The 66,905-nt window shown below is 56.1% G+C and overlaps 1 protein-coding gene across 1 annotated transcript; it reads right to left on the reverse strand.

The window, feature by feature from the left end:
• Positions 1–26,482: 26,482 nt before the first annotated feature.
• On the reverse strand, positions 26,483–56,336 carry SDC3 (syndecan 3; the record flags this gene model as incomplete). Its single annotated transcript, XM_084243722.1, has 5 exons — positions 56,177–56,336; positions 30,602–30,719; positions 29,097–29,710; positions 27,576–27,867; positions 26,483–26,649 (listed from the first exon to the last, which is right to left on the reverse strand). The coding sequence occupies exons 1-5, from the start codon at positions 56,312–56,314 to the stop codon at positions 26,483–26,485; spliced, it is 1,329 nt and encodes a 442-aa protein (XP_084099848.1). The 5' UTR covers positions 56,315–56,336.
• Positions 56,337–66,905: the final 10,569 nt, after the last annotated feature.

Genomic DNA, 66,905 nt, shown 5'->3' on the forward strand with positions numbered 1-66,905 from the left:
TCCCGCGTCTTGAACCCTTCCGGCTACTGCTTATTTACACTGCACCGCACGCCCTTTGTGGCGCTGAAGCAAGGCTTCTTCCCCTTCCACACTGGAATGCTGATGCGCACAGACCCAGCCACACACTGCTCGTGCGGGGTTAAATAACTGGGTCATCTAAAAATATTTTTAAAATAGTAAACCATTTTTATATTGCTTCCCGTGTCAGATGCTTTTCTTTTAGAGAGATATCCTTGACAGGTTGTCATCTGAGTGTTTAACTGTGTTTTTGAGATATTTTAATGCATCGGTTAGGAGTCTGAACGGGCTGGGAACATCAGGTAGTGCCCAAAGTGTTGCTTCCCAGCACGGATTCAGTCCGTGTGATGAGAAAGGCTGTCCTTCTTAGAGAGAGAAGGCTGCCTTCCCTGCTCCCACGTCACTTTAATTTTCCATTTGCTTTTCATCTTTGCATGTATTGATGCCTGGGAAATCTCAAGGGGAGAGGATTGATTAGCCAGGAGGAATCCTCCATTCCCGGGTCCTTGGCTACGCCGCTTAATTTGTACCGTCAGATTATCACCTAACCCTCCAACAAGATGTTGATGGATTGTCTTACAGACACTGAGAAATGACTCGGCTCCCCCTGCTTGGAGGACAGGCTTCGGGCAGCTTTCTGAAGGTCAAGGTTCACCTCATAAAATGCATGTCAGAACTCCTGTGAGCATTAGTTGCCATCATCACTTTTAACCCTTGATTTTATAATGTGGAAACTTGAGGGCTTCCTAGGGTGCCCCATTAGGCAGAGTCAGCCCCAAACAAGTCAGGGCTTGCTTCCCCCCAACTTTCAGTCCTGTGTCTCACATGCATTTGAGGCTTCTGCTCTGCTGGGGATCTTCCAACACAGGACAGGCTGCATTGTCTCCATTTGTCCAATGAGGACTTTAATTCTAAATCTGCACTCTCAGAACCCAAGAGTGTTCAGCGGAATGTGTAACAACAGGCTCTTTGTGGAAGAAGGGAGTTGCTGATGGGTGGTGTTCACCAGTTTCCATGGGGTAAATATTCCCACCATGGCCTACTTCAAGTTGTTGATGTTATATCATGGAACATGAATTTGGGAGGTCAGGCATGCGATCCTCGGCATCACCCTGCCACTGAGGCCCCCAAGAATGGACTCTGAGTCCCTGGGTGAGGAAGACTGAGTCTCTGAGTGAGGAAGACTCTAGGTCTGCAGTAATCACAGCTCAAGGACACAGATATGAAGGATTTCCAGACCCTGGGCATGGAGGACACCAAGCCATACTCTAAACTAGGCCCTGGTCTTCTGACTGATGGTGTTCCTCTGTAAGCCAATAATTTCAGTCAAAAATTTTAGGGGACAAGAAAGGTAAGAATGTTTGGAAAAACAGACACTCCTAATATCCTAGTATGTCCTGATGACAGCCTAATTATCTCAACATCACATACTGATGTAAGGTATTTTCCCCATCTGGGAGACTGAAAATTTGATCACTTGGGAGGTGACACCCGTTTTCTCACTGATGCATGAATGGAAGTGGTTGTTATTACAGGCATACATACCTCCCGCTACTGTCTGACCAGAGGGGGCGCCAGGACATGCAACATGGAATCATGAGTTTTGTTGGGATACTAGGATGGTAGCACGGACCAGTCACAGACTCTGGGCCTATTGGCAAGTGAGGGGGTTGGGCAGGAGCAGGCCTGACTAAAATGGAAGCATCTGTGTCAAAGACAAATTTACATCTATCAACTCCACAGTCCCTGGAGGGCTGGCCAGGGCCACTTTCCAGTTTGACAGAGAAAAGACGTGTGCCCTCAGGGCTAGTGCTGAACAAAGGACAGCTACACAGGGCTGGCCCAGTGGACCCCTGCAGGTGGGCTGCGAAGCACCACCCTGGCTCTGAACAAGCCCTATTACCAGCTCTAGAAAATGCTACATGGTTGTGGAAAGGTCCTGCCCTGTCTCAGGAAAACACTACCTATCCCAGAGGAGCCCTCCAACACCCTTGACCCCAGAGGACGCCCCACCTTAGCTCTGAGGCAGGTTCAAGGTGTGTTTCATCCCCGTCTCCAGAAAGCATTTGATGTCCGACTTTGAGGGCTCTTTCTGACAAATGTAGGAAAAAGCACTTTGTAAAACTAAAAAGCTGTGCCTGGCATGTGGCCGATGCTCAATAAACGTGTGTGGAATGAAGGAGTGGTCCTAGGAGATCTTTGCAAACTGCAATGCACAGCACGAGCTTCAGATATTATTCTTACTGTGACTAAATAAAGCGGTTATCAGAGGTATTATGGGAAACTCCATATTTCTCCCTAACGAGATCTTTCTCCTGTGAGTTCCAAGCAGCTGGAGAGCACAGGGCCCGGCTCACAGTGGGCATCAATGAAAGTCTGATAGATGAGCAGCTGCATGGATGGGCAAATGAGGGGCACACGGATGGATGGAGTGCTGTGTGCATGATGAGTGAATGAAAAGATGGATGGAAGGGATGACACATTTGCCAATTCAACAGCCACTGCCTCTTCTGCCTTTCTTGCTAAGGGAATCTAATTCTATTCAAATCCCTGGCAGTTTAGGAGGAGATTCCACACACACCCCCAACTCCTGGCAACATGTCTTGTTTAGTTCAAGGCCATCGTGCAGTGGCTTTTCCCTTGCCAGGGAAATAGGAATAGCCTGTGATGCAATTCTGACCCCGGAGACATGAGGCGGTCTACTGGGGATCCTCTGGAAAGTTTTCCTCATTAAAGGAACACAAATAGGGGGTGTTCTCTCTGACCTTTGAACACTGGTGTGTGAGGATGAGATGCTGCAGCCCTGAGGCAATACAATGGGGGACAAAGGCAGGTGCTCTGAGAAGTGGAGAGCAGACATGGCCTGAGTCCTCAAGGCTTCTCATTGGACTGGTGTATGTTTGGGGTGAGGGATGGATGGATGGATGGATGGATGGATGGATGGATGGATGGATGGACAAGTTGGTGGGTGGATGGACAAATGGATGGATAGATGGATGGATGGATGGATGAGGGTGGATGGGTGGACAGACATGGAGACGGCTGGCTGAATGTACGGATATTTATGTAGTTAAATATAAAGGATCATCATTAGTAGTACCATCTCTCTCTGAACTCACTCCAGAGCAAGCAAGGTCAGAACTGGAGAACTGAACTTTTCCAGCACTTTCCTCAGATGTGCTCCCTACTTCATGTGCCCTGGGTCCACCTGTCAGGATCAACACTTGCCTTCAGTACCTGTCACCTGGCTGGAATGGCCTGTGCCCACCTGACCCTTTGATGCAGAAGCTTACTTTGTCAGAGAAATATTTGGTCTGTAAAGAAGCTCATCGGGGGCCTCCCTGGTGGTGGGTTAAAGTCTCAGTGCTATCAAGCTATCACCAGCCACTGCAGCATGAGTGCGATCCCCATCCAGGAAGCTACCCACGTGACTCAGCAGACCTCTCCTGTCTCACCCACTGCTCCCCTCAGCAGTGTATCTCAATAGATCCACCTGTTCTGCTCCCCACTCTGTCTCTGGTGAATCCTCTCACCCCCTGCACCTCTGGCCTATACCCCAATTCTTGTATGCATAAATTAATTTTAAAAATCTTTTAAAAAAGAAAAAAGAAGTAGCTCAGGGAGGTTAGAAGGCAGCCTGGCAGAGCCCTAGGACCAAATCCTGGCCCTGGCCTTTATGAACTAGAGGCCCACAGGCCAGCCTTCTAACCTACCTGAGCACCAGCCTTCTCATCAAAAAACGGGGATAACCATGAGCCACCCTGGGGCTGCAGTGAGTAGCGAAGATCATGTATGAAAGTGCCCAATCCATGCCCAGCCCCAGTAAATCCACAACAAAAGCCAAGCCCTCCTGGGGTCCCGCAAGCTCACCCAAAACTGGGCACGCACGGACTGTGGGCAGGCCCCAGCCAACACATGCGTACAGAGGAGTCTGTCCAGAAGGACAGCCCATGCCCCTTGTCCATCCTGCTGTGCAAAGTTGCCCCAAGGCATTGTTCCTTGGAATCAGTCACAGGGGTCACAAGGGGTTAGAGGAAACTGAGCAAACCAAGATTGCTTCCTCCTTTCTCTCACCATGCAATCTGGCAGGGTACGTGGTGGCCAGGGCCTTTGAAACCCGCAGAGCTGAGTCAGCCAGCTGGGCTGGATCAGTTCAGGGTCATAACTTCCCTATCCAGCTTTCAGTGCCCTCTGGACAGACACAGGTCATCCAGCCGAGCCAAACTCTTCCTCACCCTGTGCCTCTGCACCAGCTACTCTCCCTGGTTCATCAATCCTCCCATTCTGCCCTCCTCTGCCCCCATCTTACTCTCTCCAACCTTCCCTCCATCCTTTAAGACTCACCCAAAATGTCAGGTACTCTAGGAAACCTTCCTGGTTCCCCTGGGTCAAAGCACACACAGCAGGGAAATTCTGCATTTACAATACTTGTCACATGTCTTTCCAGATCTGTCTCCCCCACCAGACTGGGTCTTTCTTGGAATCAGAGATATTGTGTCATGGATGCTGGCATCAGCAGCCTGTACAACAGTGCCTGACATGAGATCAGCTCATTAATTCTTTCATTTATTGAACATTTATTCTTATGCATCTCGTTGTCCTCTCTCGACATTGTGGGCACGAGACCACGCAACGATAACACCAGGGCCTCCTGCTTATCCTTGGTCCTATATACTTTTCAGAGCACTTGAATGCTCTCACTAGTATGAACATCTCAGTCAAATGCATGGATTCCTGACTCTGAGAATTTTGTGTCTTTGGGCAAGTTATTGAGCCCTCTAAGAGAACCGAGATTCCTCATCTGTCACTCATTGATTTGACATTTTTGGAGCATTTACTGGAGGTCTGTCCCAGGTGCTGGGAATACCAACATGAGTCAAAAATCATCTTGGCCTTTGCAGAGCTCACAGTTCAGGCAGAGACAAACAGTTCAATCCCCAGAACACTAAATATCCCACTAAGATGCAGGGAGTAGAGATAGAGTCATCTGACCCAACTTGAGGGCTCTCGGAAGGCTTCCTGGAGGAAGTAACATCTTGGTGAAGGCTTGTTTTGAAGATTAAGCACTATCTCAACATGTGTGAAAAGGCTGGGCATAGCATCAGGCACAGAGTAGGTGCTTGATGAGTCTCAGCTTCTCTTTCCTTCCCCATTTTTGGTAGATAGAAGCTGAAGCAAGGAGGGGACACAACAGATGTGAAGCTCCCCACAAATCCTCAGCAGGGGGGAGCCAGACCTCACCCTCTCACCCTGCTCATCCTCTAGGCATGGAGGGGTCCTCCTCAGCTGCCCACACAGCTTGGCCTTCTCTCCTGTGGCGGCTGTCAGAGCCTGGACCATGCCTAGCTCCACACAGCTCTCCTGAGACACTTCATAAACACACTTCACTCTGAGTTTGATGAATAAAGGTAATTGTGATACAATTAAACTCTCTCCTCTTCCAACATCTTAATTGAGCAAGATGCATGATTCTTCCTTGCACATCATGTTGCCAGGAGTGTTTGAGACTTCTCATCTGGCTCCTCATGCTCTGTAGGAAGAGCGATGGCTCAGAAGCCACTACCATGGCACGCCTGGAAGGCAGCAGGCAGTTCCCAAGCGGCCCCTGAATAATCACTGTGAATGTCTCCTGTCACATGCTGGCAGGGTCCCCCAGTAGATCATGACCTTGTAACATCATCATCAATCACATGGTTGTGGCGCCCCCCCCCCACTCCCCACGACTGTGCAAGCAAGAAGCGTGTGACTTTAGGAATCTAAAGATCCAAGTTCGAATCTCAGCTGTTACCAACTTGCTGTGTGACCTTAAACAAATTGCTTACCCCCTCTGAGTGACGGTTGCCCCCAAATACAGTGACCATCCTTAACACTCTCAAACAAGACAACATACATGACAAACCCGTGAGCACCTGCCCCCACCGCCAGCCTCCAGCCATAGAACCGGCAGAGCAAAACTTGAGCAGAGAGAGGGCAGCATGAACTAAAATTGCAGAGAAACTTCCTTTGTTATAGACAGCTCAACACTGCCCTCTAATTCAGAGGCACAAAGGGAAAGCAAAGGTAGCTTTCTTCGACTTCTCACAAGTGATCTCTTCTCACGCTTGAAAGCTCATCCCCTGGTGGGGAGGGCCCAGGGGACAAGGGGACTCTCAGCTGACAAGTTCATTGCCCATTCAACAGGACTCTGTCCTTTTTCTGCCTAACGTGTTCTCTAGGGGAGTTAGCCCAGTTGCCTTGGGGTAAATGCTCAGTGTTTCAGGGATTCCCCCTTCCCATGTCTCCTTTCAAATATGGCAGCAAGGGTAGAGGTGGATGGGGAAAGATGACCAGGCTTCCTGGAAGCAGCGGAATGGGGTCTCCTGTCTATAAATTACCCACCTGCCCATGCCGGCACTTATGCAGAGACGTTTCCTGCTTCTGACTGGCCCCCCAGACCTGGGCCTGAGCCAACTTCCACTGCAGCACCTCCAGGAGCCCCTGTTGCCCCTGGCACAGGTGACTCTGTCTGTTGGTCTCTTGATACTGGGGAACTTGGGGACATGCTGGAATTTTTCACTTCCTGCTCACTTCACACAAGCACAGGGACCCAGCAATTCAGCCTCAAGGAACCAGACCCTCCCACCCATGTTGTGTTTTCAACACCACATCCTCAACCCCTCACCCACACTGAATAAGTGATACTGAGCCGGGGCTCCCTGGTGGCGCAAGGGGTTAAGCACCGCACTATGCAGCAATCCGCAGCCTCTGCAGCACGAGTTCCATCCCCAGCCGGCCAGGGAGCTACCCACATGGCACAGCAGACCTCTCCTGTCTCGCCCGCTGCTCCCCTCAGCAGTGAACTTCAGTCAGTCTGCCTGTTCTGTTCCCCACTCTGTCTCCGGTGAAACCTCTCCCCCCCCCCCTCATTCTGGCCTGTACCCCAGCTCTTGCATGCATTAGTAAATAAATAAATCTTAAAAAAAAAAAAAAAGTGATACTGAGCCAAGGGACCCACAGCCCAACGCACATAAGGCCAATATTATGGCCCTGACATTTTGATAGAAGAAAGGGCTTATTTGCAAGTCAACTGGCAAGAACACAGAAGGGAACAGGTCAGTAACAAAGGGCTTAAATTTCATTGGCGAAGGAGCAGGCTAAGGGCAAAGAACACAGACTTGGTTGAAATCCATTGGATCGTTACAAAGCAGCCAGTGTGAGGAGAGACCCTTTCTAAAGGGCCAGCTCTTCCTGGTAGATAGACCCTTACTTCTGAATGTGGTCTGAATCGCCCTTTTTCCTGTCTTCCTCGTTCCACGTCAGGTTGCATAGAGCTGTACAACTCATAGCCACGTGTCACGTGCTCTGTTGCTTTTGTGAAGATAAGCTTAAAAGATACTTAGCTACACCCACTGTTCCCTCTGAAGGTGTGTCAACCATGGTTTTATTAGCCGCAGAGTGGGCTGTCAGCACCTGTGGCCTACGTCCTTGTCTAGAGTTTCTAGCGGCCTCAGCCTCTCTACAGGCTGGGTGGGGGGCAGGGGTCAGGGGTGGGGCAGGGGTGGGGGGGTGGGGGGGTCTCTCCCTGAGACTCCAGCATGTTCTCACCCAAGTCCTTCCTCACCAGAATCCGGAGACTTCCCCCTCCCATGATGGCAGAACCTCCCACTCCCTCCTGGCATGCTGGGAATTCCCTCCTCATCTCCTTCATGCTCTCCACGCTTCTCCAGTGATCTCCCAGGCAGCCAGGCTGGGCTCTTGATATGCAAAGAGGACTTTGAGGACTTAGAAAGCCTTTCCCCTCTCTCAACAAAGCCTGGCTTTCAAGACCATTATCTGCCTAAGGACTGCAGGATCCTATTCAGTTAAAAGCTGAACATCAATTCCTTCCTTTTGTACTCTTGAGCCCCAGTTCTATTCCTCTCTAAGACCCTGATGCCTCTGGCTGAAAAGGCAGACAGCCACATCAAAGCTCTTAAGAAATGCACAGGTACATTCAGAAAAGATATCATTCCTGTTCCACCAGACTCCCTGCATGTCAGAGAGAACAGAGTCCTGGGAACCTGCGTCCCCCACCTGCTACCCCCAGAGATCCAGAGAGGGCCAAGACTGCTGTGGTCTACACAGCAAGGCAGTGCAGGGTAGAAGCTGGGAATCGAGCCACAACCCTCAGGCCAAGGCGCTTCCCACAGTCTGCATCTGGCCCCACTAGGGAGAGGGGAGAAGCACTTTCTCTGGGGTGTCCTGTGTTTGAGTCACTCTGAAAGCAGGGCCTGTATCTGTTTCCCAGCACAACCCCCTGGTTCAGGATCTAGAACATAGTGACTGGGTCTTCTCTCCCGTGTTGTGCAGCTCCCGTGCATGTCCTCATGTGTGTCTCTGTCCAGGTGCTTTGGGGCCTCTTGTCCCCGCTCCCACTGGCCTCAGCTGGAGTCAGCCATCACCTCTGAACCTCACTCTCCCCACCTTTAAATGAGAATTGTACAAGATGGCGGCCTTTGGGCAGTGGACAAACAGAATTGCTCTCTTCCATGCAAGGAGATAGGGTCCTCCCATAGTACCCGAAGTCTGGAGAATTTTTACCTACAATTGTATGTATAATTGCATCAATATAAAATACCGGCGACAATACTGTAAACTGCTCCTGCACCAGCATCTTGTCTGGGTTCTTGACAGGTGACCCTTGGGAGACGCTTCTGAAAGCCCTGCCTAGTGAGTCTGCTTGGATTCCATGGGTTACACTGGGCCCCAGGCATGCCAATATACTAGGGAGGATGGGAACTTTTGACTTTTTGACTGGGCACACTGCACCGTGAAGAAAACCTGAGTCTTGTGATGCAGATGAGGAGGGGCCCGGGGGGGCCACAGCAGTCCCTCCTGTACTAACATGTGTGGTTTGGGGCCTGCCCCTTCACCACTCTAGGCCTCAGTTTTCCCTTTCCAAAAACAAGGAGACTTTGTGCAGCTCTGACGGCCTGGTATAAGTCCTGACGCCACTACCTACTAGTTTTGTGACCTGGAGCAAGATATTTGACAACCCTTTGCCTGCGTTTCCTCATCTATAAAATAGGGACAATCAAGTATCTACCCTTGAGGCTGGCTGTGAGGACTGGGTGAGCTGCCGTTGCAGGTGCACGCTATTCTGACACAAAATCAGGGCCAGCATCTATCACCGACGCTGCTGCTGCTGAACTTGTGAGTCAAGAGCCCTGAGTTCTGCTTCTGCCCGTGCCTGGCGCTGTGTGACCTGCGGCGCCTTCCCTTGTCTGGGCCTCAGCAGCCCCCCTTGTAAAATGAGGGATGCTGGATGCTGTCTTAGGCCCCGTGGCCCTGACAGTGGCTCACAGAGGTTAGGCTGTGCTGTTGACAGGCAGCAAATCTGCTTCTGGGCTGGGAGGGGGATGTGAGAGGAAAGAGTCAGCTGATTTCCTGGGGCCAGCCAGAGTAGGTGACCTGGGCAGCGAGGATGCCTATTCCATTCCATTCCTGTCCTATGCCAAAGGGAATCCAGGGCTGCTGCAGCTGCGTCTGGGGCAACCTTCCCTGTGTTGCCTCCCTGTGCCCAGTGGGTGAAGGAGGTGCCAACAACAGCAGCTCTTTGTGGCCCGCTATGCTGCCTGCAAAGTGCTTTCCTGCTCCCCCTTCATCTCAGCCCCAAGAGTCTCACACCCACTTTCCAAGTGAGGAAACCAGCGCAGGAGAGGGAGGTCACCTGCCAAGGTCACGGGGCTGATGAGAAGGCTGGCCAGGACTAGAACTCAGCATCCTCAGCACCGGACATATCTTCCTTCAGGCCCTCTGGACACTAAAAGAGCCTAGAGCTTGACCCTTAAGTGGCCTGATGACCTCCACACCCGTGAGGCAGGAGGCTTTTTAATCTCCGTTTTATAGGTAAGAAGACTGAGGTTAAGAGACATGCGAGGCAGGGGTGGAGGTGGACTTGGCGCTCATACCAGGGCAGGAGAAGCCCTGTGCCCCAGGAGGGGCCGCTGGGGAGGGCAGCCGAGCGGTGACATCTGAGGATGGACCTCAAAGGCTAGGCAGGAAGGAGGACACGGGGTCCTGTGCGGGCTGATGACAAGCCCCTGCCCCAGCACCTGCCGCTATGAACACTCGCTCCTCTCCCTCTGTCCCCAACCTAGACAGGACACCCAGGGGGCAGTCCCCAAATAAGTGAGATTATGTTTCTGCTACACTCAGTGAAGTGGGGGCTCACACACAAGTCCAGTCCAGTGATAAAGAAAGTGACATTGCTTATGCATTCAGTTTGTGACTTCACATCCTTCAGACCTGGTATCCTCGCACCAAACCCATTGCACAGACGAGGAAACCGAGTCAGAGTAAATAGGGACCATGTGCATGGAAAGCCTCCAGGGCCCTGGGCCATGGGCTAACAGTTCATTTTGAGTAAACCTGGATGTCAGTGGGACAAGCTGGGGCTCGACACACTGACAGTTCCTGGGCTCAAATCCTGTCTCTGCCACTTGGTTGCTGTACGACCTTGAACCAACAGATTCGCTGAACCTCAGGTCTGTGTCTGTCAGGTGGAGATAATAACACCGCCTCTACTAATTCCTTCCACATACATTTATTGAGCATCTACTATGTTCCAGACACTATGCTAAGAACTGGGGGTACAGCCCTGAACCAACCTTGCCAGCTAGGTCAAGGTCAAGATCCCCCCACTAAAGGCTGGCCGTGCCCTAGCCCTGTGGGAACCACCACAGCACCTGGCATAGGCCCTGCACCAGCCGCAGCTTGATGGAAATCCCTGTCTTTGTGGTTCTAAGGGGTGGTCGCTGGAGAGTGCTCAAAGGGTGTCCTCAGAGAGGAAGGACAGCCAGGGGAGAACTCCTTCTCCCGTCACCTCTGTGTTTTCCAGGATTGGTGTCCTGCAAGGTCAGCCCCCTGTCCTGCTGTCAGAGGCGTGACCCCTTGGGTGGAAATGGGAGTCACAGGGCAGGGTTGGCTCTCGGCCACTGCTGGGGCACAGGAAGACATGTCCATCTGGGGAAGGGAAGCCCCAGAATCCATCCCAGCCCTCCTGGCTGGGGCCAGGGCTCCCAGACTTCCTTCCTGAGGATACCCCTGGGCAGGGTCACGGGGCGTGTGTGTACACACACGCACACACACAGATTTCTGTCCGTATGTGCACATACATAATGTGTGTGTGTTCACGTGCCTGTGTTGCTGTGCGTGTGTGCATGGAGCTGTGTGCCTGGTCATGTGTCTGTGCATGTTGACACATGTGTGCCTGGGCTTGTGTGAGCCTGGACCTCTCTGTGGCCTGTGTGGGTGCCTGTAACTTGTGTGTGTTCATCTCAAGGTCACCAAGTCCCAGAGGGAAGTGGTGCCCCAACCCTATATGCACAGCGATGCACAAATCCCCATAGAGAACCCCATCCAGACACACTCCACATCCAGTCTCATGTGCACGCAGGTGTCCATGTGTACCTAGGCACACACCACACCAGACATGCACAAGCACAGCTTCACAGGGAGACGTACTCAGAGAGGCATGTGGACACCCATGAGCTAGTAGGACCCTAGAGGTGGGGAGGGGCGCTAACTAAAAGGGGGCAGAGATGTGCCTTCGAAAGGCTTACCGTGCAGAGGGACACAAACCCATGAGTCCCTCACAAGGTTGAGGGGCCATGCTGGTCAGTGAGCAACAGCAGGAGCACAGGCCCAGAGGAGGGAACGGCCAGCTCTGCCAACCCGGGGTGGGGTCAGGGAGGGCTTCCCAAAGGAAGTGGCTGCGTGCTGTAAATAAAGGAACTTGGCCCTTCCCTGTCCATCTGCTGTCATAGGAAGTGGTTTGGTTTCTGTTCTTTTCGAACAATTTCAGTAAGACACCAAGCGTCCTGAGACCAGCTGGGCGGGCGCATTCAGCTGCGTGCTCACTGCTGCCGAGAAGGGCAGAGAGCTCATCCTGCCCACGCCCGTCAGCCTCTCCTGCACTAGACACCCCCACCCCTCCCTGTCCCGTCACTGCCTGACATCCCCGAGCAGGCGTCCTCTCCCTCCCTGTCTGTGTCATGGTTGATGGCTGCTGTCCACTCCAACACCCTGCCCCTAGTCTTCAGGCGACAAAAAGGTTTTTCTTCCTTAGGAAAATGCCCTCTCCTTTACCATGTGTGGGTGGCAGTCCCAAGACTCGCAGGCCCTGGGCCCCAGACTGGACAGGAGACCCAGGCCCAGCCAGCATAGGCCCCATGCCCCTGAGCAGTGGTTCACCATGGGTGGACAGGTGAGCCCTGGTCAGCGGGTCTCCTTCTCTGGGATTTGTGTGTGGCTCCCCTGGAAGAAAGAGGCTCTCAGTCTCCTGCTTTGCAAACTAAAAAGAGGTGACCCCCAAGCTGCCTGTGGCTATGTCCACCCAGTGTGGAGAGGATGCGGCCAGCAGAGAGAGGCAGAGTAAAGAGAGGGACACCCGCCAGTGTCGGACTCTGACTCAGCTGCACCTGAGCTGGCAGCGCCCCATCCTCCCCGGGAATGACAGCCAATTAAGTCCCTTGGCCGTGGGTTCTGGTTGGGTTTCTGCCACCTGCCACCAGGAGACCTGACTAGAGGGTCTCCTTTCGTTCTGTCTCCCATCTGTCCTCCCTCCATCACCCCAGGTCCTCTGCCCACCATGGGCGCTGCCCCACCCACCGCTCTCCTGCCTCCTACTCTCAGCTCTGCACTGCCCATGCCCCCTAGAAGGACTGTCCTAGGACTCCAGTGACAGCTGAAGGTCAGGCTTCCCAGGACTGACCCCCAGGCCTGGGGGAGCAAGCTGGCATTCCCTCCGTGAGCAGGAATGCATAGGGCAGGACTGCTCTGCCCCATTCTAAAGCACCAGTCCCCTCTCTCTGCTCTTCCTGTCTCCCCTTCTGCTCCCCTCCAGCCCATCTTGCTTCCGCAGCCAGACAGAGCTTCCAAAAATGCAAATCTGACATCACAACCTTCCCCACAGCTCTCGGATGACTTTCTGTGCCCTAGGAGATAATAGCCTTTAGTGAGACTATTAGCTGGAATGTAGCTGCTAAAGCAGACACCCCAAATAACACTCATTTAAATAAGACTTTGTTTATCCCTCATAAAATAATTCACACATAAATTCTCCAGTGGCTGGTGTTCCTTGGCATCACGGACCCAGTTTCTTTTCATCTCATTGCTCCATCATTCCCAGGCTATTGCCCTCATCCATGCACCCCAAGATGAGACCACAAGGGCTCGTCACCTGCCAACCAATGGGAGGGGGAGAGGAAGAGGGGCGGGCAGAGCAGTACCCTTTAAGAGACCGATCCTGACACTGCTGACTTCTGCTCCTATCCTATTGGCCACATCAGTCTCATGACCCCTCAGCCGCTAAGAAGGTGGGACATGTAGTCTCCTTCCAAGCAGCCATGTCTTATTACCAGGGAAGACGGGAGGATGGATGTGAGGGGACTCTGAATGAGCTCGGCCACAGCCTGGCTTTCAGAGCCCTTCACAGCCACCCCCACCTTTGCACCTCTGCCTGCCTCCCCTGCCTACCTCCAGCTCCTCACCCCCTGGCCCAGTCTGGCTTAAGCGCCACAGGGTCCATTGATGACTGTGAGGCCCATCCAGACTGGAAGCAACTCCAGGGCAGGGGCCACAACTGATTCAGTTCTGTGCCCCCCGCCCAACACGAAGCCTGAGACGGGCATCAGGGCATGTGGATGCAGGAAGGAAAGGGACGGGAAGCAGGGAGGAGGAGGGAGGGAAAGAGAAAGTGAAATATCCAAATTAGAAACGTTCAGCTGATGAATGATGACTGATGGAGCGAATGCCTGAACCCGAGGCACCTGGCGCTGATGAGCAGGCAGGACTCCCCGGGGGGGGGGGGCCCTCCTCCGCAGGCTCCACTGCTCTGCCTGACAAGCGCCCTGCCCCCTGTGACCCCTCAACTCAACCCAGTCCTTGTGTCTCAGCTTAAAAGTCACTTCCTAAGAGAGGTCGTTCCTGACTCAGTCCCTGTCCCCACATCCCTGTGACCCCAAGCCAAGGGCAGCCCCTCCAGTGACAAGCCCATTGCATGTCCCACAGGCCCAGTCTCCCCTGGAATTAAATAACGTGCCTGCACTGACTGCCGGTAAGTCCGAAAGCGCCACAGGCGGTCGGCCTGTCTCACCTGGAGCCAGGGCCTGGCCCAGTGCTTGACACGCCGGCGGGTCAGTGAAAGGTGAATGGAACTAACCTGTAGGAGAGTATCACGTTGCGTTCCCTTTTCGAAGGTCAGGCTCATGTTTGTGGCATACGTGGGCAGATGCAGCCTCAGCTCTGCCTGGCAGGTGGCACTAAGAGTTTGTGCCCAGAGCTGAGGGGTGAGGGACGAGGAGAAAACTACCCGCAGGTCCTCAATCTACAGAGTCCTCCGTCAGTCAGCTCCGCACAGAATAATCAAGCATTTGTGAAACCTGCCTTCATCTTGCCCGCTGAAGGCAGAAGGTATTGTGACATGGATGGCAAGTTACTCACCCAGGCTGTGCCTCGGTTTCCCTGCTGTGGACAGGGGTAACAATAGTGCCTCCGCGAGCAGCGATGGCAGGGCTAGTCCACCTGCAGTGCCAACCAGGGCTCGCTCCGCTAGGAATGTTTGCAGGTAGCATCAAGAGAAAACCCCTGTGCTCTGGGCTCAGGAAGGCCTGAGGACCCCCAGCCCACACTCCCTGAGCCTCTGTTTTCTCATCGTTGTAAAGTGGGGCTGCTGATACCTAAGCTCAGGGGCCTGGAGTGATGTGGCCAGGCCAGAACACAGTAGACTCCATGTCGTGCCTGGCACCAGGAATCCCCCTCCTTCTCCCAAGACAGAGGCAGGAGGGACAGGGCAGAGAAAGCCTGTCTGCTGCCTGGCATGGGCACGAGGCCTGGTGAATAATCTCGTTAATGGTAATCATCACCCTGATGCTCGTTAATATAATAACACTGGGCTCCCAGCCGCCGCCTGGCTCTGAAGCTTCCTCCTCAGCGCCTCTCATCTCAGCCTGGCAGGGGGTTCCGTAAACACTCATTACACTCTAGTCCCCAGGGAGGCTGCCAGGAGAAGCAGCTATTCCAGGCACACAGCTCAACACTGGGCCGCAGTCTCTGCTTTTAATAAGCATCATCAAGCACATACATGCTCATGCACGCGCACACACACACACCCTCACACACCTGGTGGTGTAGCACTTTCTGAGCTCCTTGCTGACCACTAATAATCATTGCTCACAATGATTGAGCCTTACGTTAAAACAGTGATAGTGGGGCCTCCCCTGGTGGCACAGCGGTTGAGCGCTGGGTTGTGAAGCTGCCCACAGCCTCTGCAGCGCCACTTTGATCCCCGGCCGCAGGCAAGGGTCCCACATGGCACACAGACCTCTCCTGTCTCCCGCTGCTCCCCTCAGCAGTGTATTTCAATCAGTCTGCCTGTTCTGTTCCCTGCTCTGGCTCTGGTGACTTCTCTCACCCTCCCGCGCTTCTGACTGTACCCAGTGCTTGTATAAATTAAATAAATAAATAAATAAATAAATAAATAAATAAATAAATAAATAAATAAATAACTGACAGTGATAGTGAACACTTCCGAAGCGCCGTGCTAAGTGCTCCACTTGGAGCGGCCCAATCAGCCTAAATGGGTGTTCCCACTGTGCCTATTTTGCAGCTGACAAAACTGAGGCACCTGGAAGTTACAAGACTTGTTCCAAATCACATCATACCGCCTTAAAGAACATTAGCTCATTCAATCAGCATGGCCATTCTGGGCCCTGATTCTTGCCTATTCTCCCTGGTGCACTAATGAGGTCATGGGCCCCACACAGTGATGTTATTTGTCCTGAAAAACAAAACCAAGACCTGTGGCCCACGGGCTGTGTGACCTCAGAGCCTGCCATGCCGCTCCCTAGGATGGACGCAGGCAGGGGAATGCCGTTCCTCTTTAAAGGTGGGGAGACGGGGCCCACAGAGACTCAGCCACTTGCTCAAGACCACACAGACAAATTGAAACTCATTTTGAGACAAGTGGAAATTTGAACATGGAGTAAATATTTGTTATAAAGCAGTCATCAGTATTCTTAGTTGTGTTTCCTGGGGCAAGTCACATCAGTATCAAGGCCTGAGTCCTCTTAAAATCAGAGACCACAGCTGGCCCTCAGGCCACAGGTACAGTGTTCCGGTGTACAGCGCTCTGTGCTTACCAGGCAATGTCTCGCTTTGCCCTCGCTGCCACCCTAAAAGGAAGTTATTGAAGGAGTCTATGATTTTTAAAATTCTGTTAAAAAATCTATAGGATTCTATGATTCCTACAGGGTCTGTTAGGAAATATTCCATGATGCTAAAATGATTCTGTTACTCTGGGATTCTCAGATGCTGGAAGGTTGCAGAATCATGGTGTTAAAGGGTTTCATAAATTGGTGATTCATTGAGCCTCCAGGGCAAGATGCAATTTGTCAACCATTGGTCAGCCTTGAAGGTCACCAATGTCCACCCCCTGTTCTTGCCCATTCCCCACCCCCCTCAGCTATGACATCAGGGCCAGCTGAGGCGGAACAACCTGTCTCTATGGGGTGGCTGGGAACGCAAGGTCAGCAGGGACTGTGGAGGCTGCTGGAGTGCTTGCTGGACGCCTCACACACAAAGGGCTCCATGGACCCGCCCCCGTTGCCCTGGCTCAGCCTCACACACAATGGAAGGACCTTTGAGGCTGCAGGCCACCCCCTCCTTCAGTCACCAACACCCAGAAATGAAGCTTGAGTTCAGGCCCAGAGCAAGCCCTCTCCCTGCTCAGAAGGGCTCTAGCAAGGGGGGTAAGAGGGAAAGAAATGCAGGCATCTCTTCACTCTCTTAGCACCAATTATTCTGCCCTCTCGACCTTACTCTTTTTTTAAAAAAATATTTATTTATTTATTTATTTTATACAAGCACTGGGTATAGTCAGAAGCGCAGGAGGGTGAGAGAATTCACCAGAGCCAGAGCGGGGAGCAGAGCAGGCAGAAGGACCGAAGCACACTGCTGAGGGGAGCAGCGGGTGGCAGGAGAGGTCTGCGCGCCATGTGGGACCCTCCTCTGGTGGCCGGGGAGCAGCCGGGGATTGAACCGGCCCTGCAGAGGCTGCGGGCAGCTTCACAACCCAGCTCTCAACCGCTGCGCCACTGGGGAGGCCCTTGACCTTTGCTCTTGATGTTACCCTGCCTGGCTTACCCTCTCTCCCTCTATGAATCCTTCAACAGCCACATCAAACTCCAGCCCCAGCTCCTCCAGAAGACCCACTGGGCTACGCTCACTCTCCCTGATTTCCTCTCTCTCCAAAGCCAAGTTGCCTGGCATCAGGTGGTAAAGTGATACTCCAAGATTGCAGAGTCTCCTCTCCTTCAGTCTATCCTCCCTGCTACCACCAGTATGATATTTGTGGAATACAAATGTAACTGCATCACTGTCTTTGTATAGACCTAGACTCCCAAACATGACATTCAAAGCCATTCCCAACTCTGGTTCCATTCTTCTGTCTGGCTTCATTTCATGCTTCAGCTCCATTCACCAAGGCTTGATCAGATGAGGTGAGGCTAGAGCAGCTCCACCTCATTCTACACACACACACACACACACACACACACACACACACACACACACAGGCTGCCACCAGGGAGACCACTGGGTTTGCAGCCTTAGCATGTACTTTAGCACCATGGACAGCGCCGGGGGACCCAGGCTCTGGGTGTTCCTATCAACAGAATCCACCTGCAAGCAGGCACACATGGCTTTCACACAGCAGGCATTTGTTGAGCACTCGTTTCATATTCCACCCCTGACAGATGTTATGAGAAATACCAGACTCCAGACTCCAAGAGTCATTGACTGTTACTCCCCGCAAGGAACTTACAGTGCAGGTAGGATATTGGTCGCCCTGCCACCTACCTCCTGGAAAGTTGCCACAGAACCATGTTTACAAACCACAAATCTGACCATAGTATTCCCCGAAAGGGTCCATGGCACCCCTCACCATTGCTTATAAGGTAAACTCCAAGCCATGCAGCATGACATCCAAGGCCCAGCTACTCTCCTGTTCCCCTGCCCTCGTCAACTCAACACTCCTGCCTCACTTGACTCCCATTCATTCCCAAACATGCCACATGATTTTCTCACTCCCCCTCCCTTGCATTTCTTCTCTTCCCGGAGAATTCCAGCAGAGCCTTCAAAACTCAAATATGTCCTCCCCCTGGAAGCCCCAAAGTTATTTGTTCCTGCCTCCATACTCCCAGAGGCTATGTCCATACCTACACCCCCCAGCACCATTGAACCACCTGACTCACATCAGACAGATGCCAGATCTGTCTGGGTCAGAACAGGAGTGGCAGCCCCAGCAGTGTGCAGGGGCTTTCTAACAACTGCAGCTGGTCAACGCAATGCGTGACACCAGTGTTTGATTCAGATTTATCTAGAAGCCTAAAAATAATACCAATCTGTGCCTTTTATGTCAATTTTTCATTCTAGAAACCTGTATGCCTTATCTTTTTTTTTTTTTAAGATTTATTTATTTATACAAGCACTGGGTACAGTCAGAAGCGCGGGAGGGTGAGAGAATTCACCAGAGCCAGAGCGGGGAGCAGAGCAGGCAGAGGGACCGAAGGACACTGCTGAGGAGAGCAGCGGGCGGCAGGAGAGGTCTGTGCGCCATGTGGGACCCTCCTCCGGTGGCCGGGGAGCAGCCAAGGATCGAACCAGCGCTGCAGAGGCTGCGGGCAGCTTCGCAACCCAGCGCTCAACTGCTGCGCCACCGGGGAGGCCCTCCCATATTATTTTTAAGCCCATCCCAGGCATCCTATCACTTCACCTACAAATATTTCAGCTGGTATAAAGGCGAGGACCCTTTCTGAAAAGCATAAGTTTGGGGCCATTATAACATCTAACAATACTGATGATTGGATTATAACAAATATTTACTCCATGTTCAAATTTTCACTTGTCTCAGAATGAGTTTTGTCTGAATCAAATGCCCACATCGCTAAGTTAGCATGTCTTTTATCTATAAACCTCCTGTCCTTTATCTCTTTCTCCTTCCTTATAATTTATTAACTGAAAAACCCACAATGTGGATTTTGTCCATGGGTCAATGTCCTCATCTGTCAAATGGGTGTCACCACTCTCTCCAAGAATTAAGTGAGGGCCTCCCCGGTGGCGCAGCGGTTGAGCGCTGGGTTGCGAAGCTGCCCGCGGCCTCTGCGACACCGGTTCAATCCCCGGCTGCTCCCTGGCCACCGGAGGAGGGTCCCACATGGCGCGCAGACCTCTCCTGCCGCCTGCTGCTCCCCTCAGCAGTGTACTTCAGTCCTTCTGCCTGCTCTGCTCTCCCCTCTGGCTCTGGTGAATTCTCTCACCCTCCCGCGCTTCTGACTGTATCCAGTGCATGTATAACAAACAAACAAAACTAAATAAATAAATTAAATAAATAAACATGCCTCTATTAAAAAAATGTTAAAAAAAAAAAAGAATTAAGTGAGGTAATATTTATGAGTGGGCACTGACAACTGGGAGGCACACCACAAATGACATGTGCTGATGTATCTTTTCAGTCTTTCCGTCCTCTGTGGCTTCTGTGTTTCTGATGAGGACACTGAGAGGTTCCGAACAGCTTCAAAACCTGTCCATGCTCGTAGCAGGATGAGGAAAGCTGGAATAACGCTGACCTTAGGCAGAGACTTAGCTGGAACGCCACGGTGCCTACTCCGGAGAAGCCTAGGCTTCTGGGCCTCCCGGATGGCGCAAGGGGTTAAGACGCAGCCTATGAAGCTGTCCACAGCCTCTGCAGCACGAGTTCCATCCCCGGCCAGGGAGTTACCCACATGGCACAGCAGACCTCTCCTGACTTACCCACTGCTCCCCTCAGACGTGTACTTCAGCAATCTGCCTGTTCTGCTTCCCACTGTCTCTGGTGAATCCTCTCACCCCCCACACCTCCGGCCTGTACCCCAGCTCTTGTATGCATAAATAAATATTAAAAAAAAAAAAAAAAAACCTAGGCTTCTGCTGCCTGAGATCAGCCAGGAGGCGGGAACTGCATGAGGTTGATGAGACCATGTGAGATGAGCCCCTGCATGGGTCCCTCCCCAGCTGCCTTGCACCCTGTGTCTGGGTAAGGCTCGCAATTCTGGCAGTGGGAAGCCTGGACCCCCGGTCTGCCCTGAGCCCACCCGCAGGCTGGCAGTCAGGGTGGGCGGCCTGCAGCAGCTGAGCACACTCTGTTCTGGGTGGCTTGGGCAGGCGCCTGTGACCTCCTGGGCTGCAGGAAACAATAAGCTATTCTTCCTCCTTTCCCTCTGTTTTGCTGCTCATCCCGTGGCCAAAGGGCCCAGAGAGAAATGAGCGACTCCCAGCAGTGCCCAGTCCGTCTGTGCAGCCCAGTTGTCTGAGTTTTCGTCCTGTGACTAAGGCACAGGTCACATCAGAGCTGACAACAACACTCAGATTTCTACCAAACTGTTATTCATCCAGTCCCAGGCGGCAGGCTGGGCCCTGCAAATAGTGGTAACAGTAATAGTAACCAACAATAGCCCATGCTTGTACAGTACCTACCTATGGTCACACAGCTCTAAGCGCTATGCAGGAGGCAGGTACCAACTCTGCCCCCTTTGACAATGAGGAAATTGAACACTGAGAGTGTGAAGAACCGTCCCAAGGTCGCATAGCCCAAGGTCAGTGGTAGAGTTGGGATATGAAGGCTGACACTACACAGGGAGGGATTCAAGCCCTGCTCTCGGCTGTCACATATGCCAAGCTCCATGCTTGCTGCTTTCAATATACAGGCACACCTCATTGTCTTGCGAGTCACTTTATTGCACTTCAAAGATATTGCACTTTTTACAAATTGAAGGTTTGTGACAACCCTGCTTCCAGCAAGTGTTATCAGCGCCATTTTTTCCACCATGTTATTAACATTTCTAAGCAATAAAGTACTTTCAAATTAAGGTATGTACATTGCTTTTTTAGACACGATGCTATTGCACATTAATAGACTACAGTATAATATAAACATAACTTTTATATGCACTGGGAAACCAAAACGCTCACATGACTCGCTTGATTGAGATACTGGCTTTATTGCAGTGGTATGGAACCGAACCCCCAATATCTCTGAGGTGTGCCTGTTTCGTCCCATTTAATCCCCACAACAGCCTTGTATATGAGGAAGCTAAGGCTCAGAGAGGTAGAACAAGGTCCCGAGGGCACACAGCTGGCTCCACTTGGCTCCAGCATCACTCTCTGCTCTCCCAAGCTGAGACTAACATGTGGAAGCACATCTCTAGAAGCCAGCGGAGAAGGGGGTGGGGTATGAGGAGGGTGGGAGAACGGCCAGCGATGGGCACTTAGCAGAGGGTAGAATTCTCTTCCTAAAGTTTCCTGGAAGAGGGGCCATGCCGTGAGCTGGGCCTTGAACACAGAAAGACACCAAGACAGACCCAGCCCCTGCCCATCACAGCAGCTTCCCAGAGGCCCAGGCCGCAGCACCGTTTGTCTGGTTGAGACAGCAGGTCTGGCCGCTTCACCCCACCTTCTAGCTGAGTGGATGGAGCCTCAGAGAACACGTAGCATGAGGGCCCAGGCCTTGGGCCTGTCCCTGACCTGTCTAGCAGGGAGGGGGATACCTGGGGGGTTGGAGGTGGTGATTGAGGAAAGATTCCCCCCACCAGACTGTTGCCATACATCGTCACCACTCTGGCTACAGTCTAGCTCCCCAGTGGACTAAGTGCCCTGCAAGCAGGTGCTGGGTCCATCTTGGTGGCCTCTTGTTTCCCAGGTCCTGGCAGAGTGGGTGTGCGGGAAACTAATAAAGAGAGGGAGGAAGGGCAGTTCTTGCCCCAAATCCTGAGGACCTTAGACTCTGCCCCAGCCCAGAATCATCAGGACCCGGTGTGACAACCACACACCAAAAGGAGCAGTTTCTGGAGGAAATGGAGAGGTTTCCTTAGAGGGGCGTCCTTAAGGGCACACTCGTGCCTCAGGGTTTTCCCACATGCCCCCAGAGAAAGATGAGGGCTATAGGAGGGAAATCCTCGATTTTTCGGCTGACTTACGAGCTTAACAAGCAGAGGGACCGCAGTCCCCAGGACACGTCCATTCCGCCACAGGTGTGCAACCAGGGGCAGGGAAGCCCCTGAGGCCCCAAAGGAGGGTTTCCGCGTGGAGGCCTGGGCCTCAGGCCCTCCCAGTCCTACGAGGAGTTATCCTGTCAGTCTGCTTTTGGACCCTGGAACGCCCGGGTTCCATTCTGTTCTGACACCGCCACGGAAGAGCCTGTGAGCCGAAGCTGCGCCAGGAGGGTGCTGCTCTTCCTCACGCCATCCTTGCCCGACTCCACTTAGGGGATGATGTTGTTACTCCACTTTACAGGGGAGAAAAGTGAGGCTCACAGAGGCCAAGTGGCTTCTCCAGAGTCCAAGCTTGGAACTGCCTCCTGGGTTTGGAATCAAGCCTATCAGACTCCAAAGCCATCCTGCCTCGGCCCGATTCCAGCACTCTGCGGTCCCCAGGTTCTCGTTGTGGCCTGAAACCAGAGTCCGTCCTCTGGGAGCGGACCGCAGGGCTCCCAGCGCCACCGCGGCCTGGCCCCTGCCCGACCGCCGCGCCCGCCCGGCCGGCCGCAGTCAGCAACGTGGTTTCCCGAACACTCTCCACCACGGCAGCTTTTACCATAATGGTCCCCGCGAGGGGTTGCTGGTCAATTTCCTTTGCTTGGTTCTCAATCTATTTTAAAAGGGAAGGTGGCTGAGGTCCAAAGGGGACCGTGGGCTGCCCCCACCCCCACGACCTCCATGTTCATCTCATACTCTGGCCACAGCGCGTCATTTCAGCTGAATTTTATTTCCTCTTATAAATGGGCACAGCACGGGAAGTGTTAAAAAAACAAAAACAAAACAAAACAAACAAAAACCCAAACAGTCCCTTCACGAGGCTGGGACAGGCGAGGCCCCGCGAGGGGCAGGGCCTCGGTCTCTTTTTCCAGTCTTTTTCCTCCGCTTTTCCTTGTTCCGAGTTTTGGCCATGAACTCAGGACAGTCGTGGTTAATACACAGGTTACGGGGGGAGGGGCACAGGGGAGCCCGAGGGGAGGGAAGGACAAGCTCCCGCCCACCCCCAGCCGGGTCCTCGGGGGGGCTCTGTACAGGAGAAAGGACACACGGGAGGGACACTGTCTTCGGGGGCTCTCTGGAGCCGCGCTGCCTACGGAGTATTTACATGCATTTGCCACGCTGGGGCTGCCGCACCGGGCCGCCGGGGGCGCCTGGGGTGCTGGGGTCATCAGCCCTTGGACTTGGACGGCGACTCCTGACCCAGTCTCGGCGTCTCTGTAAATCTGTACACAGTTTGTGGGCTTCTATTTACAGGCAGGAGGCCTGAGGAGGCAAGTCCAGACTGGTGGCTGGCTGTCAGAAGAAATTCAGGAGAGCCGAGGAGGAGGTGGCGGCCACAACTGCTCCAGAGGCAGAGATGGGTCTGTCCCCTGTGCCCGGGCCCCAGCCTGGAGGCCTGGACAGGTGGCTTTGCCAACCCCAGGGGGTCTGGCCCTAGCATCCCAAGCCACTGCCTGCAGACTTCTGACCAGCCCTGGATGCCACGCATCGCCTCCAGCAATCAAGGTGACCAGCCTTTCAGGAGAGGCGCTCCTTCCGGCCCCCACAGAGACAGAGCCTGGGCTCTAGAAGTCATAGCCAGGGGGTGGGCACAGCCCCCAACTCCCTAAGAGGTTCTCAAGCCACACAGTCTCCCTCTCCTTTGGAATCGGGCTGCATCCAATGTACCTAGGAGCTCCAGCTCCTTTTAACCAACCTCTTGTGGGTTGTCTTGCCCAAGTGTGGCTGGCAGGGGTGGATTTGGGCTGTCAAATTTCATCAGGATAAAACCTGGACATTTGTCTAGAGTCCAGGGCACCATGTTGGACACGCCTGGCCTCTTCTCTCAAATGATACTGAGAAGAGACAAGAATCCCAAGGCCTGAACCAACTCGGGATGTGGGAGGTTGGGCCTACTGAGGCGAGGCTGGACGACGCAAGCCACTCCCAGCCCTCACCAGCCAGCCTAAACCCTGATCTGTGCTATGCTGGACCCCGCCCCCACTTCGAGCTCCAGTCCCAGGTAGAGGCTGCACCCACTGCTGGGACTCCAACCCAGCCCAGCTTCCTAGGGGATCCACACCCCATCTCCTCCACGCTCCTGGTTTCTCAGCCTTGGCCTGCCCAGGCCTTCTCACCAGAGCTGCCACCCAAGGCAGCAGCCCACCAGGGAGCCGGCAGAGGGAGGCTGGGACTTTTGCCTTCTCTGCCCTGCGTGCCCCAGTGTTCCGGGGTCACAGGTGAGGGCACCTCTAACACTGTGGGCCAGGATGCCTCTCCCCCACTCCCACCCTCTCAACAGCTGGGCTGGGACCAGTTGGGCTCCTCCAAGTCTCCGGGCTCTGCTGAGATCCTTTGGGATCTAAAAAATGGAACCCCAGCCCAGAAACAGGATGGTGGAAAAAACAGGCTGTGGGGAGCTCTCTGCAACCTTGCCCTCAGCGCCTGGGGCACCGCCACCCCTCACCCTGCAGAAGTCTGTTGCCAGGAAGTCTTGAAAAGGGAACAGAAAAAAAAAAAAAAAAACAGGGTTCCTGATTGCGTTGGGGTTGTGGGTGAGGGGTAGGGGTGTAAGCACCAGCCAACCACAACTCAGACCACATTCCTTGGCTACAAGAGCCCCCCAACAAACACAACCTCCCCCAAGGAAGATTTGTGACCCCACACTTAAAATATCTACTGAAGTGGCCCCACTTGCAAGGGTAACAAAGAAGGGAGAGGGGCTGGGGCCTGTGCACCCCCACCCCACCTGTTCTAATCCCTCATCCACAGCCCCGGGCCTGGGCAGTGCACCTGGATGGTGCTTCCAGCAACCGAGCCATCCAGCCAGCCAAGAGAACCGCCAGGTTGTTTGGCCAAACGAGCAGGCAGGGGTCCATGGGGAGGGCCTGGGGGAACCCCAGGGTGGGGCTGAGGTGGGCCTGGCAAGGCCGATGGGAGAGGGTACAGAGGGCCCGGCGGCAGGGCCCACCCTCGCAGGCACTTTGGAGACGTGTCCTGGGAGGCAGAGTCGGCCCCCTAGCTCAGAGCAGGAGGGGAGGTGGGGGCCAGGAGCCAGACCGCATGCCACTCCCCACCCAGCCCTCTGGTCCCAGGAGACCCAACCCCCTCCACATCCAGGGGGCCCAACTCCAGGAACCAGCCTGCGTTTCTCAGTGGGGGGCTGGCCCCAACTCAAGCCCTTGGTGGGCTACAGAGGGTAGGGGAGCAGGCAGGGGAGGCCAGCGCGCGTGCGGTGTGCAGTGCCCTGAGGGGGCTTGTGGCAATGCCCCACCACACCACACTGTGCCCACCTGTCCTCCTCCAGTGTGAGATTGTGCATCCACATGGGGTTCGGGCTGACACATTGGGCGGTGGCAATGCAGTTGGTGTGGGCGTCGTGGTGAGGGGCTGAGTGTGACCGGGCAACTCGGGACCCAATATGGGCTGATTGTTCCCGCTCAATCCTACCCTCCCCAGTGAGCCTGAAAGCTGGAGACGAGAGTGGTGCCAGGGTGGGAGGGTGGGGAGGAAGGACAGAAGGGAGGCAGGTCACACCGTCACTGGGTGACGATGGCTAGTGACTTGCATTGTCATAAGCGTTAGGGGTATGTGAGAAATTCATGGGAATAAACATCTTTGGAAGAATGCACGTGTCCGTAATATGTCTTGATTGGCTGGGTGGGCAGGATTGTGTATGGTTTTGCCATTGCATGCTTCTGTCTTTGTGGGTGACCTTGTGGGAGATGGTGTCTGTACAGAATCCACTACGAAGAGGGAGGGCAGAGCAACCCAGCTCCCCCTGACCAGTGGCCAGAGCACCCAGGAAGCTGATTCCTCAGGGGCAGACTGGAAAAGAGGTGACTGTGCATTGGGTGGGGGTGGGAGTTGGAGAATGAACCCACAATCCTGGTGGGACCAGGACAAAACTGGTGACAAGGAGTACCATCTCACTCAGGCAGAGAGGAGCCCTGAAGAGGAGCAAGCGGTGTCTTGATGACTTCAAGGGCTGAGCTTGCCAAATGCTTGTCCTACCAATCAGCCCAAGCCTCTCTGTTCCCAAAAGGAGACCTCAGTCAGCCCAGCAGGGAGCAGGTTGGGCCTCAAGCCCTTCGCAAGCCCCACCCCTTCTTCCACCAGCCCATCAGGAGCCTCCTTCCTCCTGCCCATCTCACTTGAGGTCCTGAAGCCCCAGGCTGCTAGGAGGAAAGCGGGGTGGGGCTGGGAGTGAGGGCAGGAGTGGGAATGAGATGAGCTCCTAAGGGCACAGCCTGGGCAGACCTTGAGGGTGGGCAGAGATGAACTGGGGCCAGGCTCCCCCTTAGACCCAGTCCCAAGCCAGGGCTGGTGGGGCCGTCCCAGGCAGGGGACTGGGCAGAAGGGCGGTGCTGAGGCTACAGGGAGGCACTGTGGCTCCGCTAGGCATAGAACTCCTCCTGCTTGTCAGGCTTCTGGTACGTGACGCTCGCCTGCTTGGGCTCTTCCAGCGTATAGCTGCCCTCGTCCTTCTTCTTCATGCGGTAGATGAGCAGAGTGACCAGGAAGGCGGCGAAGAGGGCGCCCACCACCCCGCCCACAATCACAGCTGTGGAAGAAGAGGGCAGAGGTCACAGTCCAGAGGCAGGGAGGAACAATTCAGAGCCTCAGCAGAGGCCGGTAGAGCCCTGGGATCGGGGGGGCGGGGGGGCCAAGAGTGGGCAGAGGACTGGCAGTTCTGCATCTGAGACTGGGGGCGAAGTGGAGTCAATTCTAACATGACCAGCACTGGCTGCCATTCACAGGCCCTCGCTGCAGCCTGGCTCCCTTCCTGTGCCCTGGCACTAACTCATCAAATCCTCATACAGGACCTCATGCCACCTATGGTCCTCGTCAAACACAGGAGGCCGTCAGTCAGAAGATGATCCAGTGGTTTCTACACCATTAGAAAAGATTGTCAACGAAATTATGACACATCCCAACTACAGAAGAGTTAACAGATGTGCAGCGAGGACCGATTATGCGCAAAATGACTACCCCCATTCTACAGATGAGGAACAGGGAGTCTGGAGAGGTGAACGGCTTAACCCAGGACACACAGGTCCTAAGTGGGGAGCAGTGTTTGGACTATGAGTCCAGGGACTCTTCAAGGAAAGTGGCCAGGGCAGGTCTTCAGGAGCTAGGTCAAGGGTGGGGGTAGGTCAAGCCAAAGGATGGGGTCAGAGATTAGGATCCAGGGTGTGAGATCCAGAAGGAGTCAATGAGAGTGACCGGTAATCAAGGTCACAGTCTGAGGAGGGGTCAGAGGGCACTGAGGAAAGTGCTAGAAGTGCAAATGAAGTCAGGGTCAGTCTTGGGGTGGGGGAAGAGGAGAGGCAGAGGGTGGGCCCCAAGGGTGAGTTCCCAGCTTTCCCTTCCAGGAAGCCCACACCTTGACCTCCCTTCTGCGTTCCTAGAAGCCCAACTGAAGGTCAGCCCAGCTGCCTCCCTCTGCAGCCCTCCCAGATCCCTCTGGGCCCAGACCCCGAGTCTCACCTACGAGAACCTCCTTCCGCTCCAGGATGCTCTTCTGAGGCAGCTGAGCAGCCGAGCTGCCTGAGTCGATGGCATTGTCGAGGAGGCCCGGGCCTGGGGGGGCACCCTTGGGCAGCACTCCCGGTGGAGGTGAGGGCTTGGCTGTGGCTCCACCCACGGCCACCACCTCATTGGCTGTGTCTGGCTGTGTGGTTTCTTCCTCTGGTAGCTCAAAGTCCCCACTTGGACCCCCACTCACTGGCACCTCAGGTTCATCCCGGAACGTGGTCAGGAAGGACTCCGGAGTTGGGGTCTGTAAGGAGGGTAATATGAGCCCAGAAGCCGGATGCCAGCAGCCGCAGTCATGCAAGCAGCCCATAACCACCATTCGCCTTGCCCAGTGGGACCCATTCACCAAGCACTCACATGTGCCAGACACTGTGCTAAGCACATTCTGTATATTTTACCCTTACAACATCTCCATGAAGGAGGCACTGTCACCCCCAATTTACATAGTAGGACATGGACCAGAGGCAGGAAGTGACTTGCCCAAGAACAACCACTAGTAATTAACAGAAGCAGGACTGAAACTCGGATTATCCAACTTCATGCTCTGTATTTCTAACCAACCCTACACTGTTTCACCTGGTCAATTCCTGTCCGCATCCTGTCTCTAGCCTTGCTGCTCCAGACGACTTATTAATAAGCCTTGGGGGTTTTCCCTGAGAAGCTGTTTTGGGGCAGCTGTTATAACTTGGACCTATCCCCTGTCCACCTGGCTGTGGCAGGGATGAGTCCCTTAGCCTGGAGGGCATCCCAAGAACACCACTGCAGAGAATGATATCCCTTGGGGTCAGGTGTCCAAGGAACTAGCCCAATGACCCCAAATCTCAATGACTCCCACCGTGTGGAGGCAGAACCAGAGCTGGGATCAGGGCAGAGGTGTAGCTGGTGGGCCTGGTGTCTGGAGCGAGGAGAGGCCTGCACAGAAGCCACACCAGGAATCTGGGCACCAGGTCCCCCACTGTTTGCCTTCCCTGCTTGGCCAAGTTCTGTAGAAGACCAGGTGGTTCCCTCTGCTCAGCAGAGCCAAGGGCAGGGCCTGCTGGGGCTGACCAGGGAGAGGCGCCGCCGCGCCTGGCCCAAGACAGTTCCACAGCCTGAGAGACCCTTCTGTGAGGCCCAGCTGCAAAGGGCTCCACCCCCCAATCGATATCACCACGTCCCCATCTCACCCACTGTACCCAGCAGGGACCAGGTGACACCTCCCGTGTCTTTGATCCCATCCATACCTGACATTCTTGACCTCCTCAGTCTGGTCCCGTCTATCCCTAGCCCCCACCCATAAAACCCAATCACACACGCTCTGGCCTCTGGGGCCCACTGCTGGGTTCAAATCCTGACTCTGGCTGACCACAGTGGGCTGTGAAGCCTTGGGAAAGTGGCCTCCCTGCTGGCTCCCTGACCTCCCTCCTGCCCAGCGCTCTCCTCCCTGCCCCAGGCCCTCTGCTCTCACTGCCTGTCCTCTCCCAAACTGCTCACCTGAGCCACCTCTGTAGGTCCAGGGGCAGTGGTCCCCAGCGGCAGGGTGCTCTTCTCAGGGATGTCAGGCTCTTCGCTGGTAGCTGGTCTGGGCAGGGCTCTTGGCCTGGAGGTAGCTGTGCTCACCAGCTTGGGTGTTGGGGCCTCTGTGTCCAAGTTAGCCACTGTGGTGGGAGGCGAGGGTGCCGCTGGGGTGGTGGCCCGGGCTGTGGCTGCAGTGGTCAGGGGAAGAGGCAGAAGCCTCCACGTGCCGGTGGTCCTTATGACAGAGGTGGTGGCCGTGGTGGGGGCTGCCGCAGGGACACTGGGGGCAGCAGTGGCCACGGTGGCAGGCACTGTGGCCATGGTCGGGGCTCCTGTGGTCGTGGCAGCAGTGGTGGCCGTGGGAATGGAGATGGTGGTGGCTCTCTGGCTTGGCTCTTCTGCGACCTCTGTCACCACAGGGGGGCTGGTGGCTGGCTCCGGGGTGGGGCTCTCAGAGGGGAGTTCTTCAAACGGGGTGCCCACTGGTTGGATGTCCATGGTGGGCAGCACAGCAGGGGTGGTGGACACTGCCAGGGCCACGTCTGGGTTGAACCGCACAGCTGTTTCAATGCCTGACTCCTGCTCGAAGTCTGAGGAGATGGGGGAGAGGAACAAGCTAGAGAGTTGGGTGACTATGAGGGGCATGAAGTTCCCAGGCAAGGAATGGCCATTAAGATTGGGGGGCCCCACCCTTCACCTGTTACACCATTTCCCCAGGACAAGATGTGGTTACCAGGTGGCTAACGGCTGGTGAGTATTCCCCATCTGCTTTGCCTAGCCAAAAATTCCTAGGGCACCACCTCTTCCAGGAAGTCCTCCCTGACTATTCCAGCCTAGTCAGGCCTGGAGCTTCTCGCAGGTTGAATCCAGGCCATAAACTAAGGTCCTACTGGCTGTGAATCCTGCTGGATACTAGGACAGAGGAGGACGGGAACAGCAGGAGAGGGGCATCCTAGGAAAAGAGTCAGAGCTGGATGATTCTTCCCATGAGTACAGTGTGACAGGTACATGAAGGGCTCTCCTGGAGGCACAAGTAGAAGACTAGAGGGAGAAGCTGGGCCAGAAACCACCCCCCCCCCCCCCGCTCATTTCTATCACTGCCCTCACCCTGCCGCTGGCCGCAGCTGATTGGGCCAGAGGGAACCAATTGAGCCAATTTAATCAATCGTTTCTGCTGAAGACTTGCCGCTAAACTGAGACATGACTGCTAAGTTCCTCCCTCCGAGGGGTGGGAATGGTGTCAAAACTGTGTTCCCCACCCAGGTCAGAGGTGTGCAGGGAGGCCCTGGAAGTGCACAGAGACAGAGAAAGAGCTTGGGAGCTGAGGATGGTCTGTCCTTCTCCTGCTTAGCTCCCTGACCCTGCCCGAGCTCCCCAGGCCCATCAGCCCACCAGCTGTGGGGGTTTCTGCACCTGGTGATCAAAGCCTTGGGTGGAATATTGGAAGCAGAGGGCTTGGCAAGGGGGAGGGGAGGACTTACAGCCTGAGCCCGACCCCGAGTAGAGATCATCCAGTTCATCATCGGGGAAGGAGTCGTCGTCCCCAGAGCCTTCAAGGTCCACGGGCCTCTCAAAGTTCTCGCTGCGCCAGCGCTGAGTCTGGGGAGGATCAAATCAGAGACCCAGGGCTTGGCTTCTGAGGCCATCAGCCTGGACATGCCCAGAGGGATGACAGACACACCATAGGCCAAGACCACACAGGAATCACACTGGTGTGGCCTACATATGGCGAGCGGGGCCGGATCTCACAGGGACTGGGGTAGCGGCCCCATCTTCCTGCCCAACAGCCACCACTGGGGACCCTGGTCCATCCCCTGATCAGAACCGCCGGGTGGGAGAACCAGGTATAGAGCCAGATGCTGGATTTGAGTCCCAGCTTCATCACTTATGAAACAGGTGACCTGGGGTGTTACTGAGACTCTCCAGGCCTCAGTTTACTCACTACCATTAAGCAAACAGAACCGCCTGCCTGGGTGGCGGTGCAAGAATACACCAGCAAGGCCGAGCGCACTGGCACACAGCAGGTGCTCAGCACAGGCTGCATGCCTCCCTCGGTATGGTCAGTTCATCAGCCCCACAAACGGAGCACTAGACTCAGGCGAGGAGGGGTCATCAGCCCCAGGTCACCAGAGAGCACGTGACACATTGAGATTCAGACTCTGCTTGGGGCGCCCGAAGACTCACACCTCAAAACCCAGGCAGGGCAGTCAGACAGACATGATGTTGGGGAGGTCTGGGGCTCTGGAGAGGGAAGTAACTTGGATGAGAGGGGTGGCGAAAAGGAACAGAAGTGTGCAGGCACCCCCAAAACAAGAAGTCAGTTCCCTCCCCTCCCCTCCTCCCAAAGTATCCTGGCATGAACTCAGGGCCAGAATGCCACTTCCGCTCAGCCATGAAGTTCCCTGGCAGGTCAGGAAGGGGAGAGGAGCTTCTCCCAGGGTCCACCTCACCAGGCCCAAGAACCCCGTCTAGCCAGAACCTGGGAAGGATGGGAGCTGGGCTCCTGGGTTGAGACCGCCCCTCTCTACTGCACCCCTGGTGACAGCCAGCACTGGCCCCCCAAGAGGGGCAGGCTCACCCTGCTCCTCCTCATGCCTGTTTCCCAACTGAGCCCAGCCACAGTGCCCCCCAAGAATTTTCTGGAGGAAGGTGACACTGACTGCTGGTTTGAGCTGAACGATTAGCACCTGGCTCTTAAACAACTGAAAGAAAGAAAGGCATCTCAGACAGACAGACAGAACAAGCAAAGGCTCCAAAGTGAGGAAGTGTAGCCTGTGCTCTGGCCAGCCTTGCCTGCCCTCCAGCCTCATCCAGGGTCCCCCTGAACCTCCTCAATCACAGCACTAACAGTCACCCACCACAGCCACCCAGCCTCTCCGCCCCTACCCCAGGCCCCTTTCTGTTTCTGGAATATGTCTGACCTCCTCGCCTCTTTCACTCACGCTGTTCCCTCCACCAGGGCCACTCTCCCTCCCCACGCCCTCATCCTCCAACTCTCTTCCCATCGCCCTCCTACGTGGATCTGCCCTCCCACATGGATCTTCGGAGCATCTTGTTTCTGAATTCACATCCGTCATCCTGGTGAGCTGTGCCTGCTGGGCGTATACTGGTTCTGTGACTGCCCATCCCCTCCAAACCATGGCGGCAGGAGCAGGCTCGCCACAGTAAGTGTCCAGGAAGCATTCGTTAAAGCAAGGAGCTGGAAGGTGTGAATTATTCCTGCAGCAGAGGTAAGGCAGGGGGGCCGGGGCTGAGGCTGGGATGCCCCCATCTGTGTCTGGCGGATGACTTTGTCTTGGAAACTGATGATTTTTCATCCTGTGCATCAGAATATTGTAAAAGCTGAACTCCGCGCTTCAGCAAGTCTGAGACAGAGTCTGAGATTTGTCGTGGGGCACCACCGAAGGGGTGTGAGCAGGAGGGGCTGGGTCAGCATTGCATTCTGAGCTCCACTCAGCCTCCGCTAGGGTCCCTTCTGGAGTTCAGAGAGAGTTGGAGAGAGGATTCCAATCTTGGCTTCCCGCCCCCCAGCTTCAACCACCTGCTCCAGGCCAGTCAGGGCAGGAGGCCAGGGCAGAGAGCCAGGAGATCCACCCAGTCCCAGTCTCTCTCTCTCTCTCTCCCCCCGCGCCCCCCCAACACACTCTCTCACAGACACACTCTCTCTCTGTGTCTCTCTCTGTCTCTCTTTGTCTCTCTCTCTCTCTCCAAGTAATGAATTAATCAGTATTTACTTGGTACCCGTGAATCATGGAGAGGAACAATTAGTGTAATTGCTCCTGTGACTAATTGCTGGGTCTTCCTCCATTTTAGACATTCCATAAGCTCAAAGCAGCTATAGTCCAACTTTCCCCTGGTCCCATCTGCCCAGAACAAGTCCTTGGGACCTGGAGTGAGGGAGCTAGACGGTTCCCTGAATTCTGGCCTCCACAGCCTCGGCTGGCCAAGCCTGCATCTGTTGGAGACTTTCTGCTCAGTTCTCAGGCGGCAGCTAGAGAGACACGCGGCTCTGGCTCGGGGCCGCTCCGCAGGATGGGACGGAACAGGGGCCAGGGCCAGGCTCCTGTGCCTGGGCAGGGCCCCTTCAATGTCTTTCTTCCCTTCTAGGCACCAGGAAGTAGCAGAGGCCTTGAGCTGGGTGGAGGGGTTCTAAGAAATCGGTGGTCCCTGGGGACCCCCAAACTAGGGTAAAACAGGGGGGTTATAATAGGAAGTCCCCTCATGCTTCCTCAGGGATCAGTGCTACTGCCAATCCCTAATACCCTGCTCCCAGAAAAGCCTGCACAAATCCAAAGACCCTCCCCAAAGCTACACACCCTTGAAATGACACACCCAGAGACACAGAGAGAACAGACCCAGCACATACACTCACCTAAAGGCAGCCACAGAGAGGCGTCATGTGCCAGCACGCCTTTGGGTGCAAGGCGCATGCATGGGGTGGGGGGGGCAGGTGCTGGGTGGGGGCACACACTGCAGCTCTGAGGTTCAGAAACAAGCAGGGAGCTTCCTGTGAACCCATCAGCCTCCACTCAGGTAGCTCTCACCTAGATACTATTCATCCCTAGCGCAGTAGCCATTGACATGACAACCGTTACCATGACGACCATCTTCTCCATGCTAAAGACCAGGAGCTCCAGCTCCCCATAGAGATGGGGGGGGGGGCAGGAGAGGGAGAGATCAGGGAAGAACAGAGGGTAACAGGGATGGGGGAGCAGAGACACCGGATGAAGCAGCAGGGACAGAGCAAAGACAGGGGTGCAGAGGGGCCCAGAAGGGGACAGGGAGGGGAGTGCAGAGAGGACTCGGCGTGCAAGCAAAGGAGAGAAGGCGAGAGTGGGAGGCAGAGGGAGAGAATTCTCTCACATCTTAATTTAGCCTCATGTGCCTCAGACAAAGCTGGGGAAGGGGCCACTTCGGTGATTTTCCAAACCTCATCCAAGAGAACATTCTTTCCAAGTAATAAGCTGCCCCAAGATGGGCAGAGGAAGGGGTGACCAATAGCCCAGTCACCCCGAGCTCACCCTGGGAAGTTCAGTGGAAGCCCAGACACCTTTGACCTATGGGGGAGGAGTGGGGTGCAGGATGCCCAGTGCCGTCCCCCCAGCCACTAAGTGCCAGCTCTGGCACAGCTGGGGGACCAGGGCTCAGTGGGGTGCAGTCAGGATCTCTTCAGGGGGCTGGTAGCTGCAGGTCCCAAGGGGACGGAGTAGGCAGAGAAAAGGTGGGGGCAAGGAGTGAGGCCCAGAGGCAGCAGGGAAAGCCTCAGAAGTCACCAAGGGCCCTAGGAAGACAGTGATGAATAGCCTTTGACCCCCAAATGACCTGTCGTTTGCATAATCCCATGCATAATTAGCATAATTATTCAAGCCATTCCCTTAAAGGAGATCTGAATCCAAATGCCCCAGGACCTGCTGGTCGCCCCCTGAACTGATGATAGACACCTCCACACGCCCGACACACATGTCCTCGTGCACACACAACTCAGTACACACACAGCCACGTCCTCAAAACCACAGCACTGCACACACACCCCCCAGCCCAGTGACAGCCACACTGCCCACCTGTGTGGCCAGCTCAGCCCACAGAGCATCCGCCCCACCCAACCATCACTCTCACCCAGTACTACAGGCCTGGGTGCTTGCGCACTCTCTCTCACACACACACACACACACACACACACACACACTCACACACACACACACTCACATACACGTACCCTCACATAAGGTATTCACACATAACAGCACCCCTCTTCTCAGAACACACCCCACAGATGGCCTCAGCAAAATCTGGCACACATGTCACCACCACACACACACACGTGTGCCCCAAACAAGCACATGAACTAAATCACACACCGCTGCCCACATTCCCCGCCACAGGGACAGCCTCGGACTCCAACACACCCTCACTACTTGTAAACCCCCTTTTCTCAGAGCCATATCCCCCCAGACAGAAGGTGCAGCCGGGGGAGTGTGCTCACTACCCAGGCCTGAGCCTCTACTCTCCCCCCGCCACACCACCAAACCTGGGCGCAGACACCCCAGTGGAGGCTCCGGAGCAGCTGCTGGAGGTCTGAGCTCCCCATGGGAGTTGTGACAGCTCTCAGGGGGTTCAGGGACCTCCACCCACCACCACAACAGAGGGCCTGCCCCAGGTCAGGTGCGGGACACCCGTAATCTGCCCCACAGCTGCCCCGGGTTTCGGGCTCCCTGCTCATAGGTGTGGGCACTGGGCCGGGGTTTAGAACTGAGATGTAAGCTTAGTCCCTCAGTCCCTGGAACCCTTGCTCCAACATTCTGGGCTCCCCCCAAGCCACTGCTCATCCTGCACCTGTGACCCACAGCCCCCCACATGACCTCAGTTCAGAACTACCCAGTCATCCCTACGAGCCACCCACTCACCAGCAAAGGCGCACACGCCACCTGCTCCCAAATACCTACCCCCACTCCCCCCCGCACGCCGCCCACACGCCCTGATTAGGCACCACCGCTCCATACACGGCCCCGCTCTGCACAACCCACCAGCAGGCCCCCAACACCTGCACCCCAGCCCCCACGTGCACACTCTACCTCCTGAAACATAGCAGCATACACACGATGCAGGGTGAGCCAAGGCGCCCTTCCCCACAGCCTGACATAACCCCTGCCACCTCCCCAACACCCCCTTGCCAGCACCCCACCCTGAGCTGACCCACAGCTTTGCCCCAAAGAGACACCTGAGGCTCCCAACCCTGAAGGGACCAGAGGACCCAGCAGTGACCAGAGGGTGCCCCTAACTTGCCACCTACCACCAGATCCTCTTGTGGGGTTCCAGAGCAGCGAGCTGGACAAGGGTCCCATGGCACCGGATGTCAGGTAAGTGACCTCCACCTCCTCTCCCACTTACTCCAGATGCCGGGGCATCTCCTTCCAGCCCGCAGCTTCCTTCCAAGACCAGAAGTCTGGGGTCTCTCATGCCCACCCCCACAGTAGCCCTCCCAGAGAAACAGGATAGGAAAGATACATTCACAGGATGAATCAGCTCCTCCCCTTACTACCTGTCAGACACCAGAGCCCATGGAATCCCTGGGCACCTCAGTTTCCTCATCTGTAAAATGGGGGTGATGATGATGATGGCTCAGTGCTGTTATGAATATCAAATTAGGGGATGCAATGGGCTGAGCACAGGACTCAACACCGAAAGCTGAATAAATGTAGCCTTTCTTGTTAGTTATAAATACTTCTATAAGACAATTGCATTTAAGCTTCACCATCCCCATGAAGGAAGTGGTTTTGGGATGATTCCACTCAAGCTGCAGATGAGGCTATTAATGCCCAGAGAGGTTAAGTGGCCTTGCCAAGGCCACACAGCAGGGGAACGTGCAGAGACAAAGAGAGGCTGGATGAGGGGGAAGAAAGGACGAGTTGCAGAAACACACAGACACACAAATTAGGTCAGTTGGCAGGGGGCCAGGACCCAGCACCCCTGCACTGCCCTAATCATGCTGCAAAAGCTAAGAATAAAATCAAGTGTAATTAATTCTGCCCAAGCTTCCTTCCCCACATTAGCGAGACTCAAGTCCTACTCTCCAGGAGACTAGAGGCAGTGTGAGCAGGGGCTGGGAGCCCGGCTTTAGGTTCAGTCTTGGGATCAAGTCCAGCTCTGCTGACCTGCTGGGTGATACTGGGCAAGTTACTTGGCCTCTCTGAGTCCTGGTTAAGTGGGGACAATAATGATGTATAGTAAAGCACTGTGAGCATCTGTGAGATAATGCCCCAAAGTACCCCTGCTGCCCAGCAGTCAGCACTTCCCAGCACCCCTTGGCATTCCCCAAGCACATGCTTCCTCCTCAGGGCTCACCTGAAGGTTAAACTAGCCTGAGCAATCACCAAGTTCAACTCCCCCTTCTTACAGATCTGGACCCCAGGCCCACAGCGGGGAGAGACCGGCAATATCCCACCCTCTATAAGGGGCATGAGTGATGGAGAAATGACCTAACGGGTAGCACTCAGAGAGGGAAAGTGATTTGTCCAAAGACACACAGCAACTTAAGGACAGCTCCTGAAGTAGGGTAGTCTCAGCAGAACCCTCCGATCCCTCTAGGCTCTGTCCTTGCCAGTCCCCAAAAGCCTTCAGTGCTGTGAGAACCCAGTGCCCCTCACGCTCACCAGCTCCAACCCGGAGACCCAGAGTGTCACCGCAGGAATGTGGGCCAGGGCCAGGCTCTGGGCCGCAGGACGGCCAAGTGGCCACACAATGGAGCCTGGCCCAGTAAAGGGGCTGACTTGGTCGGTCTGGGTCTCCACCCCCTACCATCCACAGCTGCCCTGGCTGGGAACCCAGCCCCAGCCACATTCACTGGCTGCGGGGGGAGGGGGGAGGGGCGTGAGCACAGCATCTGCTGGGGAAGGGGCCAGAAGCCCAAGTCCAAAGAGCAGGAAGGCCTGGGGGAGGAGCAGAGCAAGAAGGACAGAGAAGGCCCAGGCCGACCTTGATAGTCCACCCCACCCACACACACAAAATCAGCAAAGCCACACACACATTGTCACTGAGAGACCCTCCGACGAGCCCACACTTCGCTTACACACTCACACGCTCCCACCATCCTTATTCTAAACACCCACCTCCAGATCTTCCATGAGAACACCCCAGAGAGCTCAAAGGGCAGGAGACAATCCTTGGGCCCATCCCACCTCGGCCAAATGCTCTGCCAAGGATATCCTGGCAGCAGAGCCCCCAGCTGCCCCTCCACCACCTTCTCCAGGGCCCGCCGCTGTGCTCCCACCCCACCCTCCCCGGAGCCCCCTCCTCCATACACACCCACCTGCCTTGACCCCATGGGAGGTTCCTGGCCCAGAAGAGCCCCTCCTCCCTCCTCCCCACTCACTGCTCCACATGTGGAATGAACAGTCCAGCTGACGCTCGACGCACTTTTCTGGTTCTGACACTCTGGGCGTCCAAGAATTCAGCCCTCGGGTCAAAGAATGCCAAGGCACGGTCATTTATAAAAGGGAAAAGTGGACATAACTGACATTCCCAGCTCCAGGGGCCTAGGGAGGGAGGCTCGGGACCAGTAGGCAGCTGTCAGGACGTGATCCTCACAATCCTCGCGCCTACCCAGGTAGACAGCCGTGCATAACAGGAGCCCTTTATTTTTCTTATTTCAAAGAATATCTGAGGACGTGGGGGGGATGGACACTTGGGCTGTCAGGAGGCACGCAGCCCCGGCCTGCCTCTCAGCACCTGGGTGGCTCTGGGCAGGCACTTAACTCCCTGCACCTGGTTCTCCTGGTAAATAAAGATAATAACACCGACCACATGGGGTTCCCTTGAAGAGACCCCACGTGCCTACACATTAATGAATTGCTCGATAAATACTGGCTATTAATACTATTATCATTATGACTAAAAAATAGGTTCCCCCCCAATTGAATTTGATCACATTTTAATTAACTCGCTACCAGACTGGATTTCCACACTGAATTCCACTAACAGTTATCAGAGGCGCTCTCTGGGCAGTGTGATTTCAGGCAGCTTGTCATTTTTTTCCTCAAAACCTTCCTGCCTTTTCCCAATTTTCTATGATAAACTCGGAGCTCTTTTATTATCAGAAATAACACATTCTTTCTGAGTCCCCATCTTGCCATTCTCATCTGCTAAACTCCCTGGCCCCAAATTCTGCTGACTGACACCCCATTGGGACTTCTGAGGAAACAGGGGCCAGCAGAAAGGAAATGAACACAAAAGCCTCAGAGGGAGCTGGCAGGGCCTGGCACCCCAGCGCCTCACTGCAGACAGGCTAGCCTGGCAGGCTCCCTCTTGGCACTGACCCCCAGACGCCTGGCCCGCCTGCCACTTTTCCACCAGCCCAGCTCCTGGCTGTCCCAGTTGCGGGTAGGGGGGAGGGCAGGCCAGTTACCCTACAGCTGCCCACTCTGTCACCTGCGCTGGGATGAAGGATGACAGCCCAGCCCCGGGAAGCCAGCCCCTCCTCGGGGTGGGGACCCCTCCATCACCACACCATCAGCACGAGCCACCTGCCCTCCAGCATCACCCTCTCGGCCACCCTGTCTCACACTGTTCATTTGTTCCTGTCCCCAAGATGTGTCTAAAAGCAAGGCCACCCACTGAGGCAAGGTCCCACTTCCAGCTCCCAGCTGCCCATGCCCAAGCCCCCCCACCCCCCACACTGAGGCCCTTTCGGTTCTGAGAGGGAGGACACTTGAAGATCTTGCACATGCTGTTCCTGCTTCCTGGAACACTTTTCTCCATCTCGGCCCGGCCAGCAGCTACTCAGATGGCTAGTCTGCTCAAGCAGTATTTACTAAGCACCTACTGTGTGCCAGCTGCTAGTCTAGACCAGTGGGTTCCCATGAGCAGCTGAACAGGTTATGCGTCATGAAGCCCAGTGAGCTCAAACAGCCTCCCCTTGCTGACCAGTCACCTGGCCCAATGTAGAAAGCCCTTCCTGGGGACGCTGCCTCCACCGTGCTGTCACTTACTGGGGGCGGGGGGGGTCACCAACCATGCGCTCATCTCTCCCTGGGCCCTTCTATGGGTCTCACTAATGCAACTCAGCCTCCCTGAGCAAGTACCACTGTCCCCTTTCACAGATGAGGTGATCAGGGCTGTGAGCCATCTGGGGAACACAGCAGGATGGCCTCCAGATGCTGGGCTCGGTGAACCCCTGAGAATGTAGGCAGAGCTCCAGCCTATACAACAGTCACTCACTAGGAAGTTTTCCAGAGGGGGTTTGGGCCTTTCGCTTACCATGAACAAGGGTCACAGCTCCCAAGAAGGAGCACCCACTACGTGCCAGGCCCTCCAGAAGTACACTGCCTCATTCTCTTTACAAACATCTTACCAGCAAGATAATACTCCCCATTTCACAGAGAGGCAAACCAAAATTCAGAGGGGTAAAGCACTGACCCAAATTCACACAGCACTGGGGCCAGGGTGGACCCCATAATTAGCTGCCCCCCAAGGACCATGCTCTTTATTCTGGGAGCATCCTTACCCCCAGGCCTCAACAGCCTCCCTCACTTGGAAGCTCCTCAAGCGTAGGGCAAGCATCAGCATCTACCCCCTCCACACACACACACACACACACACACACACTCTGCAGACAGACAGACAGTTGACTGAGTGCCTGGGAGTAAGGGGACATGCAGGACAAGCCACGACAGGTGGCCGACTCAGGGGAACAGCCACACCCACCACCCATGACTCACCAGCAGGTACCTCTGGGATTGAGTCCCCAGGCTCTGCAACCATCCCTACCAACAAACCCGCCAGGGCCCACCGCTCCTGGGCCCACAACTCTTCGAGGAGAAACTGAATGGGGCTGGATATTCCTTTCTGGCATCCCACCTCCAAGCAGAGGCCCTGGTCAAGTCCCTTCACCTCACAGGGCTTCAGGATGCCCTGCCATGAACAGGGGTGCCATCTGGGATATGCTGAGCAGCCACTAGACAGCAAGTGGGTGCTGGCACGTGGCACCGTGTCCCTGCTCAAAGGCCACCTCCTCAGAGAGGCCCTCCCTGACCACTAAACCCACCTAAACCCCACCACTGTCCTCAGGGCTCACCACTGCCTACCTGAAAATAGCTTGTTTATTTACTTCCTGTCTGTCTGTGTCCCTACCTATAGCTCCTGGGGGCAGTGACCGGGTCTTCTGGGTCTGTCCTGCTTTGCCAGGGCCCAGATTATTTCTGGAACAGTGGCACACATCACCCCCCCACAAATACCTCTGCCCCCAATCGCTGTGTGGCTTCAGACTGAGCCTCTGGCTCAGTCTCCCCATCTATAAAATCAGGAGGACTCCAACTGAGTCAGGAGGAGGGAAGAGAAACTGAGACCTATCTCAGCATTTTTTCCTAAAATGAGTATACAAATCATATGCAAAAATGTGCAGATCAGCAGGCTCCTCTATGGAGCCTACAATTCCAGCTATTCACACCCAGCCTGGGCCAGGAGGAAAATCGTATTTACTGAGCACCTACTCAGCACCCTTCTGACGGAGGCAGGTGAGACAGGCCCCCAGAGCTTCGGAGAGGCCAAGCAAGTTTGGTGGAGGTCACAGGGAACTGGGAGTCAGGATGGAGTTGAGGGGGGCAAGGCAAGTGGGAATGGGAGCTAAGGCCCCTGGTTGCCATGCCCTAAAGAAGGGCCAGGCGGAAAGGCACAGAGATCCTTGGCCTGATCTTGGGGGCCACCTGAAGCCAGGTGAGGGGGGCTCCAGAGACTGATAGGCTAAGCCCTAGTCCTACTCCAGGGAACCCAACAGACCTTGCTGGAGTGTGACCCCTGCAGCTGTCCTGGGACACTGCATGGCTCTGACAATCTCCCCAAAGCTTCCCAGGTACATGGCAGCATACATTGCCCAAACACAGCACTGGGGTGTGTGTGCATGTGTTTCCAAGCTCAGCTGCCTGAGGAGTTGGGCTGTGGTCCCCCTCCTGTCTGCGAGGCTATTTATAACCAGCAGGAACTCACATGCAATGGAGATGCATCCCCCTACCCCACCCCCCGCCCCGACTATCCCTCTGGCTCCTGAGCCACTCCACTTCAAGGCACAGAATGAGCCAGATTCAGAAGGCCTACATCACAGGGGCCTCTGGGGCCACCACCACCACCACCCAGATGGGAAACTAAGACAAAGAGCAAAGAAACAGACCAAAAAATTGGAGGTGAGACTAGCAGAGTTTCCAGAGATCTGCCTTAAGGCTGCCCTTGCTTCCAAGGCCACCGTCATTCCCAGGTGACACAGAGACACGGGTGGGTTGAACTGAACCCCAAGCCCGCACCTCATCTCCTGATTCCTGAAAGGTAGGCAGGGTCTTGCCATGAAAAGGGCCACTGAAGTCAGACTGCTTAGGCCAAATCCAAGCACTGGCTCTGTGACCCTGGGCAGGTAAGTCTACCTCTCTGAGCCTGTTTCTTTGTTATAAAATGGACAAAACAATAGCACCGACATTGGGAGGCTTACATGAGGTGTTGCAAATAAAGCTTTCGCCCCATAGCCTGGCCACTTCTCCATCAGGCGACCTTGGGACAAGCTCCCTGGCTTGAGCCTAAGTTCTCCCATTTGCAAATGGAACATCACCCAGGGGACCCGAGACCTGAAGCACAGGCTAGCACAGGTGGGTGGTCAGCATGCAGCTGCCTTTTTCTTTTCCTCTGCTCTCAGGGGACCCCTGTGATTCCTGACCATCCCCAGCTTCTCCGTTGACAACCTTTGTCTCCTGTCACTAGGCACCTGGCGGGCTTATAGATACTGTGCCACTGACTCTTCCAAACAGCTCTTTGAGAGATAAATTTTCTTCCCAGTTTTGCAGCAAGCACCCTGCCTCGTCAAAAATAGACATTCTGTAAATACCTGAGGGGTGAATGGCGGTAAGGATGGATGCAATTAGAAAGTCAGAAAATAACAAGTATTGGTGTGGATGTGGAGAAAACAGATCCCTTGAACACAACTGGTGGGAATGGAAAATGGTGCCGCCACTTTGGGAAGCAGGCAGTTCCTCCAAAGGTTAAACAGCTAGAATGATCCAGTCACTCTCCTCCAAGAGAAATGAAAATACATGTACACACACACACACACACACACACACACGCAACATTATCCATAAGATCCAAAAAGCAACATGAGAGTCTATCAGGTAATAAATGGATAAGATGTGGTATGCCCATACAATGGAATAGTATTCAACAACAACAAATGAAGTACTGACACATCCTACCACAATATTCCACTAAGGGAAAGGAGTTAGTCACAAAAGGCCACATATTGGGCCACATATTGTATGACTCCACTTATATGAAATGTTCAGGATAAACAAATTTGTAGCAGGTTGATTGTCTAGGACTGGGAAGTTGGGGAGAAATAGAAGTGACTGCTAATAGGTATAGGGTTTCTTTTGAGTGTGATAAAAACGTGTAGAAGTGGTGATGGTCACACAACTTTGTAAACACACTAAATTGAATTGGATGAACTATAAAAACTGAATTACACTCTTTAGAGGGGTGAATTATGTGGTAAGTGAAATCTCAATAAAGCTCTTGTTAAAAAAAATGAATGTATGCGAGATCAAGGATCAGAGAGGGTGAGAAACTTGCTTAGGGTCACACAGCAGAGCCTTCGGAGGAACTGCCTGCTTCCCAAAGTGGCGGCACCATTTTCCATTCCCACCAGTTGTGTTCAAGGGACCTGATTTCTCCACATCCACACCAACACTTGTTATTTTCTGACTTTCTAATTCAAATACTCAGGAGAGGTGAGCCGTATCCCTGCTCACCCCTTCTCCCAGCTACCCATCCCTCAATCTAGCCCAGGGGATGCCTCCTAGTTCCCACCTCCAGAAGAACAAACACTGACTCTGCAGACCACAGTGGGAGAGCAACAGCCTCCTCTGGGCTTGCCAATGTCCACTTTGTCAGGTGGGCCCACCTGAAGGGGCAGGTTTGGCCAGAGTATCTGCTCTCTCCACCCCAGCGTCTCTAGCTTTAGCCCTCAGTGACTCTGCTATGCCCCCACCACGAGGATAAGCCCCTGCCAGGGAAGGGGGCAGGCATGTCCGGGGCTCAGTGGTGAAGCACCTCTTGATGTGAAGACAAGTCTATCTATCCCCTGCACCGCCTCCCCCCGCTGCCTAGGGAAGTGATGAGGACACACATATCTCCACGGCCCACTCCTCACCCCCGCCCCACCTCTGCTTAGTTCCCAGGCACCAGCCTCCGCCCAGCCCAGCTGGCAGCCGTGAAGCCCCAGCCGGTTTCCGTTCCCCAGTCTCTGCAGAGAGGCCCCTCTGTCCCAAGGGCTGGGCTGAGGCACAAGCTGCCAGGCCTTGTAAGACAGGTGCTCAGTCCCCCAACACCCCTCCCAGACGGAATTAGATGTTAAGCCTGAACCCCTTAGTCTGCTGCCTCTAGTTCACCCCTGGCCCCTCATCTGGTCACTGAAAGGTGTGGGGAGTAGGGGGGGTGTGATCTCACAGCACTGCAAGGGGCACGAAGGATCCCGAGGAGAGGAAGCCAAGAACTTGACCCGATCCCTCAGCCCTCAATCCCAGCTACAGGGCACAGGGAGACCAAAAGCCCCAGAGCCTCTTCTGCTCTCCCCCAGCCCCCTGCAGGCCATTCCCAGCCACTGCCATGGGCGCTACCTTCCAGCAGAGTCCTCCCCAGAGCTCAGAGTCCTAACACCCACCGGTGACCTAGGGGCCCCGAAGGGGGAGGCGAGCCCTCCTCTCCTCGCACTTGACTTCGAAGTGACTTCCCTGAACAAACAGCGCTTTGGGTCTCAGCTGGCCTGTGGCCTGAGACTGCAGCAGGCGCAGCAGCAGCCCTGGGCTCCTGCCACCAGAGCCCCCCCACACACCCGCACACCCCTCCCTGTAGGGAGCCCCGCCAGGGGAACTCCAGCCCCCAGGCCGAAGCAGGGTCCCAGGAGGTCTGGGTAAGGAGTCCCAAGCGGCCCCGCCTGGGAACTGCAGCAGAGAGAGCCCGTCAGGAGAAGGGCCTGCCCTGGAAAAGCAGGGCGCAGAGCCAGACATCAGGAAAGAGGTGCCACTGCACCCCACAGTTACCACCATTGGTCACGAGTCATGGTGGGCTGCGTGGAGGCTGGTGCCTGGGAGCCAGCCGTGGGGCCCTAGGCCCCATGCCTACCGGGCAGCTGACAGGGAGGTCCAGTCAGAGCTGCTGTCCACACCACCCTCTCCCCACCATTTAGCACAGGGCCCCCTTAAAGACCCATACCTAACCCGGCCTGAGACAGAGGGAGGTGGGGGTGGGAGAGGGACGGGATGGGGGGACTCCGGGTACCGCGAGAGTGCCCTGGTAGTGTGGGCTGTCGCTCCCTCCACAGCAGGCTAGCGACAGTCCCGCCACCAGCTGTCCCCATCACCCAGCCCTCCCGCCAGGAGCACCCTCTCAAGACCTCAGCGCACGCCTCAGCACGAGCACTGCTGGCCCCGGGCAGGGCAGCTCTCCAGCTGCTGCAGCCACTCAGCAGCCCTGACCCCCACCCAGAACACGCCCGGGACATGGCAGCACCATCATCACCCTGTGTGCTTCCCCATGCCCCCGGGGCCCTGGCATTTGCAGCCCAGCTCAGCTTCATTCCTTGCTGGCAGCACCCCCACCCACCCACCCACCCTGCTTCCTGGGCATCACCAGGCCGGCCCCATTATCCCACTTAGTCCAAAGACCAGGTTCCCAGAGACCCCGGAAGCGCCCCTGCTGAAGACTCTGACTCAGGTCCCACACCGGGCAGGGGGCGACATGAAGGGGCTGCCTCCACAGCCTCTGACCTGGCACATACCTCGCCCTCCTCCCCAGCACGTTGGTACCCCAGGTGCGGTCAGTGACATGTAACAGAATCTCTGAAGGAACCCAAGTTTTAACTTGCAGTGTGCCCGGAGGTCAGACAGAAGACAAGGCCCCGGGTGCCCCCCGCTGTGCCCCCTCCCGCCCTTGCTTTAATCACCCCTAAGGAGCCAGATAACTAGCTGCCCCTCTGGCCTGGGCTCCCAGACTCTGGGATTAAGAGCTAGGATTAAGGACAGGCACAATTTCTGGCAGCTCTGAGTACTGGTGTGCACAAACTCGTGTGTGTGTGTGTGTGTGTGTGTGTGTGTGTGTGTACAGGTTGGCAGGGTCATGTGTGCAAGCACATTTAGAAGTATTTCTGGGTGCACTTGCAGGTACACCCTGCAGGACGTCTCAGGTGCCGTGTGGGTCGGTGTGCTGTGTGCGTGCACGGGCTCTGCATGTGGCATGAGGACACATGAGATGACACCTGCCTCTGGGTGCCCAAGTGTGTTCAGGTGTGCTCGGGTCTATCTCCGTGCAAGCATACGGGACACGGTGTGAGCTCAGGTCTGCACGCTCCTTCACGCACACAAATGGGCCCACACATTGTGCATTTTTATGCTGCACGTGTCCCGACCCTCCTGAGGTAGGGAGAGGGTCTCCCAACTGCCTCCACTATTCTCCCAGGAGCTGCTAATATCCACAGGCACCCACAGTATTGGGGGAGGCCATCTATGGCTAAGAAGGGGGGAGGGACAGCAGTGTGGGGACTCCTGATCCCATCTGGCCTGGCCTGGCCTCACACATGAACCACTCAAACAGCTGAAGACAAAGGAATGGGTTACAAAGGCACTTCCCTCCACAGATACCCAGATGACTCCATCACACGCATGCACACGCACTCACACGCATGCACACTCACACATCCACACACAAACCCCAACCCTACCCAGAGTCCTAAACTGAAATATAATCTTAGCTCCACATAGGAAAATGTTCCCCCTGGGCTTAACCACAACCTTGCAGAGCACCCCCAAACACTGAGCTGGAACCCCTCCTTCTGGGTCTGAGACAGTTCCCAGCAAGTCTCCAAGCTTCCCCACATCACATGAGCAGGATTCAGCCAAGCCAGGGCCCAGCTTCCAGAGGCCTCCCAGAGGCCGCCGTCCTGGGGGACCCTGAACAGCCAAGCTCCATCCATCAGCCTTTGGGCTCACTTCCTGCAGCTCTCGGCCCTAGAGCCATATTTCTGGAGGGGCAGATGAAGGGCATGGGGGGAAGGTCAAAAGGGGAAGGAATAAAGGGTCTACCCAGACCCTACCCATCCCCTCAGTCCCTGAGACCTCTATCCCCCAGGGGATCCCTTGGGTCCCGGCCCACTGAGCCAGGGAGGGGAGCAGAGACCTCTGGGGAGCCCCAGCAGGGGAAGGGAGAGAGAAGGGTGGGAGCAAGCAGGGAAAGAAGAGCAGGGAGCAGACAGAGGAGAGGGTGGGCAGGAGGGAGGGGAGGGAGGCGGGGTGGAGGGGATCCCTTATGACCAAGAATGAGTCCAGTATGCCCACCTTCTAGAAGGGGAAAGTCCCCTTCTGCATCCTCCTCCACCCCACAGCTCCCTGCTAGCAGTCCCCACCCTCCTCTCCTCCACACTTGGGGGTCACATGAGCAGGGAACAGGGAGAAAAGGATAAGGTGTGGCAACAGGGGAGAACCAGAAGTGAAACTGTGAGGATGTGTGAAAGCATGAAAAGGAAATAATGTAGGATGTCAGAATTTGGGAAATGAAGCAAAATAACAAGGGTGAGTGAGGGCTGAAAAGGGAGATGATGTCAGGATGGAGCTGTTGCTGCAACCAGTATCCAAGTGGGGACTCGGAGGTGGTAACGACTTGACTCTGCGGGGAACCAGACACAGAGCGGCCCTGGCAAAGAACCCTCAAGCACAGAGAGGCAGAGGAGGGGCTTGGGAGTTGGCAAGAGGGGAGGGTAAAGGAATCCCTGATGAGGGGACGTCTGTGCCGGGCTGCGGAGGATGAGTAGGAGTTCACGCAGAAGGGGACAGTCCAGGGAGAAGGAACAGCGCATGGATGGACATGAAGGCGAGGGAGATGCTGACTGTGCCCTGAGCCCCCAAAAACACCAAGAGTCTTGGGTGATGGCAGGGCAGGTGCAGGGGGCAAAGGGAGGAGGCTGGGTTCCACCATTGAGCGCCAGAATACCCCATGGCATGGAAGTGGGCACCCAGCGAATATCTTAAACGCAAGACACAGAAGTCTCCAAGCAACACTTAGCTCCCTAGTACATCACACCCTTTCCCACCTCTGAGCCTGTGCCCGCCCTGATCCCTCTGCCTGGGGATGTGCTGCCTCCTCATGGGGCCCTCCCCACCCTCCCGGTTCTCCAAAGTCAGATCCAACCTTTCATTCCTCCAACGGACCCCTTCAGCACCTCTCGGGTGGGTTCCCGCCCGCACCTAACTGGAGCTTCTTGAGGTCAAGAAGCAAGTTGAGCCCTCTCAGGGGTCCCTAGCACACAGGCCAGAAACAGACGGGCCGCCTGTAATGGCGGCTGGAAACTGGCAGGTCAGCAGGAGAGTGGGAACAAAGCCCCAGATTCTGGACTGCGCGGGGCTCCTTGTTTGACCAGGAAACAGACTCACCACCCAGCTGGCGGGGATTTGCCTGACGGTGTCCCTGAGGCCTGGAGGAGCAACTGCACAAGGGAGAGGGGCGGCCCCACCCTGGCCCAGGAGGAGCCCCAGAGACACACAGGCCTGCTGCCCTCCCAGCCAGGCCCCCAGGCCCGTCGCCCCAACGTTACAGATGTGGCAGTGCAGGCAGGGGCTGGAAGGAGTGGCCCACGGTCACTCAACAAGTCAGCAGCAGGATGCAGCAAATTTAGGGAAAATCTAATTATTAAAATAAGCAAAACAGTAACTCTCTCCAGCAGCAGCTTCCTTTTCACTAGCTGCACCTCACGCAGCACTGCTCCCCACCCCTGCCCAGTGAGCCAGGCCGGGTGGGCCCATTTGACAGAAGAGGAGGCTGAGGCTGAGTCGAGGAGTCTTTGCCCGGGTTTACCAGCTTCTGTGGCAGAGCTAGGGTTGAAACCTGCCTCAGAAGGGGTGGGAGGGCCCCCTCCTGTTTCTCTTCAATGCCCCCCCCCGCAACCTCCCACAGGCACAACACACCTGCCACAAACACACACCTACCTGAGCCCAGCTGGCGGACAGGACGCAGGACATACAAGGAACACACCTACAAAGCGCAGCCCCATTCTGGGGCCAGCAAACAGCTGGGGCTATTTACAGAATGACTGAGCCAGTTCATCAAAAGGTTTCCCCTGCGTGAGCACGCACAGCCATGTGCCCCTCGGGCCGCTCGGTGGCCCTGACAACCAGCATCCCCAGAAGCAGACTCCAAATGCTGGCAAGCTGCAGGCTGGCACAAGGTTAGCCTTGGGACTCTGTGTCCCCATCTGTGAAAGGGGCACCAACACCTTCCTCACGGGGTCATGGTGAGAGCTGAGATAAAGCAGGCTGCGCACTCAGAGCTACGCACCAGAGCTGTGCCTGGTGTACAGCGCACACTAGGCTCGGAGCCGACCCCACTCCCAGGCCCAGGCGGGGTCTTGAGGGCAGATGCAGATTCCCCCACCCCGCCCTCAACAGCAACCTGGTTCCCAGGAAGTGGAGCCCACTCACAGGGGGTGAGTGAAGGGCAGCCACAACCCAGCTTCGGACCCTGGAGGGTATATGTGGCAGGGTGTACTTTGTTAGGCACCCCAAGAAGCAAAAATATCCTTCCCCTGCTTCCAGTGTAACAGCCCCCCAGCTCTCCAGGAGCCTCGTCTGCTCAGCAACCCCCAAACCCCAGCCCAGGGAGGGGGGCAGGCTTAATGAGCCACCCACAGCCCCCTGGTGCCCGCAATCGAATTGGCAATCAGTTTGCTGCAATTAGATTTCCCAGATCCCGCTGGTGATTGATTCTAAATTACCCTTATTAAAGTCTGGGCTGGTGAGCAGGGCTAGGGGTGGGGCAGAATGGAGGGGGTTCTGGTTGGCAGGGCAGGAAGCTCTAGGGGAGCTTGGTATGAACTGACCCATCTCAGAACCAAGGTGAAGGCCCTAACTAGCATTTTACCCCCACACCTACTCATTTTAGAAAACCCCAGTTCTGAAGGGCAGGGTGATGACAAAGTCGGCACGGGGGCTGACTGAACCCCAGCATAGCAGTGGGGGCAACTGAGCACTGAGCTCCACCAGGTGGACAGATCAGCTGGTCCCAGACTAGCCCAGACCCTGCTCGCTACTCTCAGAGCAGGGGCAAGTTGGGGCAGGGTTGGGGTGGGGTGGGAAGGAGTTGGGCTGTGTGAGCTGTGGCAGGTGTCTTAACATCTCTGAGCCGTCTCCAAAATGATGGGAAAGCCATCAGCCTCAGAGTAGTCAGAGGCTCAGTGAGACCACCTACAGCTGGAAACCTGCCTCAAGCTTGGGCAAGGCCCCAGGCCATCTCTGGGGCTCCAGATTCTCTTCAAAGATTGCAGGCTGTGCCACTGGAAAGTGCTTCCTCTAATCTGACCCAAATCCTGCCTGCTCCAGCTGCAAAGTCCTGGCCCCTGTGCTCCCCTCAGGGCCGCCCCACCTGAGGCTTCTGCCTTGGTTTCCACACTCTCCAAGGGAAAACCTTAACCCCGACCCCCAAAAGCAATTCTTCAATGAGACTAAGAGAGGGGCAGGGAAAGAGTGACCCCCAAGAGGTAAATGGGAAAAAGCCCCATCTGCAGGAGCAGCCCACCCAGCAGGTGCTCGGCCACTGCATGTTGCTCGTTGTCAAACTCTGAGGCAAAGGTTTTCTTAGTTCCATTTTAAAGAAGAAGAAATCGAGGCTTCAAAGAGTTAAGTGAACTTGCCAAGGTCACATAGGAAGAAATTCTCAGAATCAGGATTTCACCCTTGGTTCCACTGGCTCGAGAGTCCCCGGCCCTTCAACTACCTCAAATTACACCCTCAGGCTTGGAGACCCCAAAACAGACGTGCGCCAAGGCCCAGGTGGAGACCCAGTGGTGGGGAGCAGGCAGCCACCAACCAGCTGGGCTTGGAGGAGCGCTCACTCCGTGCCGGGTAGGAAAAGTCAGCACAGGCATTCGCTGCCGCCACACTCAGGGAAGGGGCCAGATCATCTGTCAGGGCCATCCCCACCCATCCCCCAGCCGGGCCCTCAGCCACTGCGCTCAGTCACCCCCTGTAATCACTGCTTCCTGTTTGGCGCTGAGACTAGGCCTGGTCAGTGGGGGAAGGGAGAGGCCGCCCCTCTGGCCAGGGCCCGCTCTGGAGGAAGGGGCGGGAAGTGGAGGCTACCCAGCCTCCTAGAATCTTTAAGAGGCTGGAAGCCAAGGCAAGGGGGTGTGGGCTGTCAGTCCACAAATATTTACCAGGCCAGGTCTGATGTTCCCAGAATGTGGTGGAATGTTTTGGGGCACAGAGGCCTGGAGGGGCAGCAAGACAAACTGGTTCCAGGCCAGCCCAGTCCTTACTCCCTGATGGGAGAGAGAGCAAGAGGCGAAGCCCAGGACAGCTCCTGGCTTGGCAAACCCTGCCCCCAGATGCAAAATCACAGGGCTCCTGGCAGCTGGGCAGGAGCCTGGAGCCACAGCGCTCTGTCCCACCCAGACACGGTGGTGGCCACACCTTGGCTCTCAGACCACAGGCCCAACCCATGAGGCCCCTGGCGCCTCCCAGCCCGCTGGCACACGTCTTTGACCCAGCAGGACTCTGCCAGCCTCACTGTCCCCAGCCCACCTCCACCGGAGAGAACACAAAGCCTCGGCCTGGGCACCAAAGCTCCAAGTCCTGGCTTCCTCCTCGTTCATTCATTCACTTCTCATTCATTCAGACCACTCAGTTCTGGGCCAGGCACAAAGTGGGCTCTAGGGCTTCATGGAGAATAAGGCAGCCACAGAGCCTGCCCCAGGGAGCTCAGCCTCTAGCAAAAAAAAAAAAAAAAAAAAGCAACAATTTCTGATATGGCTCCTGACTGCTGTGCAACTTTCACCAAATCACCCCCAGTCTCTGTGCCTCAGTCACTGAGGCCAGAAAGAGCCTTAGGTGTAAGAGGCCAGGACTAAGGGATGGGGCAGCAGGAACTTAGATTTGGACTCCACACAAATCTCTACTGGGCAGAGAGGGTTAAAGGCAGGGTCACTGTTGCAGGGAGTGAGCCTCAACGCACAAGACTTTCAGAGCAAGTCCAGGGAGATGGAGGCCTTTTAGACTCCTCGCAAGCTGAGGGTCTGGATGCTTCCCATCTCCTGTGCATCACCACATGACCCAGACAAGAGCCCCCCACACGCACAGTCTCACCGACACTCCTTCAGTCAGCAAGCTCTCTCCATCCATTCCCATGAGCCCCCCAGTAGCTGGTTCCACAGAGGACAGCCCCACGAGGCTTGGAAGAGCATTCTTGGAGAAGAATGTCACCCACCCCCAAGTCAGGGGGGAGAATTAAATGAGGTAAGATATGGACACGCCTGGCCCAGAGCCTGGTAAAAAGCAGGCACTTATGAAACAGGTAATAGTAATATGGGCAGAATTTAGGGAGCAGGGGCCAGTGAGGCCCCAGAAGGTTGAAGTAACTTGTTGGAAGTCACACAGTAAGGGCGGATGGACTTGGTCTGCCAGGCCCTGGGCCAATCCATCTGTGTGACCTTGAGGGACATTCAACTTTTCTGTGCCCCAGTTTCCTCATCTGTAAGATGGGGTTTCTAATAATCCTTGCCGTAAAAGATTATCCTGGGATTAAATGAGCCAATATACAAAACGCTGGGAAGCCAGGATCCAGCAACAGCAGCTGGAGGATGAAGGCTGTCTCCCAAATCATGCCCTCAGGCCACGCCAGGCCAGGGGGTGAAGATTTCACCACTGCCTGACCCCAGCTGCCTACAGTCTGCTCCAGCCTTCAGGAATCCTCTTGTAGTCCCTTCTGGAATGATCCATCTCTGTTCCCCAAGCAGTTTGGGGGAGAGGTCCCAGCTCCAGTAGGAGAGGTGGGAGAGAGGCTTACAGGACCTGATTTCTGGGGAGAGCTGTGTCTCCCCTTCAGAATGACCCCTCTGCTAACCAGGTTTTTTCCAGAGCCCATGCCTAGAGCTGCCCTGGGGCCCCAGGGACCCCAAATCCCAATCCAGGAGGTGGAAGGAGCCATTTGTTTTCAAAAAGCCTAACTGTTTTCCTCCAGTAGAGCTCAATCCCACACCCATCCCTAGCACTAGAGAACAAAAAGCACACCAAATCCATAGCTGGAGATACCAGGCTACTCCCCAGGGAGCAGAAAACAGGGGGATTCCAATCCCAACTCTTCCTGGAAGATATTGTGCACCCTTAACAGTCCTGCAAGTTCACAGTTGACAGGTAAGAGAGTGAAGAGTCAGGGCAAGTTACACCTTGCTCCTGTACCTTAGAGCAAAACCTCCTCCTCCAGGAAGCCTTCCCTAACCCCTCCTAGAAAGGCCTTATCCAAGAACTCTCTATGGGGCAGGCTGTGCTCAGTCCACCCCCGGAGCTCATTTTCTTCTCACGACAACCCTATGAGGCCTGCACTGCTACTATTCCCATCTTACAGATGAGGAAGTTGAAACAAAAGAAAATCCCTCATGCAAAATCACACAGCAAGGGACCCTCCCCAGAGGCCCTATGGTGTTTGTTTTGGGACCTGGCTGGGGTCAGTCCCAGGGTCCCCAACTTTTCATACTTACAGTGAGGACAATCTTGTCCTTCTAAAAAAAGGCTCACAGTCACCCAGAACTAGAGGAGAGAGGAGTAGGGAGGGACCTTGAAATAGGGGAGCCACCAGCAGCCCCACTACCAGGGTGAGGCTTCAAAAGAATTACCCAGTTGACTTCCCCTCTCTCCCCCCAGGTTCCCTCAAGCTTCCAGGGGAGGTCCCCACCACTTCCCAAGGACAGAATTCCAACCTTGTAAAAGAACAAGAAATCAACATGTATTGAGCGCTTACTATGTACCAGGCAGTGAGCTAAGAGCTTTCCATAGCATGTCTTTCACTCTCATATTCTTTCCATTTTACAGAGGTGGAAATTAAGGCACAGAGAGGTTAACTAACTGTCACAAGGTCACACAGCCACAAAGCAGTGAACTCCCATCACTGGGAATATTCAAACAAGACTGACACCTATAATCCTTCCAGACCCAACTTCTAAAAGAACATGTTTCCAAGCTAAAATTTCCAGGATCCCCATACTCTTAAAGACTTTGTAGGTGGTGACCAAGGTAGCACTGAAGGCAGTTGTCCCTCAGAGTCCTAGTCACCTGATCTCTCAGAAGAGAAGATTCCTCAAAGCAAATGCCAAGAGAGACACACACCCCCCAAGTCACCATCTGCAGCATGAATGGGACCACTATCCCCACTGAGACCCTGGGTCTCCCACCCTCACCAGGTACACATGCTCCCTTTCAGGCTGGTGGGCAGACCTAGGGGTTATCTTGTCCCTCCCCTGCCCTGAGTCAGCCACGGCCTATCCCAGTGATGTCCTCAGAGGACCCCCACATGGAGGTCACCCCTAGAGCCATCCTGGTTGGGGCTCTCCTGGGCTGTCCCTCCTGCCACAGGTATCACCCTCCTCCTCTGCTGTAGCATGGGCACTACCCACTAGCCCTCTGCCTCCCCAGTCTGTCCTCTGTGGGGGGGCATGAGGCCAGGAGAGGGACTCCCCAACCTTTTCTGGAGCCCTGCCCTCCTTCTCCAAGGGAAGCCTACCAAGAGCCTCTGCGACCAGACCCTAGAGCCCAGACCATAGGCTTGCTTTATCTCCACCACGCGTAGGGTCTGAACCCCACCCACTCTATCTGGACCTCAGGTCCAAGGGGCAACCACCTCCCTGAAGCCCTACTGCACACCAGGCCTTTCATGATGCCCTCACTGAGTTCCTTCCACCACCTCCTGGGGCGTGAATTAGCCTTGTCTCATGAATAAGAAAGAGCTGCTCAGCAGGGGATGTGACTTGCCCAGGGTCACACAGCTCAGGTTCCTGCCAGACCTAAGCCCCTTTTCACATCACACATCATCTGGTCTAATCTCTGAGGACAGTGTCATCAGTCCCATTCTGCAGAGAAGTGGGGATTCAAGTGGCTCATCACTGGCCCAGGTCACACCAAGAATCAGTAGTGGTAGCAGGATTTGAACCCAAGGCTGTGTGATCTCCAAGTCTTTGATTGCAAAGACTGTCTTCCACTACAGTGTAGCTGATAAAGTGACCCAGCCTCTAGGGTGGGCTGGTTCTCCCAGGAAACCCCTTTCCTCTCCCCACCTCAGGGAGAGTCAGGACTGAGGCATCCAGACAGCCGGGCACAGTGGAACCTGGGGTTTCGCCCTCCCTCTCCCCAGCTCGCTGCCCACAGGAAGGGGAAGGCTGATGGGCAGTCCCCCAGTCCAAGAAGCAACCTCCAAGCCCCTGCCTCCCGGTATACAGGCTGCCACTCAGGCCCAGGGAGACCTGCGGGGCAGGGTGTGCACCGGGTCACCTGAGAGGCCTGGGTCCTTATTGCCTGAGGAAAGGGGCAGCAGGCATGGCCACTGGAACCAACCCAGAGGATGAGCCTAGAAGCCTCAGCTGACCTCAGCTGAAGGCCTGGACACATGCCCACAGGGGAACTCCCTTAGGACCCAGTGCCATCAAAGGGGCTCCTCCTTATACCCACCTGCCCCTGCTCCCCCTGATGAAGCTGGGTGGCAGGTTAACCCTACAGATGCTGTGGTCACTCAAAGGGACACTCAGCGGTCACCTCATACACACACACCTCCACCTGCACACTCTCGGATCCCCTCAGGGGTCCGTGCCCTCTGCACAGGATCACCCATGCACCTGCATGCACATCATGCTTACACTTACACACACGCAGGCGCACACACTCCCGGGGCCAAGCACACGCCCACCACAGAGGTGTCTCCCCCACACACTCACGCCCTGCAGGCACAGGCAGCCATGGCCAGCAGTCACCCACCCGGTCCCTCGGCTGGGTACACACCACGCACACTGGGTCAACCTGACACCACCACACACCCAGGCGGGGCACAGCGCACCCACCCATGTGGTGGGCACGTCCCCGCTCCTCGCCCTTCATGGGCGCACACCCCACAGGTCCCAGTATTCTTCACTGAGGTGGACACACACAGGGTCAGCCTCACTCACCCTCTCGGGTCACCTTCACACAAGTCACCCTCACCCCTCCCCCGCTCTGGAGCCCCACTACCTTCGCCGGCCTCGCGCAGAGCCGAATGCACACCCTCCCCAGCAGGGGGAACCGACCCGATTTCCTAAAAGTGGCCGCGATCTGGGCACACCCACGAAGCCAAACCCACGCTCGATGGAGACCCAAGACACACCCAGCCCGGGCCCCGCGCCCGGCGACCCCCCGCCGGCCGTCAGGCCCCCCGGCCTCTCGAGCGGGGCCGGGACCCCGCTCCGCCCAGGAGGGGGCCGCTCCCCCGAGCCGCTGGGGCGGGGGCGCAGCGCTGACGCCCCGCGCGCTCGGGTTCCCGCCCTGGCCTCCCTCCGGGCAGGGGTCCCCAGGGGCAGGGAAAACCGGGCACCAAAACCAGGCGCCCCGGCAGCGGGGGCGCCCGTCCCCCGAGGCGGCCGGCCACGGGGGCGCCCCCGGAGGCGGGCGGCGGGGGGGGGCGCGCAGCCGAGGGGCGCCAGGCCGGGGGGGAGGGGCCGGGGGCGGCGCGGGGTCCGGGCGCGCGACACTCACCCCCGCGGCGCGCCCGGCCAGCAGCAGCAGCAGCAGCGGCGGCAGGAGCAGCCCGCGGGCCCCGGGCCCGGCGGCGGCCCCGGCCCCGGCGCCTGCCCCGTGCGCGGCCCCGGCGCGGTGCGGCGGCCCAGGCTTCATGGCGGCGGCGGCGGGCGCCTTTGTTCCCGAGGCGCGGCGCGCGGGGCGGCTGCTCGGCGGCGGCGCGGCCCGGCGGCTGGACCCACGCGCGGCTCGGCTCGGGCTCCGGCTCGGCGGCCGGCTCCGCCTCGCAGCTCCGCGCCCACAGCGGCCGCGCCCGCAGGAAGCGTGCGCCGCCGCCGGGCCGCCCCCAGCGCGGGCGGAGCAGGAGGAGGGGCGCGGGGGCGGGGCGGGCCGGAGCGCGCCCCCCGCCGCCCGCCGCCCGCCGCCCGGCCCCCCGGGACCCCCCGCGCGCCCGCCCCGGCCCCCGACCGCGCTCCGGGTCCCCCGCGCGCCCCGCGCCCCGCGCCCCGCGCCCCGGCCCCGGCCCGCGCCGCCCCGCCGCAGTGGGGGCCGCGGGAGCAGCGCGGCGCGCGGGAGGGGGCCGGTGGCCGCGCCGCGAGCGCGCTCTGGAGCGCGGGGACCCCGCCTTCGGGCCTCCGCCGGCCGCCGCGAGGTCTGGCAGGGGAGGATCCCGCGCCCGAGCGCGGGGACCGGCCCGGCGCGTCCGTGGATCTCAGGGGGCGGGCGGCGTCTGTGTGGTCGCGCCGGGCTTCGCTCCCTGGGGCTGCCTGACACCGCGCCCCCAGGCGTCCCCCCCACCCGCTCCTCGAGCCTGGCTGCAGGCCGGGCCAGAGCTCCTGCAGGTCCGCGCGCTCTGAGGCAGCCAGAACGCGATGGCGGGGCGGCCCCGGTCCAGCGCGGGCCTCAGTCTCCCTTAGGCGCACGAGGGGTGTGGGCGTCTCGGCCCGTCACTGCGTCTGCAGAGGCAACGCCGCAGACCCGGGGTGGCAGGGCTGCCCCGCCGGCTGTGTGACCGCAGGAGAGACACCCCAACTCCCTGAGACTGGCGCGGTGGAGCGCACCCCTCCTTCCCGTGCAGGCGGTCTGGAAGCAGGGCCTGTGTGGACACTGTGTTGTCCCTTAGCGGCATCTTCCATTCTAAGCGCTCCACTGGCACCTTCAGGCCCCACCACCGGCTCCTGGGCGCCAGGGCAAGCAGTGGAGGAGGGACATGGTGGATCACTGCTGTGTCCCCAGTCTTTCGGAAGTCTGAGCCATGGGCCGGTGGAGAGATGAGGGACAGAACTGGAGGGGCCCAGCGGAGGGTGAGCCAGCCCGACACACAGTGGGTGTGCAATACAAATGTCTTGAGTCAATGACTGTGTTTCCCATGCCTTTGAGCGTATCCTCCCACCCCCGCAGGTGTTTGAAGGGGAGAGGGAGAAACAGTAAGCCCTGACCACATGCCAGGTGTGGCACAGTAGGCACTGGTTATCTCCTTTCTTCTCGCAGTGCCCCTTTGAAGTAGGTGCTGTCAATCCCTCTACTTACAAGATGGGGAACTGAGGCCAAGAGGGCCGGGGGCATGTGGACATCCTTGCCCTTGGCTTCTCTCCTCCTGAGCCCTACATCCCCACACCCAGCATGGGGGCTGCCATCCAGAGATAGAAATTGAATTGAGCTGAAACTGGCACAGTCCCCCTAAGAAAAACGGAAACCAGGACGAACAGAGCCAGGAGGGGAAAGAGCTGGAGGTGGGTGGGTAGGAACTCTGGGTACCAGTCATGATGTGGAGGTGTTTGGAGAAGGATCTGGACTTGTTTTCAGTCCTTTGAAAGGAAGTCCAGAGGACAAAGTTTCACTCAACATAATTAGAAGGTGTCCCTGGTGGCGCAGGGGTTAAAGACACAGCGCTATGAAGCTGTCACCAGCCACTGCAGCACCAGTTCAATCCCCAGCCAGGGAGCTACCCACATGGTGCAGCAGACCCTCCTGTCTCGCCCTCTGCTCCCCTCAGCAGTGTATTTCAGTCAATCTGCTTGTTTGGCTCTCCACTCTGTCTCTGGTGAATCCTCTCACCTCCCCCTCATCCCCACACATCTGGCCTACACCCCACTTCTTGTATACGTAAATAAATAAATCTTAAAAAAAAAAAAATGGAGTGAGAGTCCCATCCCTGAAGGATATGTAGGGCCAGGCCAGCTGCCCTCTGCTTGTCAGGGCACCAGAGATCCCGGAGAGCAAAGAGGGAAACATTCCAACTCTGAGATTCAAAACTCTCCGGGATTCTGAGGTCCCCAGCCTCTGGAAATCCCATCCCCAAATCCTATGGAATTCTGACCCGTAGGCACCCCAAGTTGGGGCCCAGGGACTGGGGGGACCCAGTGGGTGTGAGCTGAAGAGTATGGGGCCCAGTGGGCTCTGGGTTGGGCAGTTACCTTGGTTAAAATCTCACTTCTACCAGCGATGAGCTGTGTGACCTTGGATGAGTAACTTGACCTCTCTGAGCCTCCTACACCTCCCCCCCCAACTGTAATAAGGAGATAATGACCACACAGTGTTCATTTATTTGTTCATTGATTCATTCACTCATTCTCCTGTGTGTGCCTGGAGTGTGCCAGGCCCACTACCAGGTGCCAGATTCTGAAGATTTAACTAGCTCTTCCCTGACATTGTACTGGGGATTCACAAGGTGTCTGGGGGTAATGCTTATAAGGGAAGGGATGCAGGAATCGAGTCCCCTCCCAGAGGGGCTGCCACAGGCCCAGGGGACAGGTGGCTTCAGAGGAGCTCTCAAAGCACAGGGTTAGGGTGGGTATTACTAGCCAGGTGTCACTTTTGAACAGCTAGAGTTGGCCACAGATGGCTGGGGGTGCTCTGACAGGTAGTGAGTGCCGTGTCTCAGGAGGTATACAAGGCTCGGGACGCAAGCTATCAAGGAGATCCTAGGACAGGCTCTGGGCACGAAACGGGCAGCAAGCAAGGCCTACCTTTCCGAAGGCTCCTGCCAGTTTGGAGACTTCTGGCAGCAGCAGCCGCTCCGCCCTGACTGCCTTGGGCAGAGGGCAGAGGGGGATGTTTGGCTGGGCAGGCCAGCAGCGCCACCTACTGCTCCACAGAGGCACTGGTCACAGGGAGACCCAAGCCTGGAGGAGGAGCTGCTGCCCTATCCTCACACCCCCTTCTGGCTAGGCTTTCCCTGGGGCGCTCTGATGCACCATTTACCTCCTGGCCAGCACACAGTGTATCCATATAGTCGCCCTCCCCAGGCCTATCTGTGCACTCAAACCACACCCAGCACACTCCAGCCCCTTACCTCTGCCACCCTCACCCACACAGGCATCTGATGCTGCCCCCTCCCAGCGCAACTCCCAGGGGCCACTCCGTCCCTCCGGGAAGCCTTCCTGACTCCCTTAGACATAGCTGGACCCACCCCTGCCCACCCAGCACTCTGGACATGCCCCGTCCTGACGCACACACCCCAAGTTCAGTCTCTACTGTCTCCCCAGCGGTTGAAGCACCTCAGTTGTCACAAGGACAGTAACCCCAGAGCTCAACCAGACTGCGTCCATGCCAGGCACTGCCCTGCAAAGCACGCTGAGGTCACCCCACTTTACAAACGACAAACCAAGGCACAGGGACAATAAGAGCCGAGCCCAAGCTAGCTCTGCTGCTGAGCAAGGCTCATGACATTAAATGGTCGTGCCATGTTCAAGGTGTGTCTGGAGTGTCTGATGAATGAGAGCCAGTGAGAGGATTCACACTATCACACAGACACAGGCCAACTCAGAGGAGCCTGGAAGCCAGATAACCCTGCCCTGCTCACCTCTCACCCAGGCCTCACCTCCCATCACCCCACCACGGTCAGCCCTCTCAGCCCTTGGTCCCGCTTCCTGGCTCTGCCAGGGCAGCAAAGGCGGAGGGGAAGGCTCAGCCGGCAGCTCTGTGCCTGAGTTGCCTAGTTCAGACTTGCATCTCCAGGTCTGGCACACAGTAGGTGCTTAGCAATCCTTAGTTGATTCCACCTGCACCTCCCTACCCTGCCCACAGATTGGCCCTTTGGAACTCAGCGACGCCACCCAGTGAGAGCCAAGCTCTCTAAGGGCTCCTCCTATTAGCAGGCATCCTCTGAGCCCTTGACAGTCGCCCTGGCTGCAGTCCTGTGACCTGCACACCACAAGCCACCTGGCTCCGAGGTGAAGGCTAAATAAGCTAACACTTGGGAGCTCTTGCTCTTGACTTTGCCCTACTTTAAGGTGGAGACACTGGCGCTGGGAGGAGCTGGGTAACTTGCCTGAGTTCACAGCCAGGAAGGCCTTCGCTTCTAGCTCCCCGCTGTGCCGCTCCCTCTGGCACAGGAGAACTTCTAGATCTTAAAGGAGGTCTCTGGCTCAAGGCACTCACAAGGCCTGGGAAACAAGTCTCTGTCTTCCCAGGCCACCCTCCTCCCTGCCCCGCCCCCATCACAACTTCCAGTCATGCCCAAGATTCAGGATGGAGGCCAGGGTCCGGGTTTGCTTCTGAGAATATCCGAGTAACCCCCAAAACTCAGAAACCAGTACAGGTTCTGGCAAGAGGACTTCTGCTCTGGCCCCACAGAGGGAGATGCTGGCTGCTGGAAGAGCTGCGGGGCCTGTGGAGGGGCCGGGGGCAGTGGGAAGGCTTGGCCTCCATCTGTGGGAGTCTCCATCCTTGGGGAGCCCTCTGCCCTTCCAAGGGGCCTGGCCTGTGTGAGGATCTCACAGGGCCATGTGTGAGCTCTCCTGAGCCCCCCTGTGTGTTAGTGGGTCCTTTCAAGATGGGTAACACCCCTCCAGGCACATGGCTGCCACACATGGAGTCAGAATTTGAGCTCTGGCCTCTCCTAGATCTGTGAGTTGGGAGTTTGCAAACTGTGGAACCCAAAGGGTTCCGCGGAGATCCCCAGGGAAGATGTGGGGGAGAGGAAGGGAGTCAGTCTGATTTTGTTTGAACTGAATGTTTTGCAGGAGGGGACAATAGAAGCGAAGGAGACCCCAAGTGGGACCCACAGGTGCAGAGACTAGTCTCTGGGTCAGGTCTGGTCCAGGACCGAGGCCAGTAGGGGTGAGGAGTTTGGACAGGGTGTGGTGGGGGTGGGGGACACTGCTTGAGGGAAGAGGAGGGCTCTATAAACAGGAATAGGCCTGGCTCTGGGGGCCTGAGGCTTATACAGTTTGAAGGGGTGTGGGATACAAAAGTAGAAGCAAGGCCTGGGAAGTGGGCTGTGCAAATGAGGGAGACTGAAGCTTAAGCTTCATTCATTTTACAACAAATCTGCCTCTGAATGCAAGCCCACGGCCCAACCTGATACCCTCATTGGAGTTTAGCTAAGTCAGCAGAGAAGCTGGGCAAGGAAGGGGTAACACCACAGTGAGGTTTTAGGTGGCATGGAGGAAATCTAGGAAGGCTTCAAGGTGGTGGTGGTGTCACCACTGAAACTTGGAAAGTGCGTGCTCTGAAGTGGCCACATTGAGGCTGAGTCCCCTCAGCCACACATCCAGGCTGCAATGTCAGGTGTATGGATGAGGTGCAGAATATTCTGGGGGGTTGGTCACTACAACTTAGATGGACAGATTGTGCAGGGCCTTACATTGCTCTCCCACTCCACCCAATTCATCTGCCCATCTTACTAGTGAGAAAACAGGCCAGAAAAGGGCTCAAGGTCACTCAAGTCAGTTGGTGGCAGAGCTGGGACTGGAACCCCAGCAGCTTCCCTCTCTGTCCAGGGGCTTCCTCTTACCCACCCTCTTCAGCCAGACGAGCTGCCTTGTTGATGACAAAAGCTCTGGGGGTGAGACCTACTGTACAACCTAGACCCTCTTCAGGGCCCTGTCAGGGGTCAGCGCAGATGGGGCTGGACTGTGTTGGGGGCCCTCGGCCAGCGAGGCGGGGGGCAGGCGTGCAGGGCTGGGGAGGCTGAGGAGAGAGCAAGCAGGAGGGGAGCTGGGAAGCTAGGGTCGGAGGAGGGCGATGCCACATGAGGTCCTTCCACGGACACCGGGCCTGGGAATAAATGGTACATGTGGAGTCATTTCCCTGGAAGAAAATAAAGCCTCTCTAAAAATATTTCCTTTCTCACCTCATCCTGGGTGGAGAGCAGCCCAGCTGGGCGACAAGCAAAAAAGGGGGCGGAGGAGGGTGACCCGGAGCAGGGAAGGGGGTGCTGAGCATGCGGAGAAGCCCTGGCCCCCCATCCCCCACTTTAGGCCTTGGAATCTGCGTGAGCACAAGTGTCAGGGAGAGGTTTGATATATGAGCCTTGTGTTTGGGGGGATCCTGGGGCTTCTTAGGGAAGAGCTCAAGCCCACCCTGGGGCTGCCGGGCCCCGCTCTGGACCTGAGGGGCGCAGACCCCACCGTGGATGGAGCTGACAGCCCAGGGCAGGGCGAGGGCAATAGGCAGGGGGTCCCTGCTGTGTCCCTGACCATCGCGGTGGCCCTGAGCAGGCCGCTTGCCTCGCCTGAACCTCCTCAGCATGGCAGGGGAAGGGAGACGGGCGGGGCCGGGGACTCTGGGGACAAACCCAGGTGCGTCACTCTTCTCCTCTGGAAGCCGGGGTGACAGACCACGCCCCGCCGCGGCCCCGGAGCACGAGCTAGGTGGCGCGGGCCGGCACCCCGTCCAGGGCAAGACCCGCTGTCCTGACCCAGCTGGCGCCTGTGTTGACGTCGTTCCCTGACTGGCACGCTCCAGACCAGCCTCCACTCAGAGTTCACGCCTCCACCCTGGGCACCCAGGAGCTTGGGGAAGTTCCCAGAGCACTGGCAACGGGAGGGGTAGGCAGGGGCAGACGCTGGCCCTGGAGGCCTCCCTGGAGAAAGAAGAAACGGGCCCAGCCGGCCGGTCCGCCCGGATAAGCCGGTGTTTGTGCTGCGCACTGGTTGCCTTTGCAGTGAAGCGACACGAAACATGGGCGCCCGCACATCAGGAGCCAGAGCTGGGCGGGGCCGGTTTGTGTTTTCCCTCGAGGCAGCCAGCGGGAGGTCAGCCAGGCTCTGGGGCGCCAGGCCTTCGGGGGCTCTGCGGTGCCAGGCCTTCGGGGGCTCTGCTTGTGGGACGGCAGGGCTGACAGCAGGTGAATCCTGGCTAACACCCGGGGACAACGTGCCTCTCCTGTGGCCCGGCCCAGTGTCCTAGAAAGGGATGGCGCGATCCTAGAAAGAGCAAGGTGGAGCGACCATGTCCGGTGCAGCCTGGCCTAGAAGTCGCGCCCTTCCTGTTGTTTCCCTTGGCAGCCCTGTGCACTGGGGGCGGAGGGCCCCGGGGGAGCACCAGGCAGCCGGCCACTGTGGAGCCTGCTGGCCTGGGGCTGGCTCAGTTCACCCTTTTTATGATGGGGTATCCCAGGTTGGAGACCCCTGATGAAAATTCCAGGGACCCCAAACCTAGCAGGGGGAAAATCAAGGGCAACAACTCCTATTTATGGCCTGCTACTCGCACAGCCCTAAACCAAGGGCTCCCAGTGAATGTACTCTAGGAAATAGGATTATTATTATCCCCATTTCCTGCATGAGGGAAGGGGGGTGGGGAATGACTTGCAAAGGTCACAGAGGGCTGGCGGAGCTGAGCTCGGGCACTAGGCAGCTTTTGGTCATGAAGGCGTGGAAGTTTCAGTTGTTGAGAGCATGGCATGCCCACCAGGGATGCGGTCCCAGAAAGAGGCACGGGGCCTTGCAGAGGCCTGAGGCCGCCCTCCTCGGCCTCCACCTGCGAGCTGTTAAATGATAAAAACCCAACTGACTTCGTTTTAAAGATCTAATTAGCTTTATTCAACCATTGGGAGTTGAGCGGAGTCTCATCTGGAAGTAGGAAGGGCGGTGTAGGAAGGGGGTGAGGGGTGCACGGAATCAGGGATTTTAGACAAAAGGGCAAACGAAAAGGAGGAAGGTGATTTCAGCAAAGTCGCCCTCTCTTAGCCCTCGGGTGTGGATCACCTCGCTGAGGACCAGGAACTGTGGGTGATTAGTTTAAATGTGCACCCTGGGGAGGGCCTGGCACTGCAGTTAAGTCTTGCTGCTGCTCAATAAGAATAACTTCGGTGGCAGCCTCTTGTTTTTCTTTCTCTGTTCTCGTAACAGACCTCATACCAGCCTGATAAGGGTGGCAGCCTGGACAGTAAGGGAAACTGAGGCTCAGAGAAGTCAGTGATTTGCCACAGGTAACAGTGAAGCCGGCACAAGGGGGCCTGTGAGGCAAATGTGTGGCCACCCTCAAAAATCCCAAATAAGAATGACTAGCCCTATGCCCAAAGATGCTGAGAAGGGGGTCAGGAGGGAAGAGGTGCTTAGTCTTAGGGCAAGTGCCAGGCTCTTGAGCCCCACAAGCCAGGGGAAATCATCCACCTGGTCCTGCTCTTGGAGCCTGGAGCCTCTGTAACACTTTCTCGAGGCAGCAGCGCCCTCATGTGGTGACTGTTGGTAACTACATTAAGTCACAGGTTTCCTTACTCCCAAGGTGGTTTCCGTCTCCCCGGCCTGGCCCTTCTGAAACCCAAGGCTGAGCTGTAGAGCAGGCGGGCAGGTACTGGGTTAGATGAAATGTGGGGGGCATTCATCTTGGAGGAACTCTTAAGACCAAGAAGGCAGGCGTTTGATCTGTATAGCCCAAGACACCACACCCTTGGGGCACTTGGTAGCAGCGGGCAAAGGCAGCTGGGCAAATGAAGTGGACCAGCCGAGTTCAATCCTGCAGAGGGCAGAGGTGTCATCCCCAGTCCCACCCAGTCTCATGCAGCCAGGGAAACCAACTGTTAATCACTCCTCACCGACTGGTGTGAGAAACCATGTCACATCTATTCCTTGGGTGCCTGGCAGTTCACAATAAATGACTTTATGTAAACTTCTTTATATAACAATGACTTTTGTTTGCCGAAACCTGTGTACAGATATTAAATGAGTGGTGTTCAAGGGGAGAATGATGGTTGCCATGAATGTACCAAGGTGCCAGCCACAGGCTAAGCTCAATTTAGTCCTCACAACATGGTATTATTTCCCTTATTTCACAGAGAAGGAAACTTGGCCTCAGAGAGATCACCCATGTAATAAAATGACAGCTGGACTCAAACCCCTTGTGACCGAAAAGACTCCCCAACCCTTGGAGACACGAGCTTGAGAAAAGCAAAGGTGGAGGAGGGAGGCCTCCCCTGGTGGCGAGGCGGTTGAGCGCCGTGCTGTGAAGCTGTCTGCAGCCTCTGCAGCGCAGGTTCCATCCCGGTCGGCTGGTGAGAATCCCACATGGCGCAGCAGACCTCTCCTGCCGCGCCCGCTGCTCCCCTCAGCAGTGTATTTCAGTCAGTCTGCCTGTTCTGTCCCCCGCTCTGTCTCTGGTGAATCCTCTCACCCTCCTGCGCATCTGGCCTGTGCCCCAGTTCTTGTATAAATAAACCTTTAAAAAAAAAAAAAAGGTGGAGGAGGGGATAATCACATTTCTGACACAGCCTATTTTGCTACCAGTAAAACAGACAAAAGCAAAACATTCTACACTAAGTGCTGAGAGTAATAGGAGAAAAAGACTCTAAGCACAGGAATTAGAAAAAGTCTGGATGGGAAAGAAAACCAAGAGTGGTGTGTGCCAGGCACCCGCCATGTTTATTACCTACCCAGTCTACAGGTCTCTGAGGTATTACTCCAATCGTATGAGGAAGAAACGGACTCAAGCAGCTAAATTACTTTCCCAGTCACAAAGACGGCAGACAGACAGGTGGGCGGGCAAGCCAGGTCTCCCACCTTGCGTGTTGCCCGTAGCCCATGCTTGCCCTGACTGGCTCTGAGAACCACTTCACATCTGCATGACCACCTTCAATCAATTGCCAGTGAGGGAACCAACCACTAAGGGCACACAGCGAGTAAGGGGACCCACATTTGAACCCATCCACAGGACCCAGAACAGCACAGGAACAGGATGTTGAGGGAGGGTTTGGCTACATCTATGGAAGGCAAACCAGGTGTCGGACAGGAAACTTCCATCAGCTCAGCTTCCTTTTCTTCCCTTCACTCAAGCCTTGCAGGCCTTGCTGGTGGACATCCCTTACGCTTGAGAGGGGGTCCATGCCAAGTGTCTTCTGCACCTACACTGAGGTTCCAACCAGGAGCTAGTGTCTCTGGCCCAGCCACCCTGGCTGCCCATACAGCAATGGCCAACACTGACCCAAGTTTCGGGGGCTGTTCTTGCCAATGCTGCTTCTGGAGCAAAGATGGTGAAGGGGAAGTGGGTATCTTTGGGCATAGATAATAGGGACTTGAGTGAGCTACACCCTCTGGTCCCAAAAGCTGGAAGAGGTGCCCGATCTGAAGATGAGCAAGTGAGGACAGTGGGGCAGCCTGTGAGGACAGGAGCTGAGGAAAGGCGGCGGCCCAAGCAAGCGATGCCTTAACCAATGCCCACCTCAGAAACAAGATGCCCCTCAGAAGTAACAGTGCACTCAATTGGGAGTCACAGTTGACTAGATTCCAACCTAGACCTTGGGCTCACAAATGCTGCAGAGCAGTAAGAGTGAACACAGGGAGAGAACAGGTCCAAGGGCAGAGTGCTGCTTTAGGATGCTACCCCTGCTTTGGGGTGCAACCCCGGGGTCCAAGATAGTGAATATTCTGATTTTTAATAGAAGCTGGAAACGTGGATTAGTATGGAGTGCCTCGGTTTTGAAAGCATTGGACAGGCTAAACCTTACACCTCTGGGTCAAACTGGGCTCAATAGTCATCCATGTAGGGCCTCCCTGGTGGCACTGGGGTTCAAGACCACACTATC

This window comes from Talpa europaea (genome assembly GCF_964194135.1).
Source record: "Talpa europaea genome assembly, chromosome: 9".
In the NCBI taxonomy this organism is placed as follows: Eukaryota; Metazoa; Chordata; class Mammalia; order Eulipotyphla; family Talpidae; genus Talpa; species Talpa europaea.